Source organism: Arachis stenosperma, chromosome 5 (genome assembly GCF_014773155.1).
Source record: "Arachis stenosperma cultivar V10309 chromosome 5, arast.V10309.gnm1.PFL2, whole genome shotgun sequence".
Taxonomy (NCBI): Eukaryota; Viridiplantae; Streptophyta; class Magnoliopsida; order Fabales; family Fabaceae; genus Arachis; species Arachis stenosperma.
Genome location: NC_080381.1, coordinates 36,941,112 through 37,013,200, shown reverse-complemented (window position 1 = coordinate 37,013,200; position 72,089 = coordinate 36,941,112). Strand labels below are relative to the sequence as shown.

Here is a 72,089-nt window from a genome sequence, read left to right as displayed (position 1 = left end):
TCCCAGCAAGCGCTTCTTTATTGTCTTTAGCTGGACCTTCACTGAGAATCACTCAAGTCTCAGGTTTGAGCATTCTTGCTCAAAATTGCTTTCAAGATAATGCTTGATCCTCTGTCCATTAACAATGAACTTCTTGTCAGAATCAGTATCCTGAAGCTCAACATATCCATATGGTGATACTCCTGTAATCACATACGGACCCCTCCAGCGGGATTTAAGTTTTCCTGGGAACAATCTGAGCCTAGAGTTGAAGAGCAGAACTTTTTGTCCTGGCTCAAAGACTCTGGATGACAACTTCTTGTCATGCCACTTCTTTGCCTTTTCCTTATAAATTTTAGCATTTTCAAAGGCACTGAGTCTAAATTCATCTAGCTCATTTAGCTGGAGCAATCTTTTTTCACCAGCTAACTTAGCATCCAGGTTTAGGAATCTGGTTGCCCAGTAGGCTTTATGTTCCAGTTCCACGGGCAGATGACAGGCCTTGCCATACACAAGTTGGTATGGAGAGGTTCCTATTGGAGTCTTGAATGCTGTTCTGTATGCCCACAGAGCATCATCCAAGCTCTTTGCCCAATCCTTTCTATGGGCAATTACAGTCTGTTCTAGGATTCTTTTTAGCTCTCTGTTAGAGACTTCAGCTTGCCCATTTGTCTGTGGATGATACGGGGTTGCCACTTTGTGGCTAATTCCATATCGGACCATAGCAGAGTAGAGCTGTTTATTGCAGAAATGAGTACCCACATCGTTGATTAGGACTCTAGGAACACCAAATCTGCTGAAGATGTGTTTCTGGAGGAATTTCAGCACGGTCTTAGTATCATTAGTGGGTGTAGCAATTGCTTCTACCCACTTAGATACATAGTCCACTGCCACCAGAATGTAAGTGTTTGAGTATGATGGTGGGAACGGACCCATGAAGTCAATCCCCCATACATCAAACAATTCAATCTCTAAGATCTCTTGTTGAGGCATGGCGTATCCATGAGGTAAGTTACCAGCTCTTTGGCAGCTGTCACAGTTACGCACAAACTCTCGGGCATCTCTATAGAGAGTAGGCCAGTAGAAGCCACATTGGAGGACCTTAGTGGCTGTTCGCTCACTTCCAAAACGTCCCCTATACTGTGATCCATGGCAGTGCCATAGGATCCTTTGTGCTTCCTCTCTGGGTACACATCTGCGGATCATTCCGTCTGCACATCTCTTAAAGAGATATGGCTCATCCCATAGGTAGTACTTGGCATCTGAAATTAATTTCTTTCTTTGCACCCTGCTGTACTCCTATGGTATGAACCTCATAGCTTTATAATTTGCAATATCTGCAAACCCTGGAGCTTCCTGAATGGCAAAGAGTTGCTCATCTGGGAAAGTCTCAGAGATCTCAGTAGAAGGGAGGGACGCCCCAGCTACTGGTTCTATTCGGGAGAGATGATCAGCTACTTGGTTCTCTGTCCCTTTTCTGTCTCTTATTTCTATATCAAACTCTTGCAGAAGCAACACCCATCTTATAAGCCTGAGTTTTGAATCCTGCTTTGTGAGTAAGTACTTAAGAGCAGCATGGTCAGTGTACACAATCACCTTTGATCCCACTAGATAGGATCTAAACTTGTCAATGGCATAGACCACTGCAAGTAACTCTTTTTCTATGGTTATGTAATTCTTCTGTGCATCATTTAGAACATGGCTGGCATAATAAATGACGTGCAGAAGCTTGTTATGCCTCTGTCCCAACACTGCACCAATGGCATGGTCACTGGCATCACACATTAGTTCGAATGGCAATGTCCAGTCTGGTGCAGAGATGACTGGTGCTATGACCAGCTTGGCTTTCAGGGTCTCAAATGCCTGCAGACACTGTGTGTCAAACACAAATGGTGTGTCAGCAGTTAGCAGGTTGCTCAAAGGTTTTGCAATTTTCGAAAAATCCTTTATAAACCTTCTGTAGAATCCTGCATGCCCCAGAAAGCTTCTGATTGCCTTAACATTGGCAGGTGGTGGTAATTTTTCAATTACCTCTACCTTTGCCTTATCCACCTCTATTCCCTTGCTTGAAATTTTGTGTCCAAGGACAATTCCTTCAGTCACCATAAAGTGACATTTCTCCCAGTTTAAAACCAGGTTAGTCTCTTGGCACCTTTTCAGGACAAGTGCTAGGTGGTTAAGACAGGAGCTGAATGAGTCTCCATATACTGAGAAGTCATCCATGAAGACTTCCAGGAATTTCTCCACCATATCAGAGAAGATGGATAGCATGCATCTTTGAAAGGTTGCAGGAGCATTACACAGACCAAAAGGCATCCTCCTGTAGGCAAACACGCCAGAAGGGCAAGTAAATGCTGTTTTCTCTTGGTCTTGAGGATCCACTGCAATTTGGTTGTAACCTGAATAGCCATCCAAAAAGCAGTAATAATCATGACCAGCTAGTCTTTCTAGCATTTGGTCTATGAATGGTAAAGGAAAATGATCCTTTCTGGTGGCTGTATTGAGCCTTCTGTAGTCAATACACATACGCCACCCTGTGACTGTTCTTGTAGGAACCAGTTCACTTTTTTCATTATGAACTACTGTCATGCCTCCCTTCTTGGGGACAACTTGGACAGGGCTCACCCAGGGGCTATCAAAAATAGGATAAATAATCCCAGCCTCTAGTAATTTAGTGACCTCTTTCTGCACCACCTCCTTCATGGCTGGATTTAGCCGCCTTTGTGGTTGGACCACTGGTTTAGCATTATCCTCCAATAGGATCTTGTGCATGCATCTTGCTGGGCTAATGCCCTTAAGATCACTTATGGACCACCTAAGAGCTGTCTTGTGTGTCCTTAGCACTTGAATCAGTGCTTCCTCTTCCTGTGGATTTAAAGCAGAGCTTATGATCACTGGAAAAGTGTCACCCTCTCCCAGAAATGCATACTTCAGGGATGGTGGTAGTGGTTTGAGTTCAGGTTTGGGAGGCTTATCCTCCTCCTGAGGAATTTTCAAAAATTCTTTTGTTTCCTCTGGTTCTTCCTGATCAGGCTGAACATCCTTGAAGATGTCCTCTAGCTCTGATTCTAGACTTTCAGTCATATTGATCTCTTCCACCAAAGAGTCAATAATGTCAGCGCCCATGCAGTCATTTGGTGTGTCTGGATGCTGCATAGCTTTTACAGCATTCAACTTGAACTCATCCTCATTGACTCTCAGGGTTACTTCTCCTTTTTGTACATCAATGAGAGTTCGACCAATTGCTAGGAAAGGTCTTCCTAGAATGAGAGTTGTACTCTTGTGCTCCTCCTATTCCAGCACTACAAAGTCAGTTGGAAAGGCAAATGGCCCAACCTTGACAATCATGTCCTCAATTATGCCTGATGGATATTTAATGGAGCCATCAGCAAGTTGGAGGCATATCCGGGTTGGTTTGACTTCTTCAGTCAACCCAAGCTTTCTGATAGTGGATGTAGGTATTAGATTGATGCTTGCTCCAAGGTCACACAAGGCTATCTTGGTGCAAGCACCTTCTAATGTGCATGGTATCATAAAGCTTCCTGGATCTTGAAGCTTTTCTGGTAAGCTTTTCAGAATGACTGCACTGCATTCTTCAGTGAGAAATACTTTTTCAGTTTCTCTCCAATCCTTCTTATGACTTAAGATCTCTTTCATGAACTTAGCATAAGAAGGTATTTGCTCAAGTGCCACTGCAAACGGAATCTTTATTTTAAGAGTCCTTAGATAGTCTGCAAAGCGGGCAAATTGCTTATCCTGCTCCGCTTGGCGGAGTTTCTAAGGATAAGGCATCTTGGCTTTATATTCTTCAACCTTAGTTGCTGCAGGTTTATTCCTTACAGAAGTGGTTGGAGAAGCCATTTTAGAGGGGTTACTATCAGCACTCTCAGGTGTCTGATTCCCCATTGGCGTTTGAACGCCAGGATTGGGTGGAAAATGGGCTTTAACGCCAACTCTTCCCCCTTTTCTGGCGTTTGAACGCCAGAACTGGGTAGGGAATGGGCGTTTAATGCTAGCTTTCCCCCCTCTTCTGGCGTTTGAACGCCAAGAGTATTCCTCTCTGGGCTATTACTGTCCTCAGAGGGATTTTGGACTGTGGTTCGGTCATCCTCTGTCAATTGTTCCTTTATTGGCTTTTTGCTACTTTGAGCAATGTTATTCAATGTCTTCCCACTCCTCAGTTGAACTGCTTGGCATTCTTCTGTTATCTATTTAGATAACTGCTGTTTTGCCTGATTCAACTGTGATTCTATGTTCTTGTTAGCAATTTTAGTTTCTTGGAGCATCTCTTTAAATTCTGCTAACTGTTTTGTCATATGGTGTAATTGCTGATTAAGCTCAACCATCTGTTCTTGAGGATTAGGATCAGTGGCTACTGCCATAACTTCTTCTTTTGTAGAGAACTCATTGCTAGAGTACAAATGTTGATTTCTAGCAACAGTATCTATAAGCTCTTGAGCCTCTTTAATCGTCTTCCTCATATGTATAGATCCACCAGCTGAGTGGTCTAAAGACATCTGAGCTTTTTCTGTAAGCCCAAAGTAGAAGATGTCTAACTGTACCCACTCTGAAAACATTTCAGAGGGGCATTTTCTTAGCATACCTCTATACCTCTCCCAGGCATTATAAAGGGATTTATTATCCTCTTGTTTAAAGCCTTGGATGTCCAGCCTTAGCTGTGTCATCCTTTTTGGAGGGTAAAATTGATTCAGGAATTTGTCTGATAACTGTCTCCATGTTTTTATGCTTGCTGTGGGTTGGTTATTCAACCACCTCTTAGCTTGATCTTTTACAGCAAATGGAAACAGTAATAGTCTGTAGACATCCTGATCCACCTCTTTATCACATACTGTGTCAGCAATTTGTAAGAGTTGTGCCAGAAACTCAGTAGGTTCTTCTTGTGGAAGACCGGAATATTGGCAATTTTGCTGCACCATGATAATGAGTTGAGGATTTAGCTCAAAGCTGCTTGCTTTGATGGGAGGTATACAGATGCTACTCCCATATGCAACTGTAATGGGGTTAGCATATGATCCCAGAGTCCTCCTGGACTGCTCAATTCCACTTAGGTCCATAATGGAGAAAGGGAAATGATATGGATTGCAAGTAGATTATTTTTTTATTTTTTTTTATTTTTTTAGCCAAAAATATAAAATAAAATCAATGGAAAATAGAAAAAAAATTCAAAAATCAAAATAGAATAAAATCAAAGCAAATTGAAAACTAAATTAAAAAGATTTTGGAATTAGCAATTAAAAAGATATGATTGAAAATTTGTTTTGGAAAAGATTTGATTTTTTTTTTTTTGAAATGAGGAGAGAGAAAAACAACAAAATGACACCAAACTTAGAATTTAAAAAAAAATTAACACAAATTTTCGAAAACCTAAAGGAAAACACAAAGAAGACACCAAACTTAGAATTTTTAAAGATCAAAAAGGGACTCAGGACATGCAAATTCAAAAATTAAAAGAAAGACAAAAGCATGCAATTGACACCAAACTTAAAATATGAAACTACACTCAAATAAAAGACTCTAAACCAACAAAAATAAAACAGTCCTAATCTAAGCAACAAGATAAACCGTCAGTTGTCCAAACTCGAACAATCCCCGGCAACGGCGCCAAAAACATGGTGCACGAAATTGCAATCACACTTTTGCAATTCCGCACAACTAACCAGCAAGTGCACTGGGTCATCCAAGTAATACCTTACGTGTGTAAGGGTCGATCCCACGGAGATTGTCGGCTTGAAGCAAGCTATGGTTATCTTGTAACTCTTAGTCAGGATATCAATAATTATCAGGGTTGATTGTGAAAAGTAAAAGAACATGAAATAAGTACTTGTTTTGCAGTAATGGAGAATAGGTTGAGGTTTTGGAGATGCTCTATCTTCTGAATCTCTGCTTTCCTACTGTCTTCTTCTTCATGCACGCAAGGCTCCTTCCATGGCAAGCTGTATGTAGGGTTTCACCGTTGTCAATGGCTACCTCCTATCCTCTCAGTGAAAATGTTCAACGCGCTTTGTCACAGCACGGCTAATCATCTGTCGGTTCTCAATCAGGTTGGAATAGAATCTAGTGATTCTTTTGCGTCTGTCACTAACGCCCAGCCTTCAGGAGTTTGAAGCTCGTCATAGTCATTCAATCATTGAATCCTACTCAGAATACCACAGACAAGGTTTAGACCTTCCGGATTCTCTTGAATGCCGCCATCAATTCTAGCTTATACCACGAAGATTCTGATTAAGGAATCCAAGAGATATCTACTCAATCTAAGGTAGAACGGAGGTGGTTGTCAGGCACACGTTCATATTTGAGAATGATGATGAGTGTCACGGATCATCACATTCATCAGGGTTAAGAACAAGTGATATCTTAGAATGGAAGCAAGCATGATTGAATGTAAAACAATAGTAATTGCATTAATCCATCAAGACACAGCAGAGCTCCTCACCCCAACCATGGGGTTTAGAGACTCATGCTGTAGAAGATACAATGAGAAACATGTAAAGTGTCATAAGGTGTAGATACAATGTCAAAAGATCCTATTAATAGTGAACTAGTAACCTAGGGTATACATAAATGAGTAAATGACGTAAAAATCTACTTCCGGGGTCCACTTAGTGTGTGCTTGGGCTGAGCATTGAAGCTTTCATGTGTAGTGACTTTTTCTGGAGTTAAACGCCAGCTTTTATGCCAGTTTGGGCATTTAACTCCAATTTTTATGCCAGTTCCGGCGTTAAACGCTGGGAATTCTGAAGCTGATTTGCAACGCCAGTTTGGGCCATCAAATCTCGGGAAAAGTATGGACTATTATACATTGCTGAAAAGCCCAGGATGTCTACTTTCCAACGCCATTGAGAGAGCACCAATTGGGCTTTTGTAGCTCCAGAAAATCCACTTCGAGTGCAGGGAGGTCAGAATCCAACAGCATCTGCAGTCCTTTTCAGCCTCTGAATCAGATTTTTGCTCAGGACCCTCAATTTCAGCCAGAAAATACCTGAAATCATAGAAAAACACACAAACTCATAGTAAAGTCCAGAAAAGAGATTTTTAACTAAAAACTAATAAAAATATAATAAAAACTAACTAAAATATACTAAAAACATACTAAAAACAATGCCAAAAAGCGTATAAATTATCCGCTCATCACCTCCCAACACTAAACTTAGAGTTTGACTGTGGGGGCTCTTCTTGACTCTGAACTGAGAGAAGCTCTTCATGCTTACTCTCTTTTGTCACAGAGGGATGGCCATGTGCCTTAAACACAAGGTAGTCCCTATTCAATTGAAGGACTAATTCACCTCTGTTGACATCTATCACAGCTCCTGCTATAGCTAGGAAAGGTCTTCCAAGGATGATGCATTCATCCTCTTCCTTCCTAGTGTCTAAAATTATGAAATCAGCAGGGATGTAAAGACCTTCAACCTTTACTAACACGTCCTCCACTATTCTATAAGCTTGTCTCAATGACTTGTCTGCCAATTGTAATGAGAACAAGGCAGGTTGTACCTCAATGATCCCCAGCTTCTCCATTACAGAGAGTGGCATAAGATTTATCCCTGACCCCAGATCACACAGAGCTTTTGCAAAGGTCATGGTGTCTATGGTACAAGGTATCAAAAACTTGCCAGGATCTTGTTTCTTTTGAGGTAAAATTTGCTGAATCCAGGTATCCAGTTCACAAATGAGCAAGGGAGGTTCACTTTCCCAAGTCTCATTACCAAACAACTTGGCATTCAGCTTTATGATAGCTCCTAAATATTGAGCAACTTGTTCTCCAGTCACATCTTCATCCTCTTCAGAGGAAGAATAGTCTTCAGAGCTCATGAATGGCAGAAGGAGATTTAATGGAATCTCTATGGTCTCTATATGAGCCTCAGATTCTTTTGGATCCTTAATAGGAAACTCCTTCTTGCTTGAGGGACGTCCCAGGAGGTCTTCCTCACTAGGATTTTCGTCCTCCTCCTCCCTTGTGCATTCGGCCATGTTGATTACATCAATGGCCTTGCACTCTCCTTTTGGATTCTCTTCTGTATTGCTTGGGAGAATACTGGGAGGAGTTTCAATGACTTTCTTACTCAGCTGGCCCACTTGTGCCTCCAGATTTCTGATGGAGGATCTTGTTTCACTCATGAAATTGAAAGTGGCCTTTGACAGATCAGAGACTAGATTGGCTAAATTAGAAGTATTTTGTTCAGAATTCTCTGTCTGTTGCTGAGAAGATGATGGAAAAGGCTTGCTATTGCTCAGCCTATTACGTCCACCATTGTTAAAGCCTTGTTGAGGCTTTTGTTGATCCTTCCATGAGAAATTTGGATGATTTCTCCATGATGAATTATAGGTGTTTCCATAAGGTTCACCCATGTAATTGACCTCTGCCATTGCAGGGTTCTCAGGATCATAAGCTTCTTCAGAAGCTGCCTCTTTAGTACTGTTGGATGCATTTTGCCATCCATTCAGACTTTGAGAGATCATGTTGACTTGCTGAGTCAACACTTTGTTCTGAGCCAATATGGCATTCAGAGCATCAATTTCAAGAACTCCTTTCCTCTGAGGTGTCCCATTATTCACGGAATTCCTCTCAGAAGTGTACATGAACTGGTTATTTGCAACCATGTCAATGAGTTCTTGAGCCTCTTCAGGCGTTTTCTTTAGGTGAATAGATCCACCTGCAGAATGGTCCAATGACATTTTCGAAAACTCAGATAGACCATAATAGAATATATCTAATATGGTCCATTCTGAAAACATGTCAGATGGACACCTTTTGGTCAACTGCTTGTATCTTTCCCAAGCTTCATAGAGGGATTCACCATCTTTTTGTTTGAAGGTCTGAACATCCACTCTAAGCTTGCTCAGCTTTTGAGGAGGAAAGAATTTATCCAAGAAGGCAGTGACCAGCTTATCCCAAGAATCCAGGCTATCCTTAGGTTGTGAATCCAACCATATTCTAGCTCTGTCTCTTACAGCAAAAGGGAAAAGCATGAGTCTGTAGACTTCAGGATCAACTCCATTCGTCTTGACAGTCTCACAAATCTGTAAGAACTCAGTTAAAAACTGGTAAGGATCTTCAGATGGAAGTCCATAAAACTTGCAGTTCTGTTGCATTAAAGCAACTAGTTGAGGCTTAAGCTCAAAATTATTGGCTCCAATGGCAGGAATGGAGATGCTTCTTCCATTAAATTTGGACATTGGCTTTGTGAAGTCACCAAGCATTCTCCTTGCATTATTGTTGTTGGGTTCGGCTGCCATCTCCTTCTCTTGTTCTAATATTTCTGAAAGGTTACCTTTAGATTGTTGTAATTTAGCTTCTCTTAGTTTCCTCTTCAAAGTCCTTTCAGGTTCAGGATCAATTTCAACAAGAGTGTCTTTTTCCTTGTTCCTGCTCATATGAAAGAGAAGAAAATAAGAAAAGAAAGAGGAATCCTCTATGTCACAGTATAGAGATTCCTTTATGTTAGTAGAAGAAGAAAGGGGGGGAAGAGTGAAGAAGAATGGGTTCGGATTTTTAGATGAAGAGAGGTGAAGAGAAGTGTTAGTAATTAAATAGAATAATATAGAAGAGATAGAAAATTAGAAAATAATTTTAAAAAGGGGTTAGTAATTTTCGAAAATTAGAGATAAGATAAGATTAAAATAAAAATTTAAAACAGAAAAAAGAATTTTTGAAAAAGAGATGAGATATTTTCGAAAATTAGAGAGGGAAAAGTAGTTTGGTGGTTTTGAAAAAGATAAGAAACAAACAAAAGTTAATTAGTTAGTTGAAAAAGATATTAAAATCAAATTTGAAAAGATTAGAAGATAAGAAGTTAGATAAGATATTTTAAAATCAAATTTTTGAAAAAGATAAAATTTTGAAAAAGATAAGATATAAAAGATATGATAAGATATGTTTTGAAAAAGATTTAATTTTTTAAATTAAAATTAATTACAAACAAGAAACTAAAAGATAAGATTCTAGAACTTAAAGATTGAACCTTTCTTAACAAGCAAGTAACAAACTTCAAATTTTTGAATCAATCACATTAATTGTTAGCTAATTTTCGAAAATTTGATATAAAGATAAGAAAAAGATTTTGAAAATATTTTGAAAAAGATTTTTGAAATTTTCGAAAAAGAGGAAAAATTGGAAAAGATATGATTTTTGAAAAAGATTTTGAAAAGATAAGATTTTTAAATTTTTGAAAATTTGACTTGACTTGTAAGAAACAACTAATTTTAAAAATTTTTGACCAAGTCAACCCAAAATTTCAAAAATTTGGAGAGAAAAAAGGAAAAGATATATTTTTAATTTTTGAATTTTTAATTATGAGAGAGAAAAACACAAACATGACCCAAAACATGAAAATTTTGGATCAAAACACAAAATGCATGCAAGAACACTATGAATGTCAAGATGAACACCAAGAACACTTTGAAGATCATGATGAACATCAAGAACAAAATTTTGAAAAAAATTTTTGATGCAAAGAAAACATGCAAGACACCAAACTTAGAAATCTTTAATGCATGGACACTAACAAACAAAAAATGCATATGAAAAACAACAAACAACACAAAACAAGAAATCATCAAGATCAAACAAGAAGACTTGTCAAGAACAACTTGAAGATCATGAAGAATACTATGAATGCATGGAATTTTCGAAAAAATAATGCATAAATTTTAAAAGCATGCAATTGACACCAAACTTAAAAATTGACTCAAGACTCAAACAAGAACACAAAATATTTTTGGTTTTTATGATTTTCTAATTTTTTTTTTGTATTTTTATTAATTTTTTTTTCGAAAAAATTCTTTAGAAAAACGAAAATTAGAGAAAAATTTTGAAAAAGATTTTTGAAAAGAAAATTACCTAATCTGAGCAACAAGATGAACCGTCAGTTGTCCAAACTCGAACAATCCCCGGCAACGGCGCCAAAAACTTGGTGGACGAAATTGTGATCCTCTTTGTATTTGCATGAGATTTAAAAATTGGCTCTATTGGAATTTATGATCACAACTTCATTCAACTAAACCAGCAAGTGTACTGGGTCATCCAAGTAATACCTTACGTGAGTAAGGGTCGATCCCACAGAGATTGTTGGTATGAAGCAAGCTATGGTCACCTTGTAAATCTCAGTTAGGCAGATTAAATGGTTATGGTGAGTTCGAAAATTAATAATAAATGGAAAATAAAAAGGGATAGAAATACTTATGTAAATCAATAGTGGGAATTTCAGATAGGCGTGTGGAGATGCTAGAATCCTTTCGAATCTCTACTTTCTTATTGCTTTCATCCAATCCTTCTTACTCCTTTCCATGGCAAGCTGTATGTAGGGCATCACCGTCATCAATGGCTACTTTTAATCCTCTCAGGAAAATGGTCCTATGCGCTATCACTGCACGACTAATCGTCTGGAGGCATCACCCTTGTTGATGGCTACATCCCATCCTCTCAGTGAAAATGGTCCAAATGCTCTGTCACAGCACGGCTAATCATCTGTCGGTTCTCAATCAGGTTGGAGTAAAATCCCTTGATTCTTTTGCATTTGTCATCACGCCCAGCCTTCATGAGTTTGAAGCTTGTCACAGTCATTCAATACCGGAATCCTACTCGGAATACCACAGACAAGGTTAGACTTTCCGGATTCCCGGGATCCTACTCGGAATACCACAGACAAGGTTAGACTTTCCGGATCCCCATGAATGCCGCCATCTATCTAGCTTATACCACGAAGATTCTGTTGGGGAATCTAAGAGATATGCGCCCGGCCTAAGGTAGAACGGAAGTGGTTGTCAGTCACGCGCGTTCATAGGTGAGAATGATGATGAGTGTCACGGATCATCACATTCATCAAAGTGTTGTGCAACGTATATCTTGGAATAAGAATAAAAGAGAATTGAATAGAAAGTAATAGTAATTGTATTGAAACTTGAGGTACAGCAGAGCTCCACACCCTTAATCTATGGTGTGCAGAAACTCCACCGTTGAAAATACATAAGTGAAAGGTTCAGGCATGGCCGAATGGCCAGCCCCCATGGTCTAAGGACTATGCGCCCCCAGATGTTCCTTAGATCTAAAGTGATCAAAAGATAAGACGTCTAATACAATAGTAACTTGTCCTATTTATACTAGACTAGCTACTAGGGTTTACATGAGTAAGTAATTGATGCATAAATCCACTTCCGGGGCCCACTTGGTGTATGCTTGGGCTGAGCTTGATCTATCCACGAGCTGAGGCTTTTCTTGGAGTTGAAACGCCAAGTTATAACGTGTTTTGGGCGTTCAACTCCGGATCATGACGTGTTTCTGGCGTTTAACTCCAGACAGCAGCATGTACTTGGCGTTCAACGCCAATTTACGTCATCAATTTCCGAATAAAGTATGGACTATTATATATTGCTGGAAAGCTCTAGATGTCTACTTTCCAACGCCGTTGAGAGCGCGCCATTTGGAGTTCTGTAACTCCAGAAAATCCATTTCGAGTGCAGGGAGGTCAGATTCCAACAGCATCAGCAGTCCTTTTGTCAGCCTTTTTCAGAGTTTTGCTCAAGTCCCTCAATTTCAGCCAGAAATTACCTGAAATTACAAAAAAACACACAAACTCATAGTAAAGTCCAGAAATGTGAATTTAACATAAAAACTAATGAAAACATCCCTAAAAGTAGCTTGAACTTACTAAAAACTACCTAAAAACAATGTCAAAAAGCGTATAAATTATCCACTCATCAGTAATTAAACCTCGGGTCGTTCTCCCTAGGAATTGCAATTAAGTGCTTAATTATTGGCTATGGGAGGAAAATGAGGATTGGAGGATTGCAAGAGAGGCAAGAAATATAAATAGCAAGAAAGTAAAACAAGCATGCAAGGAATCAAAAGAAAGCAATTAAAAATAAGGAAAATGGAAATTAAGTGCTAAAAAGGACTCTTAGGGAGAATTGGAGAATTTAGGTTTCCTATCCTAGTTGTGGACCACAAACATGGTAATTGTGTGTGAATTAATCCCAATTAGTCTATCCTAACATCGAGGATAAGTCAGAAGGGCATAAATGATTCCAATCCCTAAGTCCTAGTCAACACTAGTGGGTCACTTAGAATCAAGGGAAATCAAGCTAATTAACAATTCTCACACAATGAGGAATGGATATCCACAACTCAATTTTACCCAAACACCCAATTTCTCAATCAAGAATGTGAAAACTAAACATGCAAGAAATAAAAGTCAAAGCAAGAAAAGTCAAAAGCAATAAAATGCAAGAAAAGGAAAATTGAAATGTAAGAAACCTCTAGGCAAGCAATTGAGAGCTAAAGTTACCTATCCTAGCCATTAACCACAAACACATGATGATTATGAAGAGTTAATCCTACTTAGTCAACCCTACATCGAGGATAAATCAAATAGGCATAGTTGATTCCAATCCCTAAGTCCTAAGTCAACACTATTAGGTCACTTAGAGTCAAGGAAAACCAAATCAACTAACTACTCTAATACATCAAACAAGAATGGATATCAATGACTCAAGGGTCACCAAAGTCATCAATTCTAAGTCAAGAGTGGAGGAAAACTAAGTAGAAACTAAGCCAAGCATTTTATCAAACACTTGGTGTGCATGAAAATAAAATAATATTAAATTGCAACAAAAATAAAATCTAACTACCAAAAACAAGAAAATGACAATAACAACTAAAAGAAGCAATAATCAACCTGAAAACATAAATTTTATTCATTGAAATTAAAATTAACAAAAGTATCCATAAACATAAAAATGACAAAATAAAGGAAATAACAAGAGAGATGAAGAAGAACAAGACAATAAAGCATGGAAACATAAATGAAACTACATTAAAACAAGAATTAAAAGCTAAAATTAAAAGGAAACTAACTAAAAAAACCCTAATTCTAGAGAGAGGGGGGAGTTTCTTTCTCTAGAAAACTAAGAGAAAAGCATGTAAAAGATAAACCTAATTGCCCTCCCCCTTCATTCCTCTTCACTTTGGCCTCAAATAGCTTCAGAAATGGATTGGATTGGGTTTTGGAGACCCAGAATTCGCCCCCAGCGATTTGCATTAATGAGCTCACGTGACTCGGGTCACGCGTACGCGTGGGTCTCGCGTACGCGTCATTTGGCGAAATTCCTTCCACGCGTACGCGTGGGTCACGCATACGCGTCGCCGTGCTCGCTATTGTGTGCGCCACGCGTCTCTTGTGCGCACGCACGAATGCTGGAATGTCCAAACTCCATTCTTCATGGTTTCTTCTCTTTTGCATGCTCTTTTTCTCACTTCTTCCACCCATGCTTGTCTTGGAAACCTAAAATCACTTAACAAATACATCAAGGCACCAAATGGGATTAAAGTGAATAAAATTTGACTAAATTAAGCACAAAAGAGCATGTTTTTACTTTCAAGCACAAATTAGGAAGAAATCACAAAAGCATGCTATTTAGATGAATAAATGTGGGTTTATATGATGAAATCTACTCAAATCAAGCCAAAATATATCGTAAAATATGGACTCATTAAGTAACTGCCCCTAAAATCTCTCAACCCACTTCCAAAAGTAATATCCCAACAATCCTAAGATAAAGGGACGGTTATCCACCTTCAAAAGCGGAACTACTCCAACGGTGGTTATTGGATCACCACTATAAATACACTGACATGCTCAGATAACACTAAATTCCAATACCCTTAAACTTGCTTACCCCCTTGCTAACTTAGGCATCGGAGTGTCTTTGCAGGTATCACCCCCCATTCTTTCACATACACGACTCGGACGGAGGCGCCCAGGCGCACACCAAGTCGGAGATCCCATTCCATTAACGCTTGGGCCTTTCTTCCAAGCCCAACTCAACTATTTCAGGTTACCCACATAACAGGTAGTATATTGTGCATGTAACAAACAAGAATTTTCTTGGCAAATTAAAACTCTAGTTGATATAACAATGTTATTGTCTTGACTTGTAAAAAAAATTTCACAATAAAAATTTGGGTGTCTGATATTTTAATTTCTATCATTATATTAATTTTGAGTGTCTAATATTTTAATTTCTGTCATTATATTAATTGTTTAAAGTATCTTTAGAATTATTTATTTAATTGCATAAATTTAAAAAAAAATTATTTTCAGTGCATGTTGTCTTGGACTTCGAGTTTTCCCAACAAGTTCTAATTGAGCACATAAAAATTGAATATAACAGATATGCACTTGCTATAAGCTTCTGATCCAATCCTTATTAACATAATCTTACTAAAGCAACAACAACATGAAATATGTGATAACAATTATTAAAATGTGAGTTTCCATCTAAGAATGTATGTGTTGAAGCCAGGTACTGTTTGCTTGTTCCATTGTATCCTTTCCTGCAAAAAATGCATATACAGAATTAATATGAGAGAAGAACCAAGCTAAGAAGAGTGAGAAGGGGATACGAGAAGGGTTCAAGGGGAGATAGCCAGGGAGGAGAATCGATTTCTTACTTTCGTCATGATTCATACATTGTTTTTGTGGGACCTTTTCTTTGGTTTACACCCCTTTAGTCCAAAGATGCATTTCTTCGTCATGAAGCTACTTACCTTTTTCCATCTACCTCTGGTCGAATCCTTTATTCTTATATCAGCCTCCATATGATCAGAATTAACACTAACTAACTTGGATTCTTCATCGATGCAATCATCACACAAGCTGGTTGTTTCCGTTTCATCTTCTAAGATGATGTCCATTTCTTCTGTACTATTGGAATCACTGGAATTTGGTGTGACAGTACTCTCTCTGTTCAATTTAAATGAGAATTTATTTCTAAAATCTTCATTACCAAAGACATGATACCCACATTCTTTCATATTTATCTCTTCTCCTTGCACACTAAAACGCACCCTACTATTTTCACTAAAATTAGGCTTTCGATGCTTGCTAAAAGGCTTTGATTCACTTACATTGTCATAGCTTCTGTGGTGTAGCTGAATGTATATGTAATTTTCACTCACTATCATCGTTACAAGACAACAATCATAATGCGCCTTTACAGCATTGGAGGAGAGATATAAGAAAGAAGAGCCAACTTCAGGATCAGTACTGGAAGCTCCAAAGCTCCAACCAAATTTTAGACTCGGAAAATTAGTTGAAGATTCTAGAGGTTTGAAGGCAAGGAATACAGCAATTCCCCACCACTTACCCTCACAACATTCATTAGGTATGTCCACTGTGATTGATGCGCTTGATTCAAGCTCTGAAAAACGTGTACCAATGGGAAAGAATATCTCCTTGCCAAAATTTGGAGGAATTTCCTGGTACGTGATAGGATAACTATGATCTACAACCTGTAACAACCAAATATAAATTCTTTTTAAATAATTATGGTAATTTCATGACTAAACATTAATTGTTTACCTTTATTGTCTTTCTTTTTTTTTGGTTCCGAATTCTCTCTTAATTATTACTTTTCCAATTCTTCTGAAGTTTTATTGATTTCTATGTTATGTCAAGAGAAAAGACATGTTATGTGATATTATCTGATATGCCATGACATACTATTGACAACTTAAGAAACCATATGAAAATGTCACCTAATATAACACATCAGCAAAATAAATAATAATAGGTGTTCCGTGAGGAACTAGAATAATAAACGCAACTAAATATTAGTGATTTACTTCTATTATATTGAGAAAAGAGTAATGCTACACATACATCAAAATTAGCCACAAAGTTAGCCACCAATATAAAATTCATGTTAGAATATAAATACACATTGAAAATAAATTAAACTACACATGTATTTATACACAAATATATTGGTAGCAGATTTTGATGTACAAATAGCATTTTTTGAGCTTAGAACTAAGACCGATCTAACTAAAAGTCTAAAAGAACCAGCAAACCTGACATAAGAGCTTGTTATAATCTGTCTTGAACAGCTTCCATAACTTCCATAAATCTAACAATAGTCCAGCTTCCCCATGAAAATTTAACACATATGGATCAAAAGATTGTCGGCAACCCTCTGCTTCAAGAAAATGCAGCATAGGAAGTTTAGCAACGCTGTGAGTTAAGATAAGCTCTGTATTCCCACTTAAAATCAAAGTCTCCAATGATGATAGGTGGCGCAGATCAGGAATCAATTCATGATGGAGATTGCAATAGCTTAGATCAAATATGGCTAACGAGGGAAGTCCTGGGATACGAGGAGGCAATGTTAAGCGCGAAACACTCGAATCAGAGGTGGTGGTGTTGGATACTGGTCCACTGCAACCACGAAAAGAAAGCTTTTTGAGATTTTCCAATTGAAACAAAGATGAATCCACCACTCTTATAGAGGTTTCACTAAGATCAAGATCTTCCAAAGCCCAGTTTTCATTTATATTATCTGGCAGTCTACAGATTTTTGAGCAACCGGACAAATTGAGAATTTTCAGTGACTTCAAATTGGTAACAGTTTCTGGAATGGAAAGAAGACTTGAGCATTTCATTAAATTCAAAACTGACAAATACTCCATACTCTCCCCAAATTCAGGAAGTGATTTCACGTTTGAGCAGCCACAGAGAATGAGCCTCTTCAGTGAACTCATTTCGAATTTCCGGGGCAAGGTTTCGAGCTTTATGCATCCTGTAAGGCTTAACACTTCTAGCTTCTTGTGCTGCCCAACAGATTGGTCAACCTCAACAAGCGATATACAACAATCAAGGATGAGTTCTTCAAGCAATGGAACATTAGAAATATTTGGAATTCGAATCAGATTGCTGGAATAACTCAAATCAACAACTCTTAGTTTTTCAAAAACCTGTGGAAAAAATAATTATAAATTAGTTAACCCCATTATTATATCTTTTTTAGACTTGTACTAAGGTTTATCAACGCTCTTTGCATTTTTTTTTAACCGAATAAATTTTATTTTTTTTATTTATATATTTTATATCAATAATTAAACTTAGAGACGGACCCAGAAAAAATTAACAATGAAGGCAAAAATATATAAAGTAAAATTTATGCATCGATATTTTATTTTATCTTTTTCTTTTCATAGTATACTCTAGCATAACAGATCAAAAATTAATCTGTCGTAGATCTGAACTCTATTTAAAAGTCTGTCATTGTCTAATAAATTATTATATATACAAAATAAAATTTAAATTCTTGACATTTACTTAAATAAACTACTGATATTTTAAGACATATTTTAAATAAGTCCTAATTAACTATTATCATGAAGTTAATTCTCACTATTTTTTTAGTTTATTTATTTATTTATTTTAAAAATAAACATAATATAACAAAAAGATAAATATTAACATTTATATATAATTATGTTTTTTTATCAAAATTTTTGTGGGATGCCCCCTCTTTCTTCTACCTGGTCCATGCCTAATTAGAATCTAAATTTCAAAATTTAATATTTAGAATTAAAATTTAAGGTATTTTATTTTTTGTTTAGCATTCTTATTTTACTTTTAATAGTAAATTAATTTTTAAAGAGTTAAATTTCTTAATTTCTGTCATGCGCATTAGTATTTTCCTTATACTAATACATAATTATAAATTTTACGAATGTGATAAAATGACAGACTAAATATAAGAATTTAAGTTAAAAATTTCGTATTTTTGTTTTTATCTATATAACTAGATGATTTTTATATCCATTTACTTCTTCGTTTTTTGTATTTCTATATTCAAGCGCATGCAGCCTTTAAGTTATATGGTCTTACCTGACTTCCATTCCAAAGTTGTTCTACTTTGCTATTATTCATTTGCAAGTGAACAAGTTCACGTAGTTGCAAACCAAGTGGTAGAGTCTTCAAAGGACATTCCACCCAAATAAGAACTTTCAATGAGCTAGGAAGAAATTTGAAACCACGAGACAGGTGCAATTCACATAATATGATGAGAAGTCTTAGCTTGCACATCTTGGAGAATGCTCGATGATCTTTCAAAATATCTTTATTATATGACTCAATTTGTTGCTTCAAAACCACACCTTCAATCTTCTCAATTCCCTAATATAAAATGACCAACGATACATAAGCTCATTTTTTAATGTTAAAATTGATAGGTTGCAGAATACAAAATACAAAATAATGTTGAAATGTTGATGTCTATATGTAACACCAAAAAATTAAGTTAAAGCATTATTATTCATATAAAATTAATAATGGTCAAATAATAGAGGCACAAGGATTTTACAGAAAGTAATGTATGAAGAAGGAAAAGGGCAAAATACGTACCGTATTTTCCTTCAATACTTGATTAATGTCATCTAGAGAGGACAACCTACTGCGTCCAAGATGTTGTTTAGATTCTTGCATGACCATCATTCTACCCATTTCCTCAAGTAAATCATGCATCCCTAAAACTCCTTTTTGGCAAGTTATGAATGACTTTTCAACAAGTACACTTATTCCTATTGCCGGATGAAGGCCACAATTTTTCAATATTCTTATCACTTTATCTTTGTACCACCCTTTAAAGAAACATGCAATGTCAAGAAATATAGTCTTGTAATAACCTTCTTCCAACATATCATAGCATATCCTAAGTATGTTCATAATACCACCATCTTGATCTTTTCTCATCTTATCTAAAGCCTCATCCCATTCATCAATGCTTCTTGTACAAAGATTGGAACCTAGCACTTTAAGTGCCAAAGGAAGGCCTCCAGCATATTCTACGAACTTTCTAGACAAATCCAAATACTCTTCTTGTTTTTTCTCTCCTTTAAATGCTTCTTTGTGGAATAGCTGAAGGGATTCATTAGTATCCAAGGCTTTCATCTCATACAATTTAAACAGTGTTACTCCATGTGAACTAAGCAAGTGTTGGTCCCTAGTAGTAACTATTATTCTACTCCCTGGACCAAACCAAACGCGGCTTCCTGCCAAATTCTCTAGCTGTCTTGTAGTTCTCACATCATCAAGGACAATGAGAACTTTCTTTTTGTACAAAAGGTTTTTGATGGCATCCTTTCCTTGGTTCAAAGTTTTGATTACCATGCACTTTGGTTTCAAATGTGAAAGAAGTTGATTTTGCAGGTTAACTAGACCTTGATCTCCTTCTCTCGAAACCTCTCCAACGCGAAGAATGCAGTGTTCTTCAAATTGGGTTCGGATTTTCTTGCAAACAGTAGAGGCAAGAGTAGTTTTTCCTGACCCACCCATACCCCATATTCCAATGAAGAGCACATCTGTTGACTCTGGGCTTAAACATGAACATACTTCATTTACTTTTGCATTAATCGCAATTAGATCATCCTCATCGTCATCATTATTATCATCTTGTGTTGGCAATCTAGATTCTATTTTTGTCCATGCTTCTTCAACAATTTCATCAATCAGCTGTGCTTCATATCTAATTAACAAAACATTAAAAATAAGGAAAATACTGAACAATGTGAATAATAACTATATCGGATGTTCATTTTACTAGGTGCGCGAATGCTTATTCTAATATTAAGATTTAGGTGAATAATTTGAAATATAATGTGTTTTGATTTAATTAGTGGTTATTCATATTGTTCAAAAAAAATTTTAGTTACTTAACATAACTCTAAAAATAATTGTTATCATGATTCAACATTCTTTTATATTTTCATATTAATATCAATTTAGTAATAAATGCATAAAATTTTGCACTATAGTTAATTAAAACGAAAAAAGTCAGGCACTAACATTTTTTATAAATATTAGCCAAATACTTTAAATTAATATTTTATTTTTATACAAGTAGAATTTAAATTTAAAATTTAGTATAAAAATATTTTTGTTGGTCATGTAATTAATATTACTCAATTAAAAAGTTACTGTCTTTTTTCTATTTGTAAAAAACACTTGTAATGGTATAGCAAAAATATCTACTAGATTTAAATCTGCACTAAAAGATACAAGAATATAAATGAAGATATCTTTTGGGGTTAAAAAAAAAATAAAATAATTTAATATGTAATAAAATATTTTTTGATAGAATTATTTAGTCTATTTTAAAATATATAGTAATTAAATACTTTATTATTATATACAAATATTCTTATATATTTTATACCATATAACGTGTTTGATATATTTATTTTCTTTCTAACGTTAACTTAGAAAAGATTCACAAATACATGTATTTACTTTTTTTCACTATGATATTTTTAGTATACAAAAAAAATTATATATAACACTCAAATAATGACAAATAAAAAATAAATGAATATACACAAAATTTTTCACCTCTTACATAATGTTCTTCGTCTTCACACTCATGAACATTATTGGTTTCAAATTTTACTATCATTATTAAAAGTTTATAAATGAATATGATTTTTTCTTATGTTAAAAGTTAAAATTTATTCTTAACATGATAATTTTATATAGAACTTAAAAAATTTTAAGTGTTATAACTTACTTTTAGTACTACTTTGATCTCTTTTTTATATAATTTTTATATAACTTACTTTAGTACTACTTCATTAACATTTTCTTGTATAAAGTTTAATTCATTTATATAGATAGCGTAAAGTAACTGCACACTATTGTTGTTAACGACTACTCTTGGAATTCAGTTTTAACATGTCAATTTCATTTAGTAGATAACTTAAAAATTTTACTATTTTAATACAGATATTTAGTTTAATAGTTTTTGTACTTTTAAACGTATTTGTAAGGTATTCAATAAATTTTTTTTTTAATTTTTCGTTGCATTCTATAGCCAATGGCTGAGTTTAATATTGGTAATGGGGGACCATCCGAGCATGGACCACCCAAAGTTTTACATATATAATTATAAATACCTATTGACCAAAAACTTGAAGTAGCTAATATGGTGAAATTTATACATTTAATATTTGTATTTTTTGGGGAAATGAGTTTTTTTTTTTTGGTCGGTGGATTGGACAACCCCCAATCCTAGGTACCCCAATGGATTGGACAACCTCCAATCCTAGGTACACAACATACCCACACACTCCTCACATATTTTCACAATTTTTCTCAATTGCATTCTCTAGGGTTTGAACCCTAGACCTTGAGATGGGGAGGGGAGAGAAATGCCACTAGAGCCAAGGCTCATTGGCGGGAATGAGTTTGATTCACTCTTCACCTTTTACGCCACAACCCAGAACATGCTGAGAGATAGCCCAATGAGATATGGTATGTTATTTTGTGATTTATTTTATAATGACATGATTTGTTTTCGTTAAAAATGTATTTAGGAATGGTTCTACATAAAGCAGGAAAAAAATGGGCCGAAAGAGTTAAAATATTAACATTTGATTTTGTAAAATCTTTTATTTTTCACAAATAACTTATTAAGATTGGCTTTAAATAAAATATAATTTTCCGAAAATTGCAGTACATATATTTTGTAAACCAAATTAAAAGTGATTTTCAATAAATATAACCAACAATAATTATATCTCATAAAATAGTTTTTAACTTTTAAAATAATTATAATAGACATAAACAAATAAAAAAATTTAATTGTGAATGGAACTTGGCATGAATAATTTAACTAAAAGTAAATTTAAATATTTATTAATATATTAAATTATATTAAAAAATTTTATTTTAATAAATACATACTAATTTTAAAAATTATTTCTTTAGATGCTTTTAATGTATCCCAAATATAATTTTTTTAACCTTCATAATTTTTTATTTATCAAATATAAAGTACTAAACACAATATAAGAATCTTTCAGACAAATTTTTTTTAAACTAGACCTAACTTTCTCTTTTTATTTGAACATTCATGCTTTGTAATTTTGTGATATGAATGGTAATTTTATCATATTTAAAGATCTGAATACTAGAAGAATTATACCATGTTGGTCTTAGATATCAAAGAGATCAATAGTTCGTCTAAAAAATAGTGGTACTTAAATGGCAACAACTTATAAGTCCCATTGGATTAGTCAAGACACTAAGAAATCCAATAATATTTTTCAAATTTAGTGGAAGGCATAATTTATTATTAATTCTCGAATTTTTAGCCCTTTATTTAAGTTTGTTTTGCTGTTAAAGTTTGTTAGAAGATTTGATTTATTTCTGATTTGTTGAGTAGTATTTGTAGGGATTTTAAATTTAAATCAAATCTGATCTAATCTAATAAGATCAAATCTAATTTAAATTAGTTATCATATTTTTAAGATTTTAAATTTAAATCAAATTTGATCTAATCCAATAAGATCAAATCTGATTTAAATTAAGTTATCTTATCTTATCTTTTAATTAGTTTGTTAGGGCCTATTTAAACACCTTTGGTGAAACAATTTACACCACTTTTGATGAATAAAATTTTCTTAGTGCTTTTATGAACGTTTTCTTAGTGTGATTAAGTGAGGTGAGTCGCTTGTTGCATAAAGAAGATTGAAGGATCCAACACTAAAGGGATTCTACGTGGTGGTTTCTTCAATTTTTATCCTTCTGATTTAGGTTGTCAATGACAGGTTCTTTGAAGGTCTAGTAGCAAACCCCTTCCGGTGACCTGGGTTGCTAAGAACAGATTTTTTAGAGTTCTAGTAGGAAAACCTTTATCTATCATTTTAGGTTTTCACCGTGTCTTTTGGGATGAGTCTCTTTGTGTTTGATATCAGAACCAAGTCATAGGTAAATTCTTATTTATCTACACGTTCTAGGGTTCTTGCTTAATCTCTTTTTTTCAGTTTTTGCAAATTTACTTCAGAGTAAAAAAAATGAAAAAAAAAATTTATTTTAATTTTGTTTCTGCAATTATTCTATCTTAAATGATTGAGTATTATAATAGTGATGACGAAGGAATCTCATATGCGAAAAAAAAAATTTCTGTTACAAATTCCTACATTTAAAGGGAGGAATGATCCTAAAACTTATTTCCGATGAGAAAGAAAGGTAGAGTCGATTTTTGCAAATTGCATCCTTTCAGAAGAAAAGAAGATTCGACTGGTACAAGCCAATTTTTTCAATGATGTCCGTATATGGTGGACTAAATTAGAAAGATCTATAAGATGGTACGGCAAAAGCCCAATTTGCAGTTGGGAGAAGATAAAGAAAATTATGAGGAATCTAGTTTGTGCCATCATCATACCACATGAGGAACCGGGTTGTGCTATCATCATACCACAACGAATTTTTTAAAAAATTTTGTAGGTTACAACAAGGTTCACAATCATTGATGGAGTACCACAAGGAGTTTCTATATTTGATGGACAAGGCTAATATTAAAATGAGTCTTGAGGTTCTTATGGAACGATATTTTTTTGGATTAAAAGAAAAGTCCAACGTTACCATTACGCAATTATGGAGGATTTAGTCAAAGTGGCCATTGACATGGAGCATATGCAACAAATTATAGCAACTTGGAGTTCCAAAAGAGAAAAATTTGAGGATCAAACAAAAGTCAAAGTTTTTTATTTCAAGAAGGATGTTATAGATCGACATAAGAAGAAGATTTCTTCTACGCCTATCTTTTATTCTTTTTCCAATCCAGAGACGAAAGAATTTGTTGAGTATGCTATAGAGACGATGTGTACTTGGAGGATTTAAAAGTGCAGAATTTTTCAGCTAGGTCATTGGGATGTGAGGAATTTAAAAATCAGGAGAGAAAAGAAATAGAAAAAGAGATTGAATATTTGAGTGAAAAGAATCAATGTTTAATTAAAAGTGAGAGTTTTGAGAGAAAATATGAGAATACTGAAAGAGAGGAGTCAATGAGCGACAAAGAAATTGAGAGTAATAAACACACTTGTGAGAGAGATCTAGAAAGTTCTAGTTTAGACAAGAGTGCATTAGTATCATTGAATTCTATAGATTCTTTAATTTCACATATATCTAACCATGAAATTCTTAGTATTTTTCTGACAACTTTCCAAGGTTTTGCGAATTCTCTGGTCAATTATGGAGGCATTAATATTGATGGAAAGGAAGAAAGATAACTAATTGCACACTTTAGACAAGATGGTGAAAGTATGGTTGAAAAGATTGAACTTGAACACATGAGGGACATAGTCACAATTTATTGGATAGAGAAAAGCCATCAAACCATGGTATTTAAACCCCGAGATTGGGTTTGGATTCCTTGGAGGAAAGAAGAACTTCTCATTCAAGATTCGAGGACGAATCTTTTTGAAGAGGGAAAGGATGATACGTGTTTAGGAAGGCATTTTTGTCATTTTAGAGACAAGAAGCATGTCACGTTTAAAGATCTGAATACTAGAAGAATTATACTATGCCGGTCTTAGACATCAAAGAGACTAAGAGTTCGTCTAAAAAACAATGGTGCTGAAATGACGACAACTCATAAGGCCTATTGGGCTAAGTCAGGACAGCAAGAAGTCTAATAACACTTTTCAAATTTAGTGAGAGGCATACTTTATTATTGTGAGAGGCATAATTTATTATTAATTTTTGAATTTTTAGCCCTTTATTTTAGTTTGTTTTGCTGTTAAAGTTTATTGGAAGATTTGATTTACTTCTTATTTGTTTAGTAATATTTTTAGGAATTTTAAATTTAAATCAAATCTGATATAATTTAATAAAATCAAATCTAATTTAAATTAGTTATCATATCTTTAAAATTTTAAATTTAGATCTAATATGATCTAATTTAATAAGATCAAATCTGATTTAAATTAAGTTATCTTATCTTATCTTTTAGTTAGTTTGATAGAGACATATTTAAACCCTTTTGGTGAGATAATTTACTCATTTTTTATGAATAAATTTTTTTTAGTGCTTTATGCACGTTTTTTTAATATGATTAAGTGAGGTGAATGATTTACTTTACTTGTTGCATAAAGAAGATTGAAGAATTTAACATTAAGACGATTTTGTGTAGTGGCCTTTTCAATTTTTATTCCCCTAATCTAAGTTGTTATTAAGGGCAGATTTTTTAAAGATTTAATAAAAAATTTCTTTCAGTGACCTAAATTACTAAAAATAAATTTTTAGAGATCTAATAAAAGAACTCTTATCTATCCTTTTATATCTTTACTATATCTTTTGGAGTGTGTCTCTTTATATCATTTCTTTTATCATTTTATAAGGATTAAAAGAATATGAAATATAATTTGTCCACTCTTGTTAAACTTTTTACATATCCAAATAAAAGGATGGGATTCATTATTGTTTAAAACTTTTACTTTGTTCCTTTTGTGACTTATTCTCTCTCATCAATAATAGAGCCTTAACGCAACAAATATATATATATATATATATATTGTCAGAATCAAACCGGTAATCGAACCGATCAGGTCATTGGGTCACTGAGTCACTGGTTTAACCGTTGGGTTACTGATTGAACTGGTTGACTCGATCCTATATAAATAAAAAATAAAAAATAGTCAAAAGTTTAAAATTAAAATTTAAAATGCATATTTTTACTAACATTTTAAAATATCAAGTTATTTTAAAATAATATGAAACATGAACAATAAATATTTTATTATTTTTATTCTATCATCAATATTTTTATTTTGTTTTTATATTAAAATAACTATTATTTTTAAATTTTAATAATTTATTAATTATTTTATATCTTTTATATTATTATATACTACAAGTATTTATTAAAAATAATATTAATAGATGTTATATAATTATAAAAAATAAGTGAGTTTATAATTATTGTTAAACAAAAATATAATTAATTTAAGAATGAGTGAGTTTATAATTAAAATTAAAATAAATTAAATAAAAGTAAACTATTTGATGAAAGATATCTATATGTATTATAATTTGTATTAATTTTAATGGAAAACATAGTGGTTTGGTGGTTGTGGAGCCTTTTGGTTTCCTTGAGGATAGGGGTTTGAACCCTACCTCAAGCATTTTGGAAATATTTTCTCCTAAACGGTTTGGTCAGACCACCTCACCGGTTTTGACCGATTCGCACCGGTCAAACTTCCTTGTGCGGTTCAAACACTGGACCGGACTGATATGGACCCGGTTCATCGATTTTTCGATCGAACCGGCCAATCCGGTCCGATTTTTACAACTATGATATATATATATATATAAAAGATAATACTAAAAAAATAAAAAATTATTTAAATTTATTTTATTTAATATTTATTAATTATAACGATAATTAATAAATATTAAATAATATAAATTTGGACTATTTTAATTGACTTTTTTATCTTCATATTTATATTATAATTAATTATTTTCATGCTCCACTTAAAAAGAATATTAATTAATGGTTTGATTGTTTCGTTAGTTTTAATAATTTTATTAAATTTTTAATTAGATTTTTATATATTTTTTTAATTAGATCTTTATATTATTTATAATTTTATAATTAAGTATTTTTTATGTCAAAAATATTAAATTAACAGAATATTTATCTCAAAATATATACGATCAAAAATTTAATTAAATTTTTAATTATAAATATCTTTAATTTTTTAAAAAAAATTTAATTAATTCTAACATATTTTATATTTAAAAAGATTTAATTATAAAATTAAAAATAATATAAAAATATCTTTAATTTTTTTAAAAAAATTTAATTAATTCTAACATATTTTATATTTAAAAAGATTTAATTATAAAATTAAAAATAATATAAAAATTTAATTAAAAAATATAAAAATTTAATTACAAAAATTATAAAAACTAACAAAATAATTAAACCTTACTTAATAAAAAATATTAACGTATGACAAAATCACATACAATAAATGACGAAAACTTTTATTTTGACTCACCTAAATATAATTGCACCTAAAAAAAATAGATAATTTCTACTCAACCTTCTTATAAATAGGGAGTTAGTTACCCTCTATAATTTATTTTTTTGTTATTGAAAGAATTTATTTGTGTCAAATTATTTTTTTAATCTTAGTTAATTAAACTAAATAACCATGATAAAAGATAATTTACAAATTACAATAGTTTTTAAAAATATCTCATTTTATAATTTTTTAAATTTCTCCATCCATCAATTTTTTTAAATGCTCTAGATTTTCAGCCACAAAAATTTAAAAGAAAAAAAAACTGAAAATAAAAGTTAAATAATAAAACAAAAACGAATTAAAAGTTGAAAACGACGAATAACTTCAAACGTAACATGGATCTTTATTTTTTTATATTTAACATATCAGATAGAGAATATATATAGTTTGAATGACATCTCTAAATATTATATTACATATACACATGGGATACAAATGTATAAATATATTAGAATTTTTTATTTTTTTAGTTGTTTATAAGATTCTAATTAAACTTGTTATTGGAGAAGTATAAACATTACGAAAAATTTTAAGTATATCTGGAATACCAATAGTTGATTTTAACTAATATATATTATATATATTTTTTATAATTTAGATCAACGGTTAAAATAATTAGAATATCGATATTTTCGATATACTTAAAATTCTTCTTAAACATTATATATATAAACAATATCTCTAATTTTATTTTTTGATTTTTTTTAATTTTTTGCTGGAACACATTAAAAAAATTGGATATATTGAAAAAATTAACAGATTGTAAAATAAAATCTCTTTAAAATTAAAATCATTGCGCTTTATAAAATGAATTTTACCATAATTTAGTAATAATTTGGTTTAATTAACTAAAATTAAGAAATAAATTATTTTAATTATAAATTAATTCCTCTAATAATAATTAAACCAGTTATAAAAGATAACTAACTCTTATTTATGAGAGGATTAGCTATAAATCACCGCAAAGTAATTTTAAGGAAAAAAATCAAGAAAAAGACGACGACTTACCGATTTTGAGAGCTGCAACCTCTTAATTGTGCAACGAATTTCAAAGCATCTCTCCACTTCTGAACCTTTTCTTTGTTTCCATTAAATCGCTCCTCATGTTTCCTAAAAGCTTCTGCAAAGGTGCCCTTTTGGTGCCGTACGTCGAAAGGATCCACACCGTAGAACACCGGCAATATCATGCCAGAGCTTCCTTTGCTTTCAACAATCTTTCGGAGTTCATCCAAACACGATGTAGAATTCGCATAATTGGGTGACAGTATGACAATTGCAAGAAGGAGCTGCTGATCACTTGTTCGGAGTTCTTCATTGTTGTTTTCTCTGAACGTTTGAATACGTTGCCTTTGCAAGGCTGCATACAAATGCTCAGTGAAACCGTCGCGGGTGTCTTTTCCCCTAAAGCTCACAAAAACACGGTACTTCCATTTTGAAGTTTGTGACGAAGATTCAACCTTCAGTGCCATTCAGTGACGGATCCAGAAAATTTTTCCAGTGGGGGGAAGATATAGCCAGTGACGGATCTGTGGCGCGTTCAGCGGCAGCAGGACGAAAGGCAGGCGTTCTCTGCTGAAGCCTGAAGAGGGAAGAGTGAAAACCGAAGAGAGAAAGAGGATCGCAGATTTACAGTATTCGAAAAAGAAGGACGGATATAACCAATCGATGAAGAAGAAGGCAGAAGGGGACGCGGAGACGCGGAGACACGGCGCCGTGACTCTGGAGACAGGAGGGCGGAGAGCCGGAGACGTTAGCGGGGAGAGAGCCGTGACACTGGCTGAGACGCGGAGTGGCTCTGATCTCTGGAGACAAGAGTGCCGACTGCCGAGTGCGGGCTGCGAAACTTGGAGGCTTGGAGCAGATGAAGAAGATTGGGGAAAAAAGAAGGGTTAGGAATTTGATTTGGGGTGGGGTCAAAACTAATTATACAGTGGGGGCATTTAAGATATTTTACTAAGAACTACTAACTAATTTCTAAAATTTCACTGGAGAAGTTGCCCCACTACTGAATGAATGCATCCGTCCCTGCTGTGCCATTGAACCCAAACCAACATTACTCTGAGAAAGAACTATGTCGAAACGTAGCGAAGAAGCAAGTGAGGACTACTTAGCTTGAAAGATTAATGTCATTTCCAAATGTTCAGTATCAAGAATAAAATTACAGAATATAGCTTGAAACAAACACCTCTTGAAGATGTTTATTATTATGTAATTATGCTTACTACCATACAAGCTAAGCTCATTGCATTAATCCTCTAATTTGAAATGGGTTCAAAAACCTCGTTAGTAATGTAAGATAAGTTCTAGGAATTATTTTGGACGAAACAAATCTGCGCGTTTCCCGGATCTATATGTGAATAGAATAATTAGGTTTGGCTAACAAACAGTCAAACAGTGCACTTATTAAATTATTCAATCAAATACAAATTTTTAATACATTATAATTGTTCCTACCGGAACCATAATTGTCAAAACCGAACTGGTGATCAAATCGTTTAAGTTGCTGATTTATTGGTTTCTTGGTTCAATCAATAAATTACTGATTGAACTGATAGAACCGACCGTACATAAATAAAAAATATAAAATAGTAAAAAATGGAGTACAGTGACAATTAGGTCTTTAAAATTTTCGACTTCAAATTAATTAGCCCTGAAAAAAAAATAAAGTACCAATTTAGTCCTCCAAGATAGTAAACAATGAACACATTATATTCCTCCATTAATTTATCATGTGAAATTTAGTGGTGATACTTATATGTCTCTACTAATTAGTTCTAAGTCGAAATCTTCGAAAACCTATTAACTCAATACTCTAAAAATTTTAAAATAAATATCTTTACTAACATTTTAATAATTCTATAAATTTTAGAATTAAAAAAATTAAGTATAAAACTAAAATTAAATTAAATAAATATAAAATAATTTAGTTGTGTGTATATAATATATAAAATAATTAGCACATAGAGTAATAAAAGAACACACCAGCTTGGTGGTATTTCTTATTGGAGCTTAGCAAGGAGACATTTGTTGGGAGCATCATAAGACTGACCGGTTCAAAGATCGCATCGAACTAGCCAATTTTGGCCGGTTTCGTTCAGTGTGTGATGAATCGACCGGTTTTAAGCAGTTTAATTCATTCTTTGATCCAAAGCTTCAACCGAATCGGTCAGATTAACAGTTCACCAATTTTCTGATCGAATCAGTTGGTTCGGTCCGACTCTTGCAACTATGACCAAAATGAATTTATGAATTGGAGTGCTTGAAGATTGGAGATCCTAATTTTGGCAAGTGTAGAATTAGGTTGGGGGACAATTTGTAAGATATTCCAATGTCTAAGTTAGTAATAAATTTATTTAACAATATGATTTAGTTCTCTGTTTACCTGCTGAGTTTTCTTTTCTTTTATCTCTATTCCCTAAGATTGCCGTTTTTTAGCATTTATTACCTTTACGTCGTTCTCTTATTGCCACGATTTGGCGATTTCATAATTTAATGGCGTGGCCATTATGCCATATTCGACGTTATCTTGTAACGTCGGATTCTCATTAGCTTACTATTTCGTTATGTTGCTATTTTGTCTAATACAGTACTCCCAACTCAGGCCTTTTGACTTTGGTGATGCCGTCAAGAGTTTCCAAGTTTGTGAAGTCGGGTCTACGGGTTTCTTTTAATTGAAATTTTTGAAGGGTTTGTAAGGAAATTGAACAATTTCTTTTTTTGGCGCGGTTATAACTTTCCTTGGTTTACGAATCGTCTGATCATTTATGATTTCTCTCTCCATCCATTAATGCAAATATTAACTCTTAATAAAATAATCTTTTACTTTAACTTTATTTTCTAAAAACAAAACTTCTTCTCTCTTCTAAGAAAGTTCTCATCATTTCAATCATCTTCCTCCATAGCTTTTGGATAAGTTTACTTTCTGCAAGAGTATTTTTAAATTCCAGTGAACTTCCAGTGAACTTCACAACAATTTTCAATAAGGTTGGTAAGGTTTCTATTTCTTTTCCTTTTTTTTGTGTGTTATCCTGTCGAGAGACCTTCCTCCTTTTATTTTGCATTTCAGTTTTTCCTATTGCTTCATGTGTTTTTCTTTATGGATTTTGGCGTTGTTTCGAAATTTCTTTGTATTTGGTACCTTCGATTAGATTTTAACGTAGTAGGGCACCATTGTTTTTAGTTTCCCTGGCTTGGTAGCGACGGTTGCTGCCTGTTTTTTGCCTCCATTTCTCACATTCTTCTGTATTTCCCAGAATTGTGATGAATTTTGCATTTTCTAAGTAAGCTTTAGAATTTTTTTATCTCTGGTGACATAATAGTGGTGTACATATAGGTTTTACCGATATGGTGAGGAGAAGGGTTATCATGAACTGCGAAAACGGTGGAGCCACTAACAGGCCAAGGCCTTGACTTGCCCCCCTTCCGCCAATGAATAGTGAACTTGAAATGGACATTTACTCCTAGATATCCGAGGAGGTTAAGGATACCCTTTCTATCATAACATAAGAAGAGCTTGATAACCTGAGGGAAGCTAGGGTTATATTTGATTCTGATTTAAGTAATTTGTACATTTTCTTGGTTCCAGATCTAGGGACCTGTTGTGCCATATTAACGAACATGCTGGCACTGTCCCAGACTAGCTATGGATGTACAAGACTCTGTTCTCCCAAATAGGAGTTTGACTTCCTTTTACCGACTTCCAAGTGAGCGTCTTGACTCACAGCACATGTTCCCTTCTCAACTTCATTCAAATAGCTGGGTCATTATTCGCTAATTCGAGCTTTTATGCTCGTTTTTCGATATCCAACCCTCCCTTAGAGTTTTCTTTTATTTTTTTATTTAATAGTTTTCTTTAGGTTACAAGGATGCGGGTTTATTTCCTTCCATAGTGTCCCGAATAGAAAATTTTTTAACCTATTTGAAGAGTCTTACCACGACTTTAAAGAAAAGTTTTTCAAAATTGAAGGAGTAAAAAGTACAACTCCTTTTTTTTTATGAACTTAGAAGGTGGAAAGAAGTTTAACTTATACTGGAATTTTAACATGTCCTCTCCAAAAATTAGAGTTAGCGATGTTAATGCTTCCGAACTTGTGAGCGTTAATATGTTGATGATGTTATGGAATGAATACCCTCTCAATTTGAGAGATATCATAGTAGATGAGCAGGCTGCTCGAAATGCTAACAGTAAGTTTTATTTTGTTACTCTCTTTCCTTTATATTCATGGTTCCATTTCCTTACTGAAATCTTTGTATTTTTATTTTAGTTGATATGGTAAGAAGACTTGCTGCTACTCCAGCTATGAAGAGGAGGTTGGAAACTTAGCCCTCCCAATTAATGCAAGTGGTGATAGGAGTTCTTCTTCTGCTACCATTAGCCGCCAACCATTACCTCGAGGGGCTGAAGAGAGTGGCGAAGGTCAAGGCCCTAATGAACCACTATTTTATGACTTATTTTGGATCAAATTGAGTGGATTTTGTCAACTATTCTCACACTTACCTATATAAATTGCATGGTTTTGTGAATCCTTCCTAATTTGTATTTAAGAATGAAAACGTACTTCCTAGGCCTTAAAATTGCTAATTTTTAATCCTTTCTTATTACCATTTGACGCCGTGATATATTTGTTAAGTGTTTTCAGGGTTATAGGGCAAGAATGGCTTCGAGGATAGAAAGGAAGCATGCAAAAGTGGAAGGAACACAAAAAATTGAAGATTTGAGAAGCGGGAACCGATGCGTGTGCGTGGCTGAAGAGTACGCGTGATCACGCAATCTTCCAAGCGATGCATACGCGTGACAAAGCAGAACGTACCTCACTAAAGTGAAAATGCTGGGGGCGACTTCTGAGCTGGTTTTTGGCCCAGTTTCAAGCCCATCGATAGATTAGAAGCTGGGAGTGAAGGAGGATACGATTCATTCATTGACACACACATTAGTTTGAGATAGATATAGGATTCTAAAGAGAGAGGCTCTCTCCTCTCTCTAGATTTTAGGCTTTCTTCTTTTATTTTCAATTTCATCTAGGTTTAGGTTCTACTTCATTCTTATCTTGATTCAAGTTCCTCTTTTAATTTCTTGTTATTACCTCTTTGCTTTCTTAGTTTTGTATGTTGTTTCCTTTACCTTGTTGCTTTATTGTTCATGACTCCTTATTGATTCCAATTTCCTTTTAATGCACTTTGAGGTATTTTATGCTTATTGTCGCTTTCTTTAATTTGTTGTTATTATTTTCTTGCAATTGATAGTCTTAGATTTTACTATTTCTTGTTAATTTTCTATGTTTTTATTTTGTTCCTTCCAAGTGTTTGATAAAATGCTTCATTAGATTTTAAAATAGATTTTTGTGTTCTTGGCTTGGATTAAGTAATTTGGAGACTCTTGAATTATCAAAGCCTCTTGTTGATTGGTGATTGAAAGTTGCTAGTTGGCTTGAGCTTCACTAAATCTAGTCTTTGATTAGGATTTGTGAACTTAAGTTGATTTTTCTCACTTAACTTTCCTTCCATTGTTAGAGGTTAACTAAGTGAGAGCAAAAGGCACTACAATATTTTTGGCCTAAGGTAACCCTTATTTGAAGCAACATTTAATAAAAGTTGCCTTAGATAGAAAATACAACATTTTTTAAGAGTTGTCTTTGAGTAAGGCAAAGATAACAAATTTTTTGGCCACCCACAAAAATTGTTGTCTTTAATATCTAAAGCAACACTTAAATAATATTACAAAAAAAAATTTTAAGACAATATTTTTAAATAAAAATACAATATTTTATAAGAGTTATAAAAAAAATTAAATAATTTTATAAAAAGTTGCCTAAAATCATTCATAGCTAAAAATTTTAGAGGAAAATTTTTCATCATATTCCCCCCAATAATTATTTTCCAATCAAATAGCTTAAAAAAAAAAGACCTTTAGTTTCCTTAGATCATTTCTACTATTGCTTCATTTCATCACTACCCAGCACCCACCGTAAGCCCTAACTTTCCTAATCAACCCAAACGGCGACACAAACGGCAGCGGGTCTCGTTCGTGTACAACTTCTGGTCTCGTTCGCGGTGCTATCCACCCCAACCTGCAACGGCGCGGTGCTCCTTTTCATAGGCGTCGGCGCGTTGCGGTGCTTGATGCGAGGATTTTATGTCGGTATAGAAATTTCCCAAAAATATCTCGTTGCAAGTATAGTTCTAAACCAACAATGAATCCTTAAATCAAACTTAATATGGTTGTCACTAGTTCAACCCCAATAAAATAACCGAGAGTATTAATCTCGGGTCGTTCTCCCTAGGAATTGTAATGAATGTATATCTTGGACCAAACTCTCTAGATCCTCCCAAAACCTTATCTTGTGTTGTTCGTTCGAACCCACTTGCAATGCATAAGTGCTAATCACATGGAAAGCACCTTCCTCCACCACGAGTTTGATAGAGATGATCCGATCTCCCACCCTCTTGACATCCACTACGTCCTTCTTCGACTGCTTATCCAAAATAATACCAACCTCATTCCTATTCTTCACCTTTCTTGTATACCAAAGTATGAAACTGGAAGTAATCCAACTCTCTAGCCTTTGCACCAACCCATTTTGTTTCTTGTAGGCACATAACATTAATCTTCCTCCTTGTCATGGTGTCCACCACCTCTATGGATTTTTCTGTTAGAGTGCCTATGTTCCATGTTCCAAATCTCAACCTTCTGTTGCTCTGCCCTTTATCTTTTACTTTGTAAACTAGCTTATTTACCCTCGTCCGTTCACAAAAATACAGAAACCCTTGCTCATTTAACACTACATCCAGGCACCGATGCAGCGGCTCTTGCTCATTTGACATTGTACTCAAGTTATACAGTGCGTTGCTTCCGGGAAATGACCTAGCTTTAGCGTAATAAAACATATTTTTTTAATTCTTTTTGGGGTCTGCAGATGCTATGCTTCAAAGAGTTGCAACGGAAAAGAGGATGTCACTAGTCAAAGCATGGGCAAAAAGTGAAAAGTCAAAAGCAGAAAACAAGTAAGAGCATCCATTACTTTCTTCAAATGAAAACATTTTGTCCTTCTTTTGGTCTTTTAAATAAAAATTTAACATTAGGTATTCATATTCTTTTTTTCTTTAACTTTATTTAATAATATTTTGAATACTAATTGAAATGAAAAAAAAAATATTGGATAACTTTATTTAATAATAGTACAGATATGTTGTTCTCAACAACTTACTATCATTTTTGCTGAAGCAAGCTGTGCTCCTGTAATTTTTAAGTTGTCAATGGTTTTACACTGGATAAACCTTTTCTCCTCACATTTTATATAAGTTGAAACTGTTGCACAATTTGATGTTGTATTTCTTCTCTTTGCTTTGGGTTGGGAGTTTTCCTTGGCAAAGGTTTGTTTTCCATGTCTTGTTGATAGTATTTTACATATTTTGACCTTAGGTTATCTCAATTCAACTCATGTGATTTTAAGATTAAATGGAAATATTGTTATCCTTGCCAAAGGCTATCAATTAAGGGTTGTAAAATAATGATGGATTTTCATTTTTTAAAGATAAGCTGTTCTAAAATTTGTATCTATGCAGTTAAAAGCTGTTGAACTTGTTGTTGTTTTAGGAAGTCTTCTTCAAATTGCTATTTTCATGATCTTTGTGGCATTCTTTTCAAGGTATGGTGATGAGTGTATATGTTATGGTGTTCAATAGAATTAAGCATTATTTATGATTGAGTAGAGATGGATTCTGAACATCATTTTCTACTTGATCTGCAAATATTTGGTGCCGAATATATATATATATATATATCCCTTCTTTTTTTATTTCAAAAAAAAAATTTGGTGCTTCGTAAATTTTGACATGACACATTTACTTTCACTTTTAACCAGGTCATAAAGTTTTTAATGGATCAAAATACTAATAATGCTCTTCATGTTCAAGTTATAATTGGGACTCTTATTTTTTAGGTATCTTTCTTGTCGACTGTTAAATAGTAACTTGTTAGATTTTTATAAAGTAATATCTAAGATTTGACTTGTCCGTTTTTTGGTCCTTGTTCAACACTTGTATATCCAGGATTACACTATGAGTTTACTATTTGCCCTGCTTCTAACTAGTTTCAGGCAGCAATGACCTTCTACAAGGATTTATTTCAATGGAAAAATTGTAAGTCTCTCTGTATACAATCCTTTCTCTTTCCTTTCTATCATTTCATAAAACTCCTTTCTAATTAATGATTAAGAACTATTTGTTCTATTAATCAATTAATGCAAGGTAATTTAATAATGCTGCTATATTTCTGTACTAATTTCTACTTTCAAGAGTTCTTGAAGGCCTAAACTTAAGGGCACAATCTTCCTTCTACTAGTTTATACTTATTGTTAAGATGCCTTCAGGTTACCACCCCAGTACCCCACTACTATTTAAGTTGATACTGCTTGTCATGAATCTCAGTGTTCTCGTGTGCTGGTTCTCCTCCAAAAATACTACATAGAATGAGGTCTTCTCTCTCTTTCTCTCTCTCTCTCACACACACAAATATAATCCGTTTTCAACTCTTAACAGGCAAAAGCTTCAATGAGCGAAAAGTGACTAGTGTAAACGAGATATATACATATTACGTCCACCTATCTTATCTCGTTTATACGGTAAACGAAATACAAATTATCTCATTTACAGTATAAACGAGATAAGAAGGAAATATTTATTTCAGTAATTATTATAATTTATTTATTTATTAAAATAAAAATCCTATTTTCTGTTAACATTTTCTCAAATTTTACCATTTCGAAAGGACCTTTTTATCTTTTCAATTTTTTGGAATCTTTCTTTGTTCTACAATGATCCATTTTAGTGATTTACTCAAAAAAAAAAGTAATAAAATAAATAAATAAAATAGAGTAAATATCGACTAAATTAATTCCTAATAAATTTGATTATAAGACAATTAAGTGCTAAAAGATATTAGTATAAAGCAATACAATTCACCTTTTAAAATGACAGATATCAATTTATCAAGAATTAATTTTTAAAAATTTTTAGATAATAAAAATTGTTAAGAATTAAAGTATTTGATATAAAATTTCTTGCAAATCAATTTAAATGTTTATTCTATAAAACAAAAATCTGGTCGGGCTGGCTAGCTTAGCTTGTGAAGTCAAAATAGAGTGGTTTGTTTTGCTTTACTTCCACATTCCGTTAGACAGAGTTTCTGAAAGAAAGTTCAGGACGCAGTTTTAGTCCGTGCTTGCTGCTGGTTCATCCAACGGGTGGGTTATCAGAGAGTATGCATTGGATTCTCCTTCCACTTTCATAATATCTTTCTATATTTTCCTGTTTTCCGTTCTCATTACCGGCTCTTAATTACTATAATTCCTTGAATGTTATTTAATTTTCTATTCAGCTCTTTTCAATAGCACATACTCATTATTATTATATTTTCCTTTAGCATTGGACTTTGACCGTGATTTTCTGAACATTGAGTTCGAGGGATTTGCTGAGTTCATACCTATTATGAAATCTCTCTGATTTCTTATACTCTCGTACTGAATGAGGTTTACCGTATATAAATCAGACTGAATGATTTTCTTATTTAATTCTTTAATCCGAGATTCTACAACTTATATTACAACACCAAGTACTGAATTAATTACTCCGTTTTGCATTCATTGTTCGGTATGCAGATCGACACAAATCACGAGATTTTTCGAACAGGATTCACAATCAGAAGAAGTAAGTCAAACGTGATGTTCTTAAACTCTGTGTTATCCAGTGATGATGAGTTGTGGAGGAAGGATAAAACCAATTCAAACAAGTCGGTGGAGCAATTGCAGTATCTTTACGTGAGAGTTGTGAAAGCACGAGACATAGGACTCTTTGGAGAGGTTAAGTTAGTTGCTGAAGTGAAACTTGGCAACTACAGTGAAACCACAAAGCCCACTCCCCAGATCATGAGATATGCCGAATGGAATAAGGTCTTTGCATTCTCCAGAGAATGCATAGTGTCATCAACAGTGCAAATCATTGTCAAAGAAACCAATGAAAAAGAAGAAGACAAAATCATTGAAGAAGAAGAAGACGCAATCACTGAAGATGAAGAAGATCAAGAAATCATTGAAGAAGACCATGAAGAAAAAATCCTTGAAGAAGAGGAAGAGGAAGAGGAAAGCTATATGGGTCGAATTTCTTTTAGTTTGAGTGAAATTCCTGTTAGAGCAGCAGCGGATGGAGAGATGGCTCCAAAGTGGTACGGAATGGAGGACAAGAACGGTGATAAGGGTAAAAGAAATGGGAAGATAATGGTATCAATATGGTTTGGAACACAGGAAGATGAAGCATTTGAAGAGGCATGGAATTCCAAAACAGCGGAAAATGTTCCTTCTGATAAGCTTAGCCTAATAAAATCCAAGATTTATGATTCCCCAAAGCTATGGTATCTAAGAGTTTCAGTTATTGAAGCAGAACACATCATGCCAGCGCATAAAGGCGCAGATAAGGTGAGGTTCCCTCAGTTTTATGCCAAAGTCCAAGTGGGAAGCCAAAACTGGCAAACTGTTGTTGCAACTTCCAGTGCTACTCGAAGCTTCTCGAGTCCTTACTGGAACGAGGAGTTCTTGTTCGTGGTTGAAGAAGACGGTTTTCTAAATAATTCATTGTTGGTTTCCGTTGAAGATCTACTTGAGCCACGGACAAGTGAGGTGGTGTGCAAGGTGGAAGTTCCAATTGATACCATAGAAAAGCGAGTTGACGAAAGGGTTGTTGCTTCGCAATGGTTTAGCCTTGAAAGCCTCTTTGGGAAAGAAGCTACAAGGTATGTTCCTCGTGTGCACCTACGACTTTCACTTGATGGAGGGTACCATGTGTTTGATGAAATGACAACGTATAGCAGTGATGTTCGGCCCAGTGACACAACTCTCTGGAAGCCCCAAATTGGTGTGCTTGAGATTCGAATCTTGAGAGCCAGTTGTCTTATGAAAAAAACCACGAAAGATGGTAGAACACTTGCAACTAATGCCTATTGTGTTGCAAAGTATGGGCAAAAATGGTGTCGGACTCGTACTGTGATTGATAGCTTATCACCTGAGTGGAATGAGCAATACAATTGGGAGGTTTATGATCTTAGCACTGTAGTGACTGTTGCGGTTTTTGACAACTATAGGTTCTTTGGTAAGAACACCAAACATGCTGGAATTGCCGACAAATCTTTTGGTAAAATAACAATCGGTGTGTCTACCCTAGAAAATGATAGGCTCTACACTCAATCTTATCCTCTGCTGATCGTGGTTCCATCTGGAGTAAAAAATATGGGAGAGATTTATTTGAGTATCAAGCTTTCATGTTCCAATGTAACTAACATGCTGCTTAGGTACGCAATGCCATTGCTGCCCAAGATGCATTATGTGCATCTCTTGACGGAAACGCAAGTATATCACTTAAAGTTAGAGGCCATTAGATTGTTGGAATTAAGGCTGAGGAAAGAAGAGCCACCATTGGGCTGGGAGGTAGTGTCGTACATGCTCCAAGATAGTGAAAAATGGAGCTTGAGGAGAAGCAAAGGTAACCTTTTTAGGGCGGTGCACGCAATGGACAGAGTTATTGCCACGGGAAAATTTCTCAAAGCAATCCAAGAATGGGAGAAACCATTATATTCAATAACGTTCTTGATTATCTTCATTGCTCTAGTATTATTTCCGGAGTTTATCATTCCAGCCATTATTTTCATCGTAGCATTTATGGGGCTTAGAGGTTATTATTATTTACGACCGCAACACTATCCTCCCTCGGGTATCGACCAGTTGGGTGCTGACCAAATGAACCCTGATGAGTTTTACGAGGAGTTCGATCCGTTCCCCACGATTTGTCCTGATAATGTTATTAGGATGAGGTATGATAGGCTGAGAACGATAGCAGCGAGGGTTCAAACTTTGATGGGGGATACAGCAGTACAACTTGAGCGATTCCATGCACTGATAAGTTGGAGTGATCCAAGAGCTACTTTCTTGTTTTTGGTGTTGTGCTTGCTCGCTGCTGTTATTTCCTATCTTGTACCCCTTCGGGTTTTAATTGCTTTATTCGGAATGTACTCACTGAGACCACCATGGTTTAGAAGCAAATTGCGCTCGTCAATGATCAACTTCTTCACAAGATTGCCAACTGCTGAAGGGTGTTCTGAACGTAATCCTGTCGCATGGGGAGAATTATTAGTACTTATTGTTTGTCTTCAGTGTGGTTCTGAAAATGTCAAACTGGTCTAAACGTAAACCAGTTGCGTAACGGTTTCAGCTCATTGGGAAAACGGCTTACGAGAAAACCGTAATCCTATCGCATGGAGCGAATTATTAATACTTATTGTCGGTCTTCGGAAATGTTTAACAATAAAAAGCAATCCCAAATAAGTCTAAAATTGTCTTTTTGTAAGGTACTCGAATGCCACAAATAATTACAGAAATTTTCATGTTTAAATTACGTGAAATATATGGTAAAGATGTTGTTTTAAAGATGTGCTTATGTGGCAAAATCTAAATCACACATTCTAAAACCACACTTTTCACTTAAAACTGTAACTTTTCACAAAAAAAAGCGTCACCTAATGGAAAAAAGCAAATTAGAAGATTTAAGAGAAGAAATAGTTAAATTATCAAAACTAATAGATCAAAAATTAATGATTTTAACCAATATTAATTGTAATGACACTGAATTCTTAAAATCAATACAAAATGATTTTTCTCAAAATCTTTATTTTACTATAAGTTTTATTGAAGGACTTCAAAAACCTGAAAAAACTTATTTTTCACATGGAATTTTTAAAAAATGCTACTATGGAAATGATTTCCCACATCTTTATCATACTTTTAACCCACAATTAAATTCTATAGTAGATATGCTTGAAGAAATATTAGTATCTATAAAATTTCAAAGAAATAAGGAAAAAGAGAATCCCAAAGAAGAAAAATTTCAAAATATAATTAACATAACAGACTTAAAAGTAAAACCACCATTGAAATTATGAATATTGAAGAAAAATTAGAAGAAGTTACAATGCTTTTTAAACAATTAAAAATGGCTCAAGAAAATAATATTATGGAACATGGTTTTCAAATAGAAGAAGAATTAGTAAATGCTGAAAATATAGAAAATGAAGAACACATTCTAGATTATTCAAGTGACGAAGAACCAGCAATTCCAATACAAGTAAAAAATGAAGCTGGAACATCTAAGGATAATCAATCTCAATTTAAATGGGAAACAGGTTTTGATAATTATGCTTTTAAAAAAGGGTTTATAAATAAAGATTCAAAATATACAAAAATACCATCAAAATACGTTCCTAAAATCCAGGAAATGGAAGGAGAAAGAATGCTCGATTTAGACTACAAAAAGAACGAAAAAGAAATTTTCGAAAACTGGTTGAATTCCTTCTTATTAGAAGCCTTTACTAATCCAAAACTTAGTGAATTGTCTGGAAGAGACATTTGGAATTACATAGGATTTCATACTAAAGGAACTATAAGAGATTATATGACATCAATAGAAAACCAAATAATAGAAGAATTAGAAACAAAAACAACAGCTTATGATAAGATATTATATAATGATGATTCTATATAAAGAATTTTTTGGAAAAAATATTATAGATCATAGACAAGAAGTCTATAATAAAGAATATCAAGAAGCAAAAAACCATTTAGCTAATATTCAGATATATGATTTATGTAATGTGGAGTCTTATATATGTGAATATAGAATACATTATTACAAATTAAAAGAAGAAGATAAAAATCATTATCTCAGTATGTATATAACAAAACTTCCATATCCTGCTAATGAATTTATAATGGGAAGATTTATAAGAGAAATAAATAGAGGAACAATTGAAAATAATTTTGGTGGAGCAATCTCTGCAATAAGAGAGGAAATAAAAGAACGTTGTATGCAAGAAGCAACTCAAAAAAGATTTGCAAATATAATTAGAATTTGCTGTCAGGATAATGAAGAGATACCTCAAAAATATAGTCTTAATAAAAATTTTCAAAGAAAAAGAAAATATCAATTTAGAAGAAGAAAATACTATCCAAACTGGAGAAAAAAGAGATATTTTAGGAAAGAAAATAACAATAAAAACAAAAGACAAAGAAATAACTATTGCCCGAATAAAAAAGAAAATTGTAAATGTTGGTATTGCCAAGAAGAAGGACACTACGCAAATGAATGCGCAAAAAAGAAGGATAAAAAGGATCTTACTAAACAAATAGAAATTGCTAAGTCTTGTTTCATGGAACCATTAGAAGAATCTGATGATAACTTAGACTATATTTTTGAATATGTCTCAGAAACAGACTCAGAGACTGAGTAATAATGCTACATTTATTACTATAAAAATAACAGAAAAATTTATAAATGCTTTCATAGATTCTGGAGCAACACAATGCTTTGCTAGTTCAAATATAAAACTTGATTGGAAAAAATTAAAGAAACCATTAAGAGTTAGAATAGCTGACAAATCAATACATAAAATTGACCAAAAAGCAGAGATGGTTGAAATTTTTATTCAAAATTATAGGTTCATTGTTCCATCTATATATATGTTAGATTCTGGAATAGATTTTATCATAGGAAATAACTTTTTAAAGTTATATCATCCATTCATTCAAGAATTAACATATATAGTTTTAAAAGCTCCACATGATTCTTCAATAAATCAAAAATCAAAACGTATAAAAATACCAACTACTACTATAGATAAGATCTTAAAATTTAAAATATTTTCTATATTAGAAACATGTTATTTAAATCTATACTTTCAGATAAATATTCCAAAAAATAATCTTGAAATAAAGATAGAAGAACTTTTGGATGAAATTTGTGCTGAAAATCATTTAGATATTAAAAATACAAATAACGAATTAGTAAGCATTAAATTAAAAGATCCCACAAAAAAGATAAATGTTCCAAATAAAATTCCTTATTCCGCAAGAGATAGAGAAGAGTTCTCACTAGAATGTAAAGATCTTTTGGAAAAAGGAATTATAAGATTAAGTAAAAGTCCTCATGTGGCTCCAGCTTTTTACGTTGAAAACCCACTACAATAATTTAACAGATTAGCGACAGATTTTTGCGAGAAAATTTTTTTGTCACCAATTCATCACTAACTAGCGAGAAATTAGCGATGCACTAACGACAAACTTAATAAACGGTCACAAAATATCCAAACTTAAGAATAACGACTAATTAGCGAGAGATTTACGAGTAAGTTTGTTTCTCGCAAATTGAGTTTTGAAGCTAAAATAAGAGCGAGAAAAATTTTCTCACTAATTTGTCACAAAATAATTAGCGAGTGATAATGTTCTAGCAAATCAGTCACTTAGAGTTTCAATTGAATAAAAGTAAAGTAGCGAGAGATATTATTGTCACTATTCCATCGCAAATGTTTGATATACAATTAGCGAGAAATAATTCACACACTAGTTCGTCGCTAAATAAACTTTGTGGAAAAAAGGCTAATTAGTGAGGAACAATGTTACTAGCTAATAGGTCACAAAAACTTGAAATGAATTTTGCGATTGACAATTTCCTAGCTAATTTGTCACCAAAGTTTTTATTTTTAGCGAACAACTAGTTTCTCGCTAATTTGTCGCATAATATTGTGAAATTCAAAATTAGGGTAGCGACAGAAAACAGTCGTCGCTAACTCGTCACAACGGATAAATTATTCAGCTAGGGAAGTGTTCCTTGCTAATTAGTCGCTAAAGTAAAAATATGGATATTGGGCGACTAGGACCTAAGTAGCGAGAAATTTGCGACCGTTTAACAACTGACATACTTCTTTCACTGATTTCAAGTCGCTGATTAGCGGGCGAAATGCATTTGTCGCTAAGTTGTCGCAAGTTTAATATAGCGAGCAAATTGGCAACTGCAATCTTGTCGCAATGCAAAAGCTATATCCTACCTATTTTGTAGCAAATTACTCGCTAATCTCGTTGAAAATCTGTCGCAGAGTTATAACAAATCCAAAGCTAACCAAGAAAATGTTAGAAGTAACTGGTCGCAATTGAGTCACTAATCAAAAGCTTATTTAGTGAAGAATTAGTGACTGCTTAACCACTGATAGACTTTCCTCACTTATTTTATGTTGCTACTAATTTGTGAGGACAAATGTTAGTCCTTATTCTGTCCTTATTTCATGTTGCTACTAATTGTTAACTTCTATATAAATCCATAGAAAATTTACGAAAAATTTGAAGTAAATTTGCCAAGCACGATAATATAATTTGTCATAATTTTGTCACTAATCTAAAGCTATTTTAAACGAGAGAATAATTAAAGTTCCAAAGTCGTGTGTATTTGACTCTAAAATCAAACTCGTAAAAATGCAAGTTTAAGCGACTTAGCTCAATTAACTAAAAAAATAGCGAATTAAGCTCGTTGACTTTCGGGCCAAATGGATGCCTTCTTTTAAAAAAATAAGTTAGTATAAATATTTTTTATTTTGTGCACCCAACTTAAAAGCCGACCAACCCCTACAAAAAAGTAACACATACTACAAGAAAATCACCCGTTCAACAATACTTTCTTTGTGTTACCGTTTTATAAGAGAATAGAAAATACAATTATGGCATCACCTGAAAAGTGTCTCTTTAGATATTAAAAATATCACTTATAAAGCGTATCCTTATCTTAATATTTATGGATACACTTTTCTGACAAAAAAGAATGCTTTTAAAGAGTAACCTAGGTTGCGTTTATTTATAGGCACGATATATTGAGACAGGGACATTGAGACACAAAGTCGTGTTAAACAGATGAGACATAGACAAAGACATTGTGCCTAGAGACACTAAATTAGTGTATTTTGTGTCCATCTTAACAGGAAAAACACAGAGACACTAATAAAAGACACAACTTATTTTTTATTTTTTTATTATTTTTATTAATTTTTTTAATTATATTTTTTTATTGTTCTATTTTTCTTTTCAATTTTTTGAATGAAAAAATAGAATAAATTAGATTTTTATAATTTATTCTAATTTATCACCAAATAAAATACAAAAACATTAATTTTTGTGTCTCTGTCCTTCGTGTTTTGTTTTCATTATCTTATCTTGTCTAATTCTTAGAACTAAATGTAGTCCTAGAGTCAATTTGGATTGACTTTTGAAAAAAAAAATACTTGTTTTTTCATCTTTTTTAAAAAGATTTTTTTTTAAAAGACAAAAATCTATTTCATATTAAGTTATAGTTTATTGACAAAACAAGGTATTATTAGTTTATAATTTATTTTTTAAATAAAAAACTTTTTTTTTAAAATATATCTAAATAAATTTAAAATTAAATAAAAATATTTTATTTAAAAAACTTTTTTAATTAAAAAGAAATCTAAATTACCACATATTCTTTATGTTTTGGTACACTTCAAAAGTATTTCTAATGTAAGCGCGCTCTAGCACAATTTTTTCCTTTAATTTTCACAAATCCGCGCCTTCTCCTTCGTTCAGAGATCTGAGTTCACCTTCTTTTTCGCCGCTTTCACCCTTCTTCTTCGCCTTCACTCAATGTAAACGTCACCGTTTGATGTTGAGGGTAGAAGAAGAACCTGGCTTCTCGAACGGTTTCTTTTCTTTTCCCTAACAAGGTTTCAATCATCATTACCCATCCCCAAAACACAACCCTAGGTTTTGAGTCTCCCCCACCGCCGCAAGGAGTGCGCTACCGTTCGTTGCATTCAAGCCTTCAGGGACCACCATGTGCTCGTCTGTTCGTCCGCGCTTCTCCGTCATTGGGCAATCGGTGCATCACTGCGTCTTCCTCAAGCTCGCCATCGGTGGTCTTCGTCAGTGGTCGTCGCGATCGAAGTCTCCGTCGTCCAACCCCTCTCCAATAGTTCAACCCTCTGCTCTTCGTTTGCTCCGCCGCGCTTCTTCCGCCGTTCGTCGTCCTGTTCGTCATCTGGTCTCCGGATCCGTCATTCTTCTTTCCATCTGCTCAGATTGTTCAGAACGAAGGCAATGTGTTTATTTTTATTTTTATTTTTTCGTTCTCTATTCTTAGTTCTGATCAGAATATTGATTTTTTTGGGATTCTGCTAGTGCTACTCATATTGATTTGAATCATTGAATGATTAGCTCTGTTTTGGATTGAATGATTACTGATTAGTTAATTCATTTTAGTCCGCTGTTTTCGTTCTTTGTATTGTTCTGTGTTCTTGCTTTGAATGATTAACTCTGCTCAATGTTTGAAATTTTGATCTTACCAGATCAAATTCGACAGCTCTCCATGTCTTCCTCTTCAATTCTGAGACAAAGCGAGGTGGTCTTCCATCTCTTGATCTTTAATGTATATTTTAATTGTATATTTTTTTGCTTATACTTATAGTTCTTGACTGTCTTTTGCTATGTTTCTTTTAGGCAGATAATGGTCTTTCTATGCGCAGATCACCAGTTGGCTGAAGGTTTGTATTGCTTCATTTGGATCTGATTTCTGCCTTTTACAATGTCTCTTAATTTCACACCCTGTGCTCTTGCTCGATCTTTCAGGGAATCTCTCATAACTATTTTCATGTGGAGGAACTTGATCATACAGGTAGTAGCTAGAGTATACCATTCTTAATACCGTGCGGAGATATTAAACTTGCACATTGTTCTGTTGTGGATCATTATTGAGTTGTGTGTAGCCTGGAAACATATTACATATGCCTCTTTGGATCCTATCGCTTTCTGATATTTTTATATATTTGCTTTCCCAGGCTATCTATCAAGTGACCATTCTTCTCATTCTTAATTTCGGTTGGCAAAGTATTAATCTATGGTGATGATCAAGATTCTAAATCTCACTTCTTACAAGTGAAGAATACTTTAATATTCAACACATTCATTCTATGCTAAGTAAGTAGTGAAAACCTATTTAATTAATTGTTTAATTTGGAGATAAATCCGCAGTTTCTTTATACAATGTGTCTCTGTCCCACCCCCATCCCTTGCAACTAAATAATTTTACAGTGTAATATTATACAGCATACTGGATTCTTATTAGGATAGTTGTTATTGTAATGTTTTGACTCAGATATTTAATGAGTTCAATGCTAGAAAAATAGATCAAATGAATGTCTTCAAGGGAGTGACTAAGAATAGTCTCTTCATGGGAATTGTTGGAATGACATTTGTGCTTCAGGTGAACAGGGATTCAATTGTTATTCTAAATTAATCGTTTAGCATTTGCATGCACACATTTCTAAATCTAACTAAGTCAAACTAAACTGTTCAGATATTAATAATCAAGTTCCTCGAAAAGTTCACCTCAACAGTGCGCCCTGACTGGAAACTTTGGTTATTTTCTCTTGGTATTGGGATAATCAGGTTAGTTGACTCAAGTGCCTACTCATGTCAATTAGACTACTTCTTGTGATCAATTGAATTGAATTTGTTGATTGATTGATATATTGCATTAATAATAAGACTGATTGCTTTAATGTAACACAACTGGCCTCTTGCATTAATAATAAGACACATTTGTATAGGAAAAGTCCAATTTATAAAGATATAACATAATCTAAAATTAGTTATATATATATATATATATATATATATATATATATATATATATATATATATATATCAAGTAGGCAAGTAGCATATGAAGCTCAATATTTAAGATTAATAAATATAGTTTGTTTCCCTTCCATATGGTATTGATAGCTGGATTGTCACAATGATGCTGCCCTTCTTGAAGCAAGGTTGATTCATAATCAGCTCTTTGTTTTAATAATTAAAGTTGCTTCTTGTTTTATGGTTAAAATTATTTTTTCGTGATATAATTTTGTTAGTTATTATTGTTATTATTATTACTACTTTTGTTTGTCAAAAATAAAATAAAATAAAATAATTCAGTTTCATGCCAACTGACATTGCTAATCATCATCCTGCAAATTGTGATGTAGCCAAGGTATATCCAAAATCTGACTAAAAAGGCAAAAAAGCAGAAATAGTATTGCGATATTGTTTATGAGAAAAAGATTGCCAAAGAGAGAAGCAAAGATGACCACCTCTGTGTTGACAAAGACAAATTTATTACTGAAGCTTATAGAAAGAAGCTTGTTGAACGTGAGAGACAGATGGAGTTAGAACGACTGTGCGAACTTAAAGAGGAGAGAGATGACGTAGGTTCTAGCATTTTTAAAATTTTCCATATTCATTATCATGTCTTGGTTATGAGCTTGATTGGTAATGGAAGAACAGTCTTGCTTTTCGTTTTCTTCCATATCTCCAAATTGAATTGATGTATTTCTTTATGGTTCAATTCTTGTATTTTCAATTTTCTGTTTCTTTCATAATGCTGACATACAATAAATAAATAAAAAATAATGAGGTTTATTTTAGTATAGCGACAACAAAATTGGTATTTTAATATTCTAGGAAATATTAACGACATTTGATGTTGATGGTGATAAATTAAAGACTCAATTGCGACTGAAATATTTGTGAGATTCCTATCGATTTGTTACTAATTTAAAAGGAATCTGCGATAACATTTGTGATGATATTTGCGATAGTATTGCAACTAATTGACTACATATTATTTTCTAGCAAATTAGCGACTATTTTGTAACTTTACTTTTTAATTTAGAATAGCTTTGGTCTAGCGACAGAATTCCTACAAATTTGATTAAAAATTTTCAAAGATTAGCTATAGATTTGCTATAAAATGTGACAGATTTGCGATTATATTAGCGGACAACTTGCGACGGGTTAGGTTCAAAAAAATTCCTCGCTAATTAACGTCAACTAAGCATTTCATTTTGTCTACGAAATTAGCTTGAATTTAGCGACGTGTTTGCTGCGGTAGAGTTTCTCACTAATCAGCGACTACCTTTTAGTCTATTTCTTCTACAGAATTAGCTTTTACTTTAGTTATAGATTTGCGACTATCTATTCGGTAGCTAAAAAATTTTCCGATGAATTAGCGACTATTGTGTTTGCCTCACTAATTTGCGACTTGTAATTAGCGAGGAACGCATTGGTTGCTAGGTGGTAGCTAATCCGTCACAAATGATATTTTGTGTCAGATTAGCGATGGGTTTTCGACTATTTTTGTGGTAGCTAATCGGCCATATTCTTGTAGTGAACAATAATGAAATTAAAAGGGGAAACGAAGAATGGTAATAAACTATAAGAAAATGAATGAAGCAACTATTGGTGATGCTCATAAACTTCCAAGAAAAGATTCTATTTTAGAAAAAATCAAAGGAGCAACTTGGTTTTCATCTCTTGATGCAAAATCAGGATATTGGCAACTTCGTTTAGACGAAGAAACAAAGAAATTAACTGCTTTTACTTGCCCAATGAAAGAATCAACAAGTGTATTGCTCTATGAATGGAATGTCTTACCATTCGGATTAAAACAAGCCCCAGGTATTTATCAAAGATTTATGGAAGAAAATCTAAAAGAGTTAAATGAATTTGTTTTAGTGTACATTGATGATATACTAATTTTTACAAAACAGGATAAAGAAGATCATCTTCAAAAATTATTAATAGTGTTAGAAAGATGTAAACAGAAAGGATTAGTTCTTAGCAAAAAGAAAGCAAGAATAGCAAAACAAGAAATAGAGTTTCTTGGATTAATTCTATCCACTCAAGAAAAGCTAAAACTTCAACCAAATGTTCTAGAAAAGGTAAATTTATTTCCCAATAAAATAGAAGATAGAACACAATTACAAAGATTTTTAGGGTGTATAAATTATATTTCGGATCAAGGATTTTTAAAGAATATAACAGAATACACTAAAAGCTTATTTCCAAAAATAAGTACTAAAAAAGAATGGAAATGGGATGAAAAAGACAGTATGCAGATTCAAAGAATTAAGGAATTATGTGAAAAACTTCTAGAACTTTATATTTCAGAAGAAAACGACTACTTAATAGTAGAAACAGATGCTTCAGACATAACCTGGTTAGGATGTCTAAAAGCTAAGAAAGCTATAAAAAGTTTGGAACAAGAAAAAGAATCACTAGATTCTAAATATTCCATAAAGGAATTACTTTGCAGGTATATTTCAGGAACTTTTACTCCAACAGAACAGAGATATACCATTCATGAAAAGGAAACTCTAGCAGCAATTAAATCTCTTAAGAAATGGAAAATTAATTTACTACCCAGAGAATTTACATTAAGGACAGATTCAAGTTACCTAACAGGTTTCATACGATATAATTTAAAAGTTGATTATAATCATGGACGGTTGGTAAGATGGCAATTATTTTTGTTACAATATCCAATAAAAATTGAATATATTAAGGGTGACAAAAATGTTATTGCAGATACATTAACAAGATAATGGAGTTCGTCTACAACGCATTAGATCAAGAAATTAAAAAATATGAGCAAGAAATCAAAAAATGCAAGCATTGTCAGCAAATAAGGACACAGATCCAATCCCTCAAGAAGGCCATCGAAGCAATGAAATCAACACAACAACCAAAACCATCAGAGTTCAGCCAGCTAAGCGTGGTGGACAAATCAGGTGAAGAAAAAATTCCAGAAAATAAAACAATTGCTGAAATTATAAAAAAATCTACCCAAGATAAAAAATATTATGTAATTTATAATGGCCCCATGAAATGAGTATATGATGCCTGGGAAAAGCAGCACCATTTACACATCAATCAAGGATAATTCATAAAGGAGGGTTTTTAACACTGGAAGAAGCAAAGGAATCCTTCAAGGAATATGAAGCTCTTCATCCAGAGCAAACCCTAAAAAGAGCAGATAAAGCTCCAATGCAAACCCAGAGAACAGGGATAATAAGAAACATTCCTACAAGGGCTGAAATCAAGGAAAAGAAAAGGGTCTGTAGATCAAATCTCAGAGAAACCCTTAACATAGTCCTGAATTGGACTGAAGAAAAAAGGGCAATCTTGGGATATTATCCTATTGCCAAAAAACAGCTAACAAAGCTGGTTATATTTCCAGATGCTTCCCCATCTGACACCTATCAGTTTTTCCAGTATGGATTAATTGATACAATTTTAATTTTTAATGATTTAAAAATTATTAGTGAGTTTCCTGCAGGATTCGTTGATACAGTAAAGAGATTTAAAAATATGATTGACAACGTAAATCCAAGGGATATATCCCTAAAATTTACGAACAGTCAACCTATTTTTAATGAAGAAGAAGAATGCTTGGTTCCAGCACACCAAGTAATATTCATGTCCATCTTCCCAGGAAATTTTCAACCAATTGATCAGATTCAAGATTTAACAATTTACAGTCATGAAGGAAGGCTAGCCAGTACATTAGCAAGGGTTTTTGAAAGAACTCAAAAAATAACAAAAGAATCTCACACAAGGATTAATTATAAAAGTAGAAATACTCTGCAGTAAAAAGAATGAAATTGAAGAAAGAGATATGAGACTTTTAGTGGAATTTGAATCAGCATTCTACAACTTATCTGGACTCTTAGAAAAGCTCCCCGAAGGGATAAAGAGGAATCTCTGCTATTTGATAAAAGACAGAGAAGACCACAAGTGCCAGCTATGTGCCTCAGAAATATCTGAAGAAAGCAATAATGAAACGGAATCAACTCACATGATGAAGGAAGAAGACAATGCATCTGAGGGTCACATGTTAAAAGAAGAGGACAGCGCATCTGAAGCATCCCTCAACATTATTGCATAATGACGTAAGCGCTTAGGTCATAGAGCACCAACAATGTAGCTAGTGCAAGATAATAAACAATGACGTAAGCAATGACGTCATAAGAAGGGTAAGGATGGGAATTGTCCATCAGACCCAACCATTATAAATAGATTGCTTAGGCAATTGTAGAAGCATCAGACAATAGAAAGCAGGAGGCTAAGAGTACTCATATACTAGGAGAGCAAGGAGGAAGCTGCCAAGGCGATTCTATAGTCTGAAGAAGAATTCCCTTAGGAAAAACCAATTCTAAACTTTCCTCTGGAGTTAGTATCTACAATCTCCCCTCTGGAGATAAAAACATCTTATGTAAAATATTCTAAATAAAGGAAGTTTTTCTCCAGAAAGGTACGCCTTTATCCTAATCTCTTAGTTATGAATTATTTAGAAAGTTTAGAATTAACGGAAGAATCTGACTATTATAGATTATCTGCCTTATTAGATAATGAAAAACAGGCTGTTCTAAAAACAGAATTAAATCTAAAATCAAATGAAAATTTTAATAAACAAAATCTTTTAAAAGAAGTTTTTAATAGAAAAAATATAATATACTATGGAAAAATTCAACTTGAAGCCCCTATAAAGATAAAATCCGCCAATGGAGAACTTGAAATAGCTTTGATAAATGATGAAGAATTGAGTAAACAGATTGAGAAAATTAAGGATCAACAAAAAGGTCTAAAATTGGATGGATCCATATTAGTACTATACAAGTCTTAATCAAATATACATATATGAAAGGAATTAATTCACCAATAAGCTTAGCAATCTGTGACAAAAGAATTACTGATGACCCAATAGATCAAATAATTGGAATTGTTCATGGAAACTTGGCAAACGTAAATGTTAAATTCAATGCCCATCTTGGATACGCTATACCTTTGTCAACTGAAAATCTTGGAAGATCTATAAGTTTGGCTTATAAATTTCACAGAAAGAATCTAATGGAACAAGATGATGAACCATTTTCAATTACATATGCAATAAATTATGCTTTAACAAATAGCCATCATAGTATAATATTTAAAAACAGAGAAAGAATTTATGTTGATGAATTATTTCAGAAAATTGTAAAGACAAAAATACCAAAATATAAAGCTATTGAAAACCCAGTTCTTTTACTAAAAGAACCATCAGAAAAATTAGTTTCATCGAATTTTCAAATAAGAGAATCCAAAATTAATAGCCCTTTAAGTTTATCTAAGTTAAAGACTAAAGAAGAAAATTTTGAAATAAAAGAATTAACAAAAAAGGTCGAAAAATTAAATGAAACCCTAAACACTAAGTTATGACAATAAATAAAGAAAAAATATATGTAACCTATCAAGACAAGAAACAAGAGCTCTTTGAAAGAGAAAATCGGTTGAATTATTTACAGTTTTCTGAAATAAATCAAAGAGCATTTAAAGCTCTAAAAATAATCTATGACAAATTGAAAGGAGAAGTTGAAGAGTTAGAAAAAATAATAGAATCTCTAGAAAATAGTGATGAATCGATGATAGAATTTGCAGAAATTCTAAGATAAATAATGAAGTTTACAAAGATTGAAAGACCAGAAAACAAAATAAAAAGAAAAAGGGCGAAAAAATTAAAAAGTAAAATAAAGGAGTATAAAAGGGAATTAAATAATCTTCAATTCGAAATTAATGACCTTATAATAAAAAGGATAGAAATAAGAACAAATATAAACAAGTTGGAGCTAAACTTAAAAAATTTATAAATGCTTGGAAAACCATATTATGACTTAAAAGAATTAAAGTTGTTGAAAGAAAAAATGGAAAATGAAGTTGAAAAATTAAAAAGATATTTAGAAACAACAGAAAGTGTAGAAATAAAAGAAGTTTTTGAGGATTTGAAAAATTATATTAAAGAAAAGGACAAACAGATAAAAGATTTTATATACAATAATCCATGCAAAAAAGAATATTATAAACTAAAACAAGATTGAAAAACTATAAAAATGAAATCAGAATTAGTAATAGTAGAAATAGTCAATACTTTTGATTATGAAACTGCAAATTATAAAGTACCACCAACCAAATCTATACAAATTATAAAAGCAAAATACGAAGAGTTAATAGAAATTTTGAAAAAGAAATTACATTTTAAAAATTTACGAAGAGTTAATAGAAATTACATTTTAAAAATTGGTATCAGAGCCAAGTTAACGATTAAGAGTAACACTTTCTCTTTAAGTAACACTTTTAGTGATACGTTTTTAAAATCAACAAATAACCATAAAAGACAAAAATCTTTACAAATACATCTGTACACTAGATGCCCCCTTAAATGAAAAGTCTTTTATAGTTTTCATTTATGCATGACACACGCTAGTTAGAGTGTTGTGTCTTTTACCGACTAAAATACGTCAATCAGCTTAAATTTAAATAAATTTAAATAATATCCTCTCGAAGCCATAATAAATGCGATATAAGGATAGAAACAAAATAATATATTGTTGAACGCGTCTGTGGAGTTGAAGTCACTAATATTTTATATATTTTTTAATATTATAAGTATTATTCTAAATATAATTTAAAAATTATTATTAAAATTTTTTATGTAAGTATTGTAATATATAAAGAAATCAAATAATAAATAATAACAACAAATACAAGATATTAAATAGTTTTTAAATATTTTATAATAATAATAATAATAATAATCACAATAATAATAATAAAAGTAGCAACATTTTATGCTTAAAAAGTTGTTATTCAATCTTTAAAAAAATTATTATTTAATTTAAATGTGTAACTTACTATTCTGTCCCAACCCAACACAGACCGAAGGCCCATCAAATAGATGTATTCTCAGCCGTATAACCAGACGCCCTTCACGTCACGCGATCTCCTTGAAAGATCTGACAGCTAATGGAAGCTTCTAAGGGGTTGGGCCAAACAGAAGGAGAGTCCACCTGAACGAATGGGGATAAAAGAGAGGAGCCTATCCCTCTCCTCAGGTACGTCACCATAACCCTAACCTAGCCGCCACATCGTACAAACACTAACTTAGACATTGGAGTATTCTTGCAGGTGGTCCAACCCGCTGCCCAGCCGACAACTCATTGAAGCTGCTCCTCCCCTCGAAACTCGCATTTAGGTCTTGATCCTCGTCCCCAACATCTCTTCACCAACCGACTTAATGAGTAATCGAACAATGGCGCCGTCTGTGGGCATCGAACCTCCATGTGGGGTTTGAACTCCCTCCCCCCCCCCCCCCGGCCCTGAATACACGGTGGAAGTTCAATATTGATGGAGCATCCAACCAACCGTTTAGTAGAGTAGGTATCATATTAGAGAACTCGGAGGGGGTGACTTACGAGCAGTCTATCAAGTTCAGTTCTTGGTTTTGAATAATCAAGCAGAATATGAAGCCATGATTGGGAGCCTAATGATACGGGATTTTACAATCTCGCATCTACTAACAAGTGAATCGGGTCATACCAAGTAATAAACTCACGGTGAGTGAGTGTCGATCCCACGAGAATTAAGGAATTAAGCAAGTAATTATTGATTGAGTATTCTAGTTAGGCAATTCATAAGGTGGTTATGAACAATTGATAAAAGAAACATAAAATGTAAATGACTTGAGCAATAAGTAAATAGAAGCAATAAATGATTTGATATTAACGAGCATAAATATAAATTTCTGAGAATTTAAATTACTAGAATGTAAATATTGAAAAAGTAAATTGCATGAAAAGAAAATAGCAAGAATGTAAAGGACACAAAATAAATGAACATCAATTGAAAGTAATCAATAAAGAAAGGGAATAAGAGAATAAGGGAAGTTGATTGGGGGTACAGAGATATTGAATTCTCTGGGTCAAATAAATTTTCATTTGAACTTCAATCATACAATCATTGATCTCTTGGCAAATCATAAGTGACTAAATTCTAATATTTTAGTAATTTAATATCTCTTAACTTGATTAATTGTCAATGTCTTGATCTAATTGCTCATAAGAAGAGATGAAAATTGGCCTCTAATTTAGAGCCACACAATTTCATGAATCAAATTATGGGTTGATTATATATCACATATCAATCCCCAATCCAAATTCACAAGAATTGTGAGAAAGATATTCAAGCTCAATTTCATGATCTCTTTTTCACGTTCTCATAGAATTCAAGTGAAATTCAAATTATCTTTCAATACATTTGAATCCTTGGAAGGAAAAACAAAGATTCTTTCTAAAGAAGCAAATGAAAGATGAATTGAAGATGAAGAGAAAATCACAATTGATCCATTAAATTCAATAGAGCTCTTTCCCCAATGAGAAGAGACTCAACCACTCATGGCTTACAAAATGTGTAAAACTAGAATGAAGAAGAGTAGAGGGAGAAAGGTCCCGTAGCTCTAGATTGATCCTCTATTTATAACCTATCTAAATCACAAATTTAAATGAAATTCAAATTACATAAAATTCAAGATTGAATTGAATTTGGCTTCTTGGGTTTGATTTATTCGGAAACTTGGAGAATTGAGGAATGCATGAGGAAATTGAAGTCTGGAGGTTGAGGTTGAGGTTGAATGACACACTTTGCTTCTCAAAGACTAGCCCAAATTGGCTTCTGTTTTACTTGTTGTGGCACGCTAAGTGGTAAACGTAGGACACCTGTAACATGGCTTCAATTCATGGCCCAAGTTATGCTTCTGTTTTGCTTTAGCGTGGGACGTCACAAAACTAGTGTGGGACGTGAAATAGGGATCATGCATATGCATGATTTTACTTAGTTTAACAATTGTGCATACGCACCCTTGCGTACGCATGAGTGCCATTGGATGCCATGTTCACCACATTGGACAGCAAAGCTTCCAGGCTTAAATGTTGAGTTTGAAAAAAGTATATAGCCTTTAAAACGTGCCATTAGCTTCTTCCTTTGTTATTTTGATTCTTGTTTCATTTCCTATACTTATTAAAGCATAAAACAAATCCAAAAAGCATTGATCAAAGCACCAAAAATCTTAATTAAATCAAGAAAAAATTCTATCTTGAATCTAAGAAAAGAAATGCTAAGAACATATATTAAAAACATGAAATTCCTAATTAAAATAATAAATCACTATCACTATTTAAAGAAATAACAACTAAAAACTATTAAAGATGTGCATGCATCACCTAATACAAGCAAAAGAGGTTGGAGTAGCAAGACTCAAAATCAATAGTGACTCCTAAGTGGTAACAACCGGAACGTACCCATAGTAAACCAAATAGTTGTGTAGAGAATTTGAAGATGTGGTTATTCAGCATGCTCCCAGGAAGAGGAACGCTAGGGCGCGGCAGACCTGTTGTTGAAGTTGGCTAGCACTAAACCCAAAACGGGGAACCAATCTTTTATCTAGGATTGGGCGAAAGAGCCGTCGGTAGCCCTTTGTGTGAACCAGCGCCATTAGGAACCGCCTTCTTGGATGGACCCGTTCCAATGGTTCCTCAAAGAGGGAGACCTACTAGAGGACACGGAAGAAGCTATGCTCGTTAGAAGAGAGACCGCCAAATATACAGTGGTGTAGGGCCAACTATACAACAGAGGAATCAATCAACCTTTGCTGAAGTGTTTGTGGCCTGAGCAGACGGAGTACATCTTGAAAGAATTGCACGAGGGATGTTGTGGGCACCACATCAGGGGAAGTCCTTAGCTGGAAGCTCGTTAGAGCTGGTTATTACACTACAAGAAAAATACTGAGTACTGTTGGATTTGCCTTAGAAACAATCAGACGATATAAATCTTGCCAGTAAATATTTATCGTCGAAATTTTTTTGTCCGATGGTAATTATCGTTGGATGTTGCGACGGATTATCAGCTAGGAAAACTAATTGATTACCGATGGATTCTTCCGACGGTATTGTTGGTGCCAAAAAATGTTGTTTCGCGTACTAGTACCGTAGGAATACGGCAATTTCGATGGTAATGTCAATTTTTTTATTTTTTAACTTTGAAATAAATTGTCAATTTTAATTTTAAATTTAAATTTTTTCACACAATTAAAGTTCCATTTATAAATAATGAAAACTTTTATTTAAAATAAATAATACAATGTTCAAATAAATTAAAAGTCAAGTATATCAAATAAATACAATGAAACAATAAAACTAAAAACTAATAACTACAGATCTAGATAGTCGTTGTCGTTGTCGCCGGTCCCGTGGCCCTGAGTCGGTGACGCAGAAGGCGGTGATATCGGTATGCCACCAGCAGCAGTGCTGCCACCATCAAGGTCGATGCCAGCGGTGCGCATCTGAACCTGGCACACCTCAATTTGAGCCTCCATACACTACATCTGCTCCAGCGACTCCTTCCACTCCAGCCTGAGTTCATCCATAGACGTCACACAGTTGAGGATCTTCTGATACCTCTCCCATAATCGTTAAGCTCCTGAGCCTGGTGCTGAAGGCTGCGTTAGAGCTCCTGCACCTGCAGCCTCAAATCCACGCCTTCCTCAGGCTCGACAGTTCAACTGGTGGCGGAGCCTGACAATAGCCTCAACGTGGATGTGCGGAGGTTGCTGGCGAAGAATAACCCCATCTCGTACGTGGTTCTTATACGATGCTGAGGTAGTCTCGCGCCAAACTGCATCGGGATCGACGACTACAGCTGTAGAGCCATTGGTGGCATCCTCCCCACCTTGTTGAGACTGTTGAGTTGCGGCCTCTAGTCTCTGTGTATAGGACTCCTGTGTAATTAACACACTTTATTGTGATTAGTACGCTGACAGATATACAGTTAATCTCTGTTAATTTTATAGCAGAAAATAATCAAATGTATGCTTACTTACATATATATAATGGTCCTGAGACCGCTGATCAGCAAATATCTCTTTGTTTTCCTTCAGCGTGTAGGTGTATTTGAACGACTCCGCCAACGTCGCCTCGCGATTCAATGACTTTGACTACACATGTTGCATTGAAACAATATGATTAGGATGCCTAGTATTGATATGCAGAAGAATATAACTAAGTTATAAACAAAATTAAAGCCACTTTACATACCAGTCTGATCTTTGTCTTCATGAAGGTCGCTGAGCTGCCAGTATACTTGAATGACCTGGTCAAGGTATTGTTAGCTCTATTGGTGAGATGCCAATGGCAGAACCCATCATCAATCTCCCAATGAACAAACCGAGCCTTCTTTATGTCTGGTCGGAGCCACTGCGTCTGGTGGTCTTGCCCCTGACGAGCATAGAGAGCTCCTTCCATGGTACCTACAGAAAAGATCTGATCTGAGAAAATCCTTTCAGACAGGCTCATGTAAAGGATTGAATTCCTTCAGAAACATCTTCATAAGCTAAAACGATCAAATCAACCTCCTGATCATGGTCAATTATATGGGAGTTTTGAGTCTTTGATTTGTTGCTCATGGTATAGAGAAAATCAGAATTAGTCTTTGATAATTTCGGAGAGAAATAAGATATATGGAATGAGTGAATTAGAAAATAGAGTGAATTAAAAAAGAAATCCAGCGTAGGAATGAATTGGGAGAGGAAACGAAAATTAGAGAACCACGTGGGGTGAATTAGAAACAGAAAAGAAATTAAGAAAAGAAAATAGAAGAAGATGAAAAAGATTTTGACAAAAAAAACAAAGAAAGGCATAATCATGGAAGCAGCGCAGTAAAATCCTAATAGAGCGTGGACGAACTCATGGCACTAGATGAGGAGTGTGTTTGATCTATTTAATTATAAACTTTAATGTTAAAAATTATTTATGAATTTTTATTGATAAATTATGAATAATTTATTAGATAACATTTTAAATTTTATTATATTAAAAATTATTAGATTAAAATAATTAAAATTATATATTAAATTTATTTAATATTTAATTAAATTAATTAAATTCCGATTAAATCTCTATCAAACTATTAAATCAATGATCCGATTACCTTACTAATTTATTGACTAATCCAGTTCTCATCACTTTGATCATAGAATGTTGAAATATCTTTTTTTTTTTTCTTCCGGTTTTAACATTATTTTGTAGTGGTTCACAAGTTTTATTATTTTGAGGGTAAGGGTTTGTTAAAGTTTCAAAACCCTCCAATCTCGTTGTAACTATATCTTCCAAATTATATAAGTGGTTTTCATTAGATTTTAATTTAGTTTATATGTTTTCCTAAAAAATTATTTGAATAATGTTATAAATATATTAATATAAATTATTTCAATAAAAAATAAAATAAGAAAACATTATATAAAATCTTTCGCTATTCTTCTTTTTATCTATTTTAAACTCGTATACAACTAACTAAGAATCTTCTTGGCTTTAATTTCTTTTTATTCATACAATTCACATATACACCCTAACGAACGTTTTAAGACCCTCCTTAATACTATTTTAAATCAAATTAAGATTTATTTCAAACGTTAAAAATTAAAATAGTTTTTTTTTTCTATATTGATGGTCTACTTTTCTATATAAAATAGAGTCAAACCTTGAATCTTAACTTTAATGTTTAGGAGTAGACTAAAAAAAATATAAAGAAATTTAATTCTTAAAGTATAATAATATTTTAAATTATTTATATAATTAATATATTATAAATAAAAATTATCTTTTTAATAACTTTTTATAAACTTTTTTAAAATTACATTTCTACAGTTAATAATAGAGTCAATATAATATACTTTTACAATTATTTTTTAATTTATTTTTTAATTTATTAAATCTAATTTATTATAATAAATTAATTTATTAATTTAATTAAATATTTAAGTATAACACAATTTATTATAATTTATATTAACCAATTAATTGTAATTCACTATATCAATTACTTAATTAATTTATAAATTATATAATAAATCTGCATATAAAACAGGCAATATATATAGATATTATTTAATTATTATACTAATGGTATTTTTTAATTTATTTTTTTAATTAATTAAATCAAATTAATTATACTAATTATTTGTATCAATTAATTTATTTGATCAATTTATTAAACATTAAAATAATAGATTTGCGACCAAAATAGACAACGAAGATATCTTCAAGTAATATATAATACCAACAATAACTTATAATACTAAATAATTAATAATTAATAATATTAAACTATTTTATTACACTTTCTCGATTACAACACCTATTACATTTTCCTTTTAGCACATTTTCTTTCTTTTTTTTGTGTTTGTTTAAATATTATTAAGTTGGTAGAAATATATTTTTTCAATAAATTTGTATGTTATTAAGTTGGATGCTATTACATAATTCCTAATTATAATTAGATTGATAACTCTATATACTAATTTTTAAAAATTTGCTCAAGCTTAGATTCACTTGTTGGAGCTACGACGGCGATGACGTAGCAATGATCCTGGCGATAAAAAGATGAATGAGAAACTGTAAAGAAGTAGTCCTAATTTAATTTTCACAAAAAATAAATTTATTAGAATTAATTAATTAGAACAAGGGTATTTTGGTCAGAAAATATTATTTAGATTTCGGTCCCTATCCCAAAAATTTTCAATCTATTATGTCTCCACTTTTTAGAAGTACTGAAATACTAAAATTTTAGAGACGAAAACTGAAATTTTAGCAAGGTTGCGAAAATCGAACCAATCAATGAACCGATAGTGTAATTGGTTCAATGGTTTAGAGGTTCAACCGGAGTTCAACCAGGGTTCAACCGATTTAATTAAATATAAAATAAAATTATTAAAAATTTAATATATACTTTTAAATATTTAAATTTAATACATTTTAAATGGATAAAATTCAAAATTTTATAATTTTATATAATAAATTATCCGTTAAAAATTCAAAAACAATTTTAAAAATCAACATTTATAACTAACAAAAATCAAAATGCATATAATACCACAACAGTTATTCTAATTTCATAAAAATAATAATAAAACTATAACAACAGCATAAACAATGATGGAAACATTGCACCATAACCCAGAATCAACAACTCAGAAAAAAAAATCAATCTTATAATTTCAAGAAATCACCGAAAAATATTAAATAAATAAAGACCAAATTGCTAAATTGCTAAGTAGTCAAAGACGTTCAAAACTCAAAAGGGGCTAAGAAATCTAATTAACCAACTTGAAATGATAAAAAATCTGAGAAGAGAATCTTAAATTCCAATATCCATAAAATTAATTCAGAATCCAATGTCCATACAATTAACTCAATCCATATAATTAACTTAGAAATAAAAAATCAGAATATATACAACAATCTAAAAAATTAACAAGAAAAAAATGCAACTCAAGGAGGAGTAAATGAGTGCTTATCGGAGATGATGACCGAACAGTGAAACGGAGGTGACTTGCGAAAAGAAGACAACCAAGTAGACACGCTCGCGACGGCGAGGAGAACAGAGCTGCCAGCAGAGACAGGGCGAAGAGAACAGGGAGATGCGAGGAGAACAAGGCAACACGAGGAGAAGAATAGACCTTTGAGAGGAGAAGACGAGGATGGCAACAACCGCGCTGACACCGGGGGCTGGTAGTGGGGGCATGGTTGGGTGCTCTTCTGAATCTCTAGGTTAGGTTACTCAAACGAGGGATTAAGGATTTTGCGTGAAGAGGGAAGGGGAGCTCTGTCTCTCTCGTTTTCCTTTCTTATATATAGAAGGGACCAAAATGACGCTGCATTTGTGCTGGAGGAGAGAACCGGCTCTTTGAAAAACTGGTCCGGTTCACCGATTAACCACCGGTTTAACCAGTTTTTTAACCGGTTTTTTATAGAGTGGTTTTGTAGCTTAACTGGACCGGCCAGATAACCGATTTCCGGTTAACTCGGTTGAACTGGCCAGTTCGGCCCGATTTACAGAATATTGAATTTTAGTATCAATCTCTAAGCCAACAAATATGATATCAAGTCTCAATCTGCTAATTTTCGTCCCAATACCTCAAAACAAATGCTACCTTATTCTATGTGCATATTTTTTTTTTATAAAAGCTCATTATAACTTACAGTTAATAAGGGTTAAGGCACATAAAATATATTAAATTATCGTTCTTTCTTTTAATGATTTTGTTTCTCTTCTATTTTTATTTTTTTATATTTTATTGGTTATTATTTTTTTTAATTTATGCATTTATTCTTTCTGAATTTTTCATAAATTTATAACTACTCCTCATGTCTTTTGTAGCTTTTATGTTTATTTATTTTTTTATTTTATTTTCTTTGTAGGTATAATGTACATTCTTATATGAGTCTAGCTACACATTTAAATATTTTTGGCAACCAAGTTTAATCAAGTTGGCCCAAACTCAACAAAAACCACATTCATCACACCAATGTGTGTCACATGCGCGTTTCAATAATGCAACTTCTTCATATTTGTCTTCTCCTTCTCCTTCTCCATTTCCTTCTCCTCCTCCTCTTCCTCCTCTTCCTTCTCCTTCTTCTTTCAAATTTGCGCACGTTCAAATTTACAAACGTAGGTTCTTCTTCTTCTCCTCCTCCTCCTCCTCCTCCTCATTCTCCTCTTTTGTTATCGTCATCACCAACAACACCAACATTTTGCTAACATTTTGATTGGTTCTGATTTTTTCTGGTGCCATGATTAAATAATTTCTGTTCATTTTTTAGTTTATTTCGGTTCATTTGTTTGTTAATTTAGGTTCACTTGATACTATTGATAACTATTGACCAAATTTTTTAACAAAAAAAATAAAATTATTTATTATCACTTTATTCAATTGCATTAGATTTCACTCTATTCTATTCAATTAGTTCATATTTGAACAAGTAATAAAACAAAATCAATCATAAAAAAAACACATCAAATTCATTTTTGGATCTAAATGAACCTCAATTAAATTAAGGAATGAACCGACATTACTTAAAGAATAAAAAATTTGATCAATACTTATCAGCAGTATCAAGTGAACCTCAATTAGTACACAAATAAATCGAAATTAGTTCAGATTTGAACAAACAGTAAAAAAGACTCAATCATTAACAAAAACACATCGAATTCATTTATGAATCTAAATGAACCTCAATTAAACTAAGAAATAAACCGAAATTACTTAAGGAATAAAAAATTTGGTCAATACTTATCAGTAGCATCAAGTGAATCTCAATTAACACACAAATGAACCAAAATAAATTAAGAAATGAACTGAAATTATTTAATGATGACAGCAGAAGAAAATCAAAACTAATAAAGATGTTTACAAAATGTTGGAGTTATTGGTGCTAAGGAGAAGGAGAAAGAACGTGTAATTTAAAAAGTTGTTATAACAACTTGGTTAGACTTGGCATAACTTACCGGAAGATATTTCAAAGAGGAAATTATATCATTTATTTTGCTGGACGGGAAGAATTAACGATATATATCTTGCTCATAAACATAAATTAGGAGCGGTCTATCTTTTTGCTTTTGTATGGTACACCACCAAGGGCAGCACGCTGAAGGTGATTAAGGAGATGAATAATATGCGGTTACGCGGAAAGAGCATATCTGTAGGTGAGGCAAGGTTTTGCAGGCAACAACAGGAGCGGGTTCGGCGAGAGCAGCTGGAGCGACGAATTCTACAGGAAGAGGAGCGTGAAGATTGTGGTAGTGGAAAGGAGGTGACTACGGCACAACATATAGAGGTGAAGACGAATGGTAAGCGCGTCACTGACCAACATGCGGCGGGACAGGTAAAGAGGGCTGAAGTTTCAATAGTGGAAGAAAATATGGATTGGTTAGTGCCGAGTCTGGTAGGAAGCACTTTGCAACTTGTTGACCACCAATCGTTGAGAAGGGCGATCTGCAAAAATGTGCCTCGTGTTGTGGACATAAGCGAGCTAGGTGCTTGTAAAGTTTTAATCACATTTGATTCTATGAACCATGTAGAAGAGGTGTTCACGTTCAAGTTAGATAGGATGTTGCACTTCTTCCATAAAGTTTGGAGATGGGAGGAGTCGGTACGTTGTGAGACCAGAAGGGTTTGGTTGGAATGCTATGGAGTGTCTCTACACGTATGATCCTCAGAAACATTTAAAATCATAGGTGACTTGTGGGTGATGTGATTAGATGTGATATCGGCTCAGGAGTAGGATCATCCTTTAGAGCAGGACGGATTCAAGTGGACACAAGCACTATTGACGTCATCCGGGAGCGGGTCCACGTCTCAATCGGTGATAGTGGATTTGATGTTTATGTCAAAGAAGTGGAGTTTAAGGACGGTGGTGCAGAAATTCCGGTACGGGACCAAGTTGAATGGGCTGGGATATTAAACTCTGGCACTGGTGGTAATAGTCGCTTGAAGGAGGTGGTGTCGTGGGACCTGGCGGCAGACCTGAAGAGTTTCAATGATAACATGGTCGGCGATGAAGAGGGTGGAATGGTAATTGATGAGATGCTCCTTAATGATTTAAATTTCAAAAATCAAAATTTGAATGAAGCTGTTAACGTAATTGATTTGGTTAGCTGTACTGAGTGTAATGGGAAGGAGGATTTTGGGGAAGTTGGTTTGGTGGAGGAGGAGAGTTCAGAGAGAACGATTACAATGTCTTTGGGCGTATGCCAAGGTGGGGTACGTGTGGATACAAGGCTAGGTGGAGTTAATGAATTGGGCTTCTCATCTAAGAATCACACTAAGGGAAGGAAAGCTGAGGGGGGCGGTCTGGGCTTGGTGTGTAGTAGCCCAAGTACAAAAGACAAGGCAGATGGGCTGAACCAAAAAAGGATTTGGGAGAAAGAGGGAGGGGCTAATGCGGATAGATGCATGGATGAAGGGTATCTTAGTGGGTCAAAAGAGGTAAGGTGGGCTGGACTGAATGGAGCACCGGGTCGGGTAGAAGAAGAGGGAATTAGCAAGAGTGCTAAGCATGGAACGGTGCAGACTGGGGTGCCGTGTTTGCAAGACAAACGACGCCGCCAAGGACCACCTAAGCTGGATGTTGAGACTGCGAGGAGGACTGAGGTACTCGTATTGGGTCCTTGGTTGGCTGATGCACGAGATGCCATGGCCAGGAAGGACAGGGACGCTGGTACTGGCAAAGGAAGTCGGGTGGCGGCGCTGTTGGTGCAGAGGGCAGCGACGCTGATAGAACCGGACGAAGAGGGACAGACCGGTTTATCTTGCGACAATATTTGTTCAAACCTGGCTCTAGGGTATGAGGATTTGAGGGCTGCCGGACTAGATGCACGAAATGTAGAGGGTCAAGATGTTGGAAATGGGGAGGGAAGTGTGGTGGCTAACACGAAATCCACGGCAGGGGATGAGGCAGGGCAGGGGAAGGTGGAAGACCGAGCTATGGATCTTGAGCAGATGAAAGAAAATAAGGAAACATGGGCTTTAGCAGTAGAGTCGGGTGCGGTCTTATATGATGAAGAAGTGGATATTATGGCGATATTACAAGCACAGAATGAAGAATTAGCAGTGAAGAGAAAGCTGGCGAAACAAAAAGAAAAGGCACGCAGAAGTCGGCTGAAGAATCTAAATAAGGTGAGTAAACATGTTGTCAAATGATTTTTAGCTGTTGGAATATTCGGGGGTTGAGGGGGGACAGAAAATTGAGTATGTTAAAATCTTTGAAGAACGGTTATAAGCTAAACATGCTAGGGCTGATTGAAACTAAGAGACAGGATTTTACTAAATTTGATATTGCAAGAATTTGGGGCTATAGCTCTGTGGGATGGGAGTTCGTGGAGTCGACAGGAGCCTCGAGCGGTTTATTGCTTATTTGGGATAATGAGCTGTTCAAAGCTATCAACTGTTATAAGGGGGAGAGGTGGCTGTGTGTTGAAGGAGTGATGTTGAAAAATACTTTTAACTGTGCTTTTTGTTTGGTATTCGGGGCGCATGAGAGGGAGGAGAAGCGGGTTGTTTGGGAGGAGTTGAGTTATGTTGCGGGTTTGTGTTAGGTGCCTGTCTGTTTCTTCGGAGATTTTAATGAGGTTCTACATATCGAAGAGCGTAAATGAGCTAGTAGCTTACCGGTGTCAGGGGATGAGTTTAAAAATTGGGTACAGGATACGCAGTTGGTGGATCTGCCTCTGAATGATAGAAAGTTCACGTGGTTCAGGGGACGATCTTGCAGTCGGATTGATATGATCTTGGTCAATATAGAATGGGTTGAGGAATTTCCTGATGCTCGACTAAAGGGGGGGCCTAGAGGGCTGTTAGACCACTGCCCGTTGATTATGGAGGATAAGAGAGTTGGTGCTGGGCCACGTCCTTTCAGAAGTCTGGATTCCTGGTTTACGCACGAGGGTTTCCTAAGTATGGTTAAAAATGAATGGAGAAGTTTGGGAGAGGCTCAATTCACTAGTAAGTTGAAGGCTTTAACGGGACCTCTACGTATATGGAACAAGAACAATTTCGGGGGCATGGATAAGAGGCTGAAAATGCTTGAGGAAGAGATTACGAAACTGGATAACATGGTTAGTGATGGTATTTATGATAGCACGACGGAGGCAAGAAGGAAGGCGTTAGTGAACTTGTGTGAGAAGTGGTATGTGCGGAAGGAGGTCCACTGGAAGCAGATGTCGAGGTCTCAGTATGCAAAGTACATGGATAAAAATACTAGATACTTCCACAACATTGCATCGGCTAGAAGACGGAATAACAGGATTGAAGCTCTGATGATTCATGGACGGTTAGTGCGGAATCAAGCACGCATAAAGATCGCAATTAGAGGATTTTACAGAGGCCTGTATCGGCAGGAGTTTGTTCCGAGGATTGGCTTTCGGGATGGGCTGGTATGACAGATTGATGGAGTGGAGGCCATAGCTTTGGAGGTGATGCCGTCTGTGGAGGAAATTAGGGAAGCGGTTTAGGACTGTGAATCCTCTAAAGCCCCGGGTAGTGATGGGTACAATTTGAACTTCATCAAACGATGCTGGGAGGATATTGGCCAGGAGTTCACTACAGTGGTAATGGATTTCTTCCAAAGTGCTAAGTTACCAAACGATGCAAATGTCACGTGGGTGACACTAGCTCCAAAATTTGCGAGTGCTAAAGAGATCAAGGACTTCAGACCTATTAGCATGGTGGGGTGTGTGTATAAGGTGATTTCCAAGGTCTTAGTGCGGCGAATGAGAACAATAATGCCGGATTTGGTTGGAGAGACCCAAAGTGCTTTTGTTAAGGGTAGGAAGATACATGACGGTGCTCTCATTGCTTGTGAGACAGTTTAATGGATTAAGACGAGAAGAAAGCAGGCGGCAATCATAAAACTAGACTTTCAGAAGGCCTACGATAGAGTGAGATGGAGTTTTGTGGATCTTGTTCTTCAGAAGATGGGGTTCGGACAACGGTGGAGGAATTGGGTGAAAGAGTGTGTCGGTACCGCCTCTGTGTCTGTCTTGGTGAATGGTTCACCTACCAAGGCGTTTAAAATGGAGAGGGGCCTAAGACAAGGGGATCCACTTTCTCCTTTGTTGTTTGTACTCGTGGTTGATGTATTGCATAGAATGGTGGGGGAAGCTGTACAGAATGGGCGCATTACTCCATTGTTGGTCGGAAGAGACCATATTGAAGTGTCCCATCTACAGTTTGCAGATGATACCATCTTGTTTTGCCCTCCGGAGACAGGCACAATTGTGAACTATAAGAGGCTGCTGCGCTGTTTTGAGCTGATGTCTGGATTGAGCATCAATTTTGTTAAGTCGAACTTGATCCTGGTTAATTGTGAGCAGGAGTGGGTAGAGCATGTCTGTGGTATTCTGGGGTGTAAACAAGCGGCGTTGCCTATTAGATACCTCGGTATTTCGTTAGGAGCGAACCCTCGTTTAGTGAAGACTTGGAAGCCGATCATAGATGGTGCACGAAATTGCAATCACACTTTTGTAATTCTGCACAACTAACCAGCAAGTGCACTGGGTCGTCCAAGTAATACCTTACGTGAGTAAGGGTCGATCCCACGGAGATTGTCGGCTTGAAGCAAGCTATGGTTATCTTGTAACTCTTAGTCAGGATATCAAGAATTCTCAGGTTTAATTGTGAAAAGTAGAGGAACATGAAATAAATACTTGTTTTGCAGTAATGGAGAACATGTTGAGGTTTTGGAGATGCTCTATCTTCTGAATCTCTGCTTTCCTACTGTCTTCTTCTTCATGCACGCAAGGCTCCTTCCATGGCAAGCTGTATGTAGGGTTTCACCGTTGTCAATGGCTACCTCCCATCCTCTCAGTGAAAATGTTCAACGCGCTCTGTCACAGCACGGCTAATCATCAGTCGGTTCTCAATCAGGTTGGAATAGAATCCAGTGATTCTTTTGCGTCTGTCACTAACGCCCAGCCCTCAGGAGTTTGAAGCTTGTCACAGTCATTCAATCCTTGAATCCTACTCAGAATACCACAGACAAGGTTTAGACCTTCCGGATTCTCTTGAATGCCGCCATCAATTCTAGCTTATACCACGAAGATTCTGATTAAGGAATCTAAGAGATATTCACTCAATCTAAAGTAGAACGGAAGTGGTTGTCAGGCACACGTTCATAGGTGAGAATGATGATGAGTGTCACGAATCATCACATTCATCAGGTTTAAGAACAAGTGATATCTTAGAACAAAGGCAAGCGTGATTAAAAGAAGAACAATAGTAATTGCATTAATCCATCAAGACACAGCAGAGCTCCTCACCCCCAACCATGGGGTTTAGAGACTCATGCCGTAGAAGTTACAATGAGAAATGTGTAAAGTGTCATGAGGTAAAGATACAATGTCAAAAGGTCCTATTAATAGTGAACTAGTAACCTAGGGTATACAGAAATGAGTAAATGACGTAAAAGTCCACTTCCGGGGTCCACTTGGTGTGTGCTTGGGCTGAGCATTGAAGCTTTCATGTGTAGGGACTTTTTCTGGAGTTAAACGCCAGCTTTTATGCCAGTTTGGGCGTTTAACTCCACTTTTTATGCCAGTTCCGGCGTTAAACGCCGGGAATTCTGAAGTTGATTTTCAAAGCCGAGTTGGGCCATCAAATCTCGGGAAAAGTATGGACTATTATATATTGCTGGAAAGCCCAGGATGTCTACTTTCCAACGCCGTTGAGAGCGCGCCAATTGAGCTTCTGTAGCTCCCGAAAATCCACTTAGAGTGTAGGGAGGTCAGAATCCAACAGCATCTGTAGTCCTTTTAGCCTCTGAATCAGATTTTTGCTCAGATCCCTCAATTTCAGCCAAAAAATACCTGAAATCATAGAAAAACACACAAACTCATAGTAAAGCCCAGGAAAGTGAATTTTAACTAAAAACTAATAAAAATGTAATAAAAACTAACTAAAATATACTAAAAACAATGCCAAAAAGCGTATAAATTATCCGCTCATCACAACACCAAACTTAAATTGTTGCTTGTCCCCAAGCAACTGAAAATCAAAATAGAGTAAAAAGAAGAGAATATACTATAGACTCCAAAATATCAAAGAAACTTAGCTCCAATTAGATGAGCGGGACTAGTAGCTTTTTGCTTCTGAACAGTTTTGGCATCTCACTTTATCCTTTGAAGTTTAGAATGATTGGCATCTTTAAGAACTCAGAATTCAGATAGTGTTATTGATTCTCCTAGTTAAGTATGTTGATTCTTGAATATAGCTAATTTATGAGTCTTGGCTGTGGCCCAAAGCACTCTGTCTTCCAGTATTACCACCGGATACATACATGCCACAGACACATAACTGGGTGAACTTTTCAGATTGTGACTTAGCTTTGCTAGAGTCCCCAATTAGAGGTGTCCAGGGTTCTTAAGCACACTCTTTTTGCCTTGGATCACAACTTTATTTTCACCCTTGCCTTTTGGTTTAAAGGGTTATTGGCTTTTTCTTTCTTTTTTTGCTTTTTTTTTTCGCTATTTTTCTTCTCTCTTTCTCTCTTTTTTTTTCAAGAATCAATTTGATGATTTTTCAGATTCTCAATAACATTTCTCTTTTTCCATCATTCTTTCAAGATCCAACAAATTTAACATTCTTCATCTAGCAAATTCAAAAGACATATGCACTGTTCAAGCATTCATTCAAAAAGCAAAAAGTATTGTCACCACATCAAACTAATTCAACTAGTTTCAAGGATTAATTTGAAACCTTGTACTTCTTGTTCTTTTGTGGTTAAAGCCTTTTTCATTTAAGAGAGGTGATGTATTCATAGGACATTCATAGCTTTAAGACATGAACCTTAAATTTTATTAATTATGAATTAAAAGCAAGAATAAAAATTAGATATAAGATAGGACTAGTAGGAAGCAAAAAAGAATTCAAACAAAGTAGATCCCTAATGATAGAGGTTATCACAGAGTTAGGACTCAACAACCTTGATTTTGAGATGTGGATGCTCTCTCAACTTGATGGGAGAGCTTTTGGCGTTTCAGCTCTTGTAGCTCACGCCCCTACTTCTCTTGTTCCTTTAGCAATTTGCAGAGCATGCAGTTCTGATTCTGCTGTTCTTCCTTGAGTTGTTCCATAGTTTCTTGCAGCTTGGTAATAGATGCTTCTAGGCTGGCCTAGTAGTCAATTTCAGGAAGTTCAGGGAGGAACTCTTGCGCCCTTTTTTTGATAGAGTTGTCTTGCACTTGTCCTTCCATTGACTTTTTGGTGATTGGATGTTCAATTGGGATGAATTCATCTACTCCCATCTTTACCCCAGCCTCTTTACAGAGCAAGGAGATCAAGCTTGGGTACGCCAGTTTGGCTTCAGTGGAATTCTTGTTTGCAATTGTGTAGATCTCACAAGCAATCAGATGATGAACCTCCACTTCTTTTCCCAACATAATGCAATGAATCATCACTGCTCTCTTGATAGTGACCTCAGAACGGTTGCTAGTGGGCAATATGGAATGCCCAATAAAGTCTAGCCAACCTCTTGCAATTGGTTTGAGGT

General features: G+C 34.1%; 2 protein-coding genes and 1 non-coding gene across 8 annotated transcripts; 2 read left to right on the top strand and 1 right to left on the bottom strand.

The window, feature by feature from the left end:
• The first annotated feature begins 8,731 nt into the window (after positions 1-8,731).
• LOC130983697 (small nucleolar RNA R71) lies at positions 8,732-8,835 on the top strand. The gene has a single exon (XR_009087676.1). It is a non-coding gene; the product is annotated as a small nucleolar RNA R71 (small nucleolar RNA).
• Positions 8,836-15,073: 6,238 nt separating this feature from the next.
• On the bottom strand, positions 15,074-29,803 carry LOC130982147 (disease resistance protein RPV1-like). 4 transcript variants are annotated; one of them, XM_057906021.1, is made up of 7 exons: positions 28,658-28,872; positions 26,146-26,228; positions 19,185-20,304; positions 18,669-18,956; positions 16,847-17,746; positions 15,446-16,285; positions 15,074-15,328 (listed from the first exon to the last, which is right to left on the bottom strand). In XM_057906021.1, exons 3-6 carry the CDS (start codon positions 20,112-20,114, stop codon positions 15,458-15,460), a joined length of 2,946 nt encoding a protein of 981 aa, XP_057762004.1. In that variant the 5' UTR covers positions 20,115-20,304; positions 26,146-26,228; positions 28,658-28,872; the 3' UTR covers positions 15,074-15,328; positions 15,446-15,457. The 4 variants fall into 4 exon arrangements, with proteins under 4 accessions (XP_057762004.1, XP_057762002.1, XP_057762001.1 ...); XM_057906019.1 differs by lacking the exon at positions 26,146-26,228 and having other exon boundaries at positions 18,669-18,944; positions 28,658-29,802; XM_057906018.1 differs by lacking the exon at positions 26,146-26,228 and having other exon boundaries at positions 28,658-29,801.
• Positions 29,804-37,801: 7,998 nt separating this feature from the next.
• Positions 37,802-41,007, top strand: LOC130982815 (FT-interacting protein 3-like). 3 transcript variants are annotated; one of them, XM_057906918.1, is made up of 2 exons: positions 37,802-37,890; positions 38,305-41,007. In XM_057906918.1, exon 2 carries the CDS (start codon positions 38,368-38,370, stop codon positions 40,873-40,875), a length of 2,508 nt encoding a protein of 835 aa, XP_057762901.1. In that variant the 5' UTR covers positions 37,802-37,890; positions 38,305-38,367; the 3' UTR covers positions 40,876-41,007. The 3 variants fall into 3 exon arrangements, with proteins under 3 accessions (XP_057762901.1, XP_057762900.1, XP_057762902.1); XM_057906917.1 differs by having other exon boundaries at positions 37,802-37,905; XM_057906919.1 differs by lacking the exon at positions 37,802-37,890 and adding an exon at positions 38,093-38,175.
• Positions 41,008-72,089: the final 31,082 nt, after the last annotated feature.

What these genes read in the sequence shown, in the direction of transcription:
- LOC130982147 (XM_057906018.1), bottom strand. Translation starts at nt 29,118, where the DNA reads ATGGCACTGAAGGTTGAATCTTCGTCACAAACTTCAAAATGGAAGTAC. An exon ending in AAGTATTGAAGGAAAATACG is followed by an intron (nt 18,957 to 19,184) that starts GTACGTATTTTG and finishes ATTTTATATTAG; the next exon opens with GGAATTGAGAAGATTGAAGG. An exon ending in ATAACAAGCTCTTATGTCAG is followed by an intron (nt 16,286 to 16,846) that starts GTTTGCTGGTTC and finishes TGGTTGTTACAG; the next exon opens with GTTGTAGATCATAGTTATCC.
- LOC130982815 (XM_057906918.1), top strand. Translation starts at nt 38,368, where the DNA reads ATGTTCTTAAACTCTGTGTTATCCAGTGATGATGAGTTGTGGAGGAAG.